At 32.8% G+C, this 72,089-nt stretch overlaps 6 protein-coding genes and 1 long non-coding RNA gene across 11 annotated transcripts in view; 4 read left to right on the top strand and 3 right to left on the bottom strand.

Moving 5' to 3' along the window:
• LOC125849371 (probable alpha,alpha-trehalose-phosphate synthase [UDP-forming] 7) overlaps window positions 1-94 on the top strand; it is a 6,160-nt gene extending 6,066 nt beyond the window's left edge. Inside the window, exon 4 of the mRNA XM_049529436.1 lies at window positions 1-94. This exon is cut by the window's left edge and continues 836 nt beyond it. The gene's annotated coding sequence lies outside the window, so the exon portion shown is untranslated.
• A 2,898-nt stretch (window positions 95-2,992) lies between these two features.
• LOC125849381 (protein GRAVITROPIC IN THE LIGHT 1) lies at window positions 2,993-4,946 on the bottom strand. Its single transcript, XM_049529449.1, has one exon. The coding sequence runs from the start codon at window positions 4,752-4,754 to the stop codon at window positions 3,378-3,380; it is 1,377 nt and encodes a 458-aa protein (XP_049385406.1). The 5' UTR covers window positions 4,755-4,946; the 3' UTR covers window positions 2,993-3,377.
• A 19,274-nt stretch (window positions 4,947-24,220) lies between these two features.
• Window positions 24,221-27,301, bottom strand: LOC125849380 (uncharacterized). The gene is made up of 6 exons (XM_049529448.1): window positions 26,958-27,301; window positions 26,197-26,424; window positions 25,753-26,107; window positions 25,517-25,641; window positions 25,257-25,392; window positions 24,221-24,672 (listed from the first exon to the last, which is right to left on the bottom strand). Exons 1-6 carry the CDS (start codon window positions 27,299-27,301, stop codon window positions 24,433-24,435), a joined length of 1,428 nt encoding a protein of 475 aa, XP_049385405.1. The 3' UTR covers window positions 24,221-24,432.
• LOC125849396 (uncharacterized) lies at window positions 27,032-28,757 on the top strand. The gene is made up of 2 exons (XR_007444617.1): window positions 27,032-27,327; window positions 28,585-28,757. It is a non-coding gene; the product is annotated as an uncharacterized LOC125849396 (long non-coding RNA).
• Window positions 28,758-44,383: 15,626 nt separating this feature from the next.
• LOC125849390 (ER lumen protein-retaining receptor A-like) lies at window positions 44,384-51,601 on the top strand. The gene is made up of 6 exons (XM_049529468.1): window positions 44,384-44,645; window positions 45,621-45,886; window positions 47,492-47,607; window positions 51,187-51,260; window positions 51,350-51,413; window positions 51,492-51,601. The coding sequence occupies exons 1-6, from the start codon at window positions 44,555-44,557 to the stop codon at window positions 51,526-51,528; spliced, it is 648 nt and encodes a 215-aa protein (XP_049385425.1). The 5' UTR covers window positions 44,384-44,554; the 3' UTR covers window positions 51,529-51,601.
• A 696-nt stretch (window positions 51,602-52,297) lies between these two features.
• LOC125849382 (dihydroorotase, mitochondrial) lies at window positions 52,298-60,925 on the bottom strand. 5 transcript variants are annotated; one of them, XM_049529451.1, is made up of 10 exons: window positions 60,681-60,716; window positions 60,545-60,581; window positions 60,066-60,112; window positions 59,137-59,282; window positions 58,823-59,004; window positions 58,007-58,143; window positions 57,469-57,634; window positions 57,237-57,353; window positions 52,595-52,755; window positions 52,298-52,494 (listed from the first exon to the last, which is right to left on the bottom strand). In XM_049529451.1, the coding sequence occupies exons 1-10, from the start codon at window positions 60,699-60,701 to the stop codon at window positions 52,300-52,302; spliced, it is 1,209 nt and encodes a 402-aa protein (XP_049385408.1). In that variant the 5' UTR covers window positions 60,702-60,716; the 3' UTR covers window positions 52,298-52,299. The 5 variants fall into 5 exon arrangements, with proteins under 5 accessions (XP_049385408.1, XP_049385407.1, XP_049385410.1 ...); XM_049529450.1 differs by having other exon boundaries at window positions 60,545-60,925; XM_049529453.1 differs by lacking the exons at window positions 60,545-60,581; window positions 60,681-60,716 and adding an exon at window positions 59,918-59,955 and having other exon boundaries at window positions 60,066-60,118.
• Window positions 60,926-62,367: 1,442 nt separating this feature from the next.
• Window positions 62,368-68,837, top strand: LOC125849393 (uncharacterized). The gene is made up of 4 exons (XM_049529470.1): window positions 62,368-62,671; window positions 66,662-66,784; window positions 68,156-68,275; window positions 68,353-68,837. Exons 1-4 carry the CDS (start codon window positions 62,635-62,637, stop codon window positions 68,415-68,417), a joined length of 345 nt encoding a protein of 114 aa, XP_049385427.1. The 5' UTR covers window positions 62,368-62,634; the 3' UTR covers window positions 68,418-68,837.
• Window positions 68,838-72,089: the final 3,252 nt, after the last annotated feature.

Raw genomic sequence — 72,089 nt, 5'->3', positions numbered from 1 at the left:
TTAAGGGTCCTTCTTACTGTTGTTTGGATACACCAATTTGTTGGATTCTCATAATTGTAAATGCTATAGAAATTCACCCTCTCTTTCTTCCTTACGATAGAGTTCCTAAACTAAATTTCGTAACCTAGAACATGACACCAAAACCTGGTGATTGTTAATAGTGACATCAATGACAGTATTTCTGGTCTTTCAAGTGCTAGTTTCCAGGACAGACATTTGATTCCTAATCTTTCTATCATGAAGATGGAATTTTTTATCTTGCTCTGTGAGCATCAGCTGCTTTTAAGTTCTTTCTTAAACCAGTCCATATGGTTTTTTGTTGGTGATCTTGACGGTGTACTCTCTGTGTGTCTCAACTCATGGTCAAATGGCTTCCGAGGTGAGTTTTTACCTTCTCTATAGAAGTTCTGTGAAAACTGAGATTACTTGTCCTACCTGAGAGAAGTTGCTCCTTACGTAGAGACCTCTCGTTAGTTTTGGCTTTCCTGCAGGCTGCAACCCCCTCTCCCTCATTTTTAATCTCATATTTTCATTTAGTTTAGCCAAGAGGGTTGTGCTAGTACCCATTAAGCAAAACCAAGAGAGGGGAACAAAAACATAACAAAATAATCGTCCGTTTTCGTGCATATGCTGTTGTGTAGTTTACGTTACGATGATACTTGTCGTGACGTATTGTAGCTATGTAGCGTGATTTATGAATGTTCTCTGAAGGAGTTGTGGCATAAGGTGCCTGTTATGGATCATAGCAATAAATTTGATTAGGTAGGCTATTTCTTCTTCTTTTTTTCACTACATTGGGTTAGTCTGGAAACTTTTGTAATCCACCCAGGATTGTCTGAACTTTGAGGGGTCAATTACAGTGCGTTTCTTTGTTTTTTGCTTAACTAAAATAGTTCAAAAGTTATCCTTTTAACATAATAGAAATGGTTCAAAAATGTTCTCATTTCACTTATTGGAGCAAAGCTGAGTTTACAATGGAAGGCGCACACTTTCAAGTGCATTTTTGATCCAATAGATGGGATGTGGGCGTTTTCAAGCCTTTTCTAATATATAAAGAACAATTTTTAATGGTGCATATCAACGTTATACTAAAATTAATTAGAAATTCTGGCATTCGAATCAAGTTTTATATAAAATATAGGCGGTAACCTATAAACTTACCAAATTTCAAGGTAGTTAGTATTTAAAATCGGTTAACTTAAACTTGTGGGTATGCTCACCAATACTAAACTTAATTTGAGAAATCAAGTTTAAAACGTAGGGGATTAAGACTTGATGAAGAAACAAATAAATTTGAAGAATATGATGAAAAGAAGGAAAGTTTATCAAAGGTAATTTCAAATTCTCCACACTAACAATTTATGATAGTCTGACAAAACAACCAATAAAAATGGGGAGTAGTTCAAAAACGAAACAATCTCTAGATCCATCCATTTTTCTCCAATCATTTTGGTCTATTTAAACGAGTAATATAGGAGAGAGGCTAGCAAGAGAATCTTAGTATTCGTAATATATGTGAATCATGCCTGTATATAACATCTAATTTGACCCACATATGATCGAGATACATGTATCTGAGTGTACCAGATATATATGTATATGAATGGAAAATAATTTCAAAAACTAAAATGAAGGCACATAATTAGATCCTAAAATTAATGAGTTTGGTGTTTTTTGCTCTTTAACAATTATATATACTGATATTATTTTAATATAATCGGTAGTTTGACATTTTCTGTAGTTTTTCCTTCTAATAATAATGAAGGATATGTAGCCCAAATTAAGCATAATGGATCCAATGTAGCTATTCTATCATTTGTTTCTAATAATAATAAAGGAATTGGGAAAATCAATATAAAAAATAAAAAAAAAAAAAATTGAGAAAAGCACCCGTGAATCTGTTTTGTATTTGCATTGTACATATGACATTTCCTTTTCACAGTGTTGTAGTGTCTGTCCCCTTTGCCTAAAAACTTACAACCATTTCTCCAAAATATTTCTGACAATAACTTCAATCATTTTTGTATGAATATGCATCATGCACATTACACAACTATTCCATTTTCCACACCTTGTTAGTAATCGTGTCAGAATTAGAATTATTACTAATCAAATTCTTGCTCATAACATGTGCATAGATTTGTTTTTGACCTGTTTATATAATGTAATTTTTGACGAAGAAATATCAATTCACTATCTTTAAACAGGAATAGTTCCCACCTATAGAGGTGGATTAAAGCCAAATCATGTGTCCAACTGAAAATCATTGTTTTTTTGTTACACACTATGTAAAGTTTAAAATATATTAATTTTTTATTCATTTTGAACTTACTGACAGTATGTCGTTGAAAAAGAAAATAATATCCTACAAAAATTACCTTGGAATGGGGGATCCCAAGGGAGGTAGGTGGCTTGATATTTAGTATATTTTTATATATATATCTAAGATGCTCATTTTGGACAAGATCTATAAACTCCTTTTGCCTTGCAAAAAGATTGAACTAAGTGTACACTACACACTTTACCTTTTTCTTTTATTTCACACTCGATGTTTGGTGGTACTCAAAGCTGACTAGCTAAATCCAAATTTATGTTTAATACCCAAGGCCGACTAGCTAAATTCAAATTTGCACATTACAAGGCTCATTTCTGAATTAACTCTGAGAAGTCGGAAATATTCATTTGCAAATATTGGTTATTTGTCAATAGGTTTTTCATTCAGAACAGAGAAAAATAGGAAATAAAAACACCATGTGCAAGTACCTAGATCCAATATTCAAAGCAAAGATACCATGCACAATGTTAATATTCATTATATTTACTATGTATTTTAAGTAATAGTTTATACACATTATTATATAGTCTGATATGCAAGTTGCAGGCATATGTCTGTCATTCTTTAACGTACAATTTGAGGAATAAACAACATTTTTAGCTATTTTTTAATGCAGAGAAAAAGGGTACCTCATGCCCTTTTCTTTTTTTGTGATATATATACCAAAGAAAACAATGACGTATGCTTGTTGGGCCCACAACCTGACTGAGCCTACTTTGCCTTTTGTCTCACCGCCCAATCTTTTCTTCACTATACTCCAAATCATCCACTTCACAGCCCTGAACCACTTTCACTATGTGGGCCCAAAAGCCCACTTAATACTTTTGGACCAAGGCCCATCATTTTCCAAAACATAAAGTCCGTACCGCCTAAAACTCACGCGCCACCGTAATTTGTTTTTGATAAACTCATTTTATTGAAGGAAGTTAGATAGCTGGATCGCTAAACAATTTACATGCTACGGCCGGAGAGTGGAGATCCACCACTGTGATTGAGGCGGCGCGTGGTGATTTAGAGCGAGTGGGGATGTGGTTTTATCCCATTAGTGCTTGGACGGAGGAGTCACCGGAGATAAATATACCTGACTTTGGACTACTGTTTGACCGATTTTAAACCCGGGAACCACCGTGAACGCCACCTTGAATTCGCCCCCGGCGAAGGAGAAAATCTCGTCTGTGACGCTTTCCATGTAGACCTCAGAGAATCTAGAGCTCTTCCGAACTTGAAAAATGCTAACTTGTTGATCGAAAGAGAATGCTAAGCAATGCAAAAGCCACACGCGCCGACCCATCTCGCTGAAAACTTTGAAGAACTCTGTTTCCGGGAACTCGCCGGAGTTTACAAGTTTCCTCTGGTTTAAGTTCCCGGAGAAGGAAAACTCCATTTTTGGATGAACTAAATGAAGGTATTTGGCTTTCAAGAATTTCCCAAATAGAGAAGAAGGGTTCTGTTTGAGAAAAGGAGTGACATTCACAGATTTCAACTTCTTGAACTGATCGAAGAAGAAATTCCGGCGTTGGGTCACGCCGGAAAATAAAGAATCGTCATTCTGAACTGAAAAAGTAGGCTCGTTAAACCCACTGAAAATCTCTCTGCAAACAAAAGATTCAAACGCAAAAGCCCTATGATTACTCTTGTGGAAAGTGACACCATTTTGAATAGATTTCGTAGCAGCATCTATATCCCAATTTGCAGACTCCATTTCCCGAATCAAGAACTTGACAAAATTTCGGATAGATCTCATGGCATAGTGTAAAACCATGATGAAATCTTTAGGATTTACATCTGAAAATTTGACGTTGTCAAGAATGGAGAATGATCCACTGGCGTTGAGCTTCCTTTCGAGTGATTTATTGTTGTGAATGGTTTCTTGTAACTCCTTTTGTAGAGAAGATATGTTGTACCCTTTAGATTCAATTTCTCCCTGCATTTTCTTCATGGTGATTTCATACGTTTTCATGACAGATTGCTGTTCTTGAATCTCAGCAAGCATTAAAGTTACATGGGGTGGTGAAGAATCAATTTGTTTTTTGATATAACTGTGTTTAAGCTCAGACAAAGCTTTGAGTTCATCCACCACAGCTTGATCTGCAACTTGAATAGCTTCACTATCATAAGGGAACTGAGCCAACTGAAGCTCAGCATAAGCAGCTTTAACAGAAGAAATTGTAGCAAAAAGCTTAGCAACAAAAGCCTCCATAACAGCTCTGTTCTTGGTATGCTCTTTACACTCTTCAATTTCTTCTTTATCAAAGTGCTGCGACTCACAACACCTAAGCTTTTCTTGAGGTATGAGTAGGCAAAACCCATTGTTGGAAAATGGTTTTGAAGAGTTTTTCCGATGGATTACTCTCTGAAATGTCTTAGCTAACCTGCTTTTACTAGGAGCTGGAGCTGGAGCTGGTCTCACAGATTCCATTTTTATTTTGCTGAAACAGAGTAGGCAAGCAAAATCAGTGATTTTAGGACATGAAAAATGGAGTCTTGAGAAGTGTGAACTGAAGGAAGAAAGCAAAAGGGTGTGCTGAGAAAGTGGAAAAAGGAGAATAAATGGGGAGAGGGGAAAAGGAGGGAAAAGTAGAGTCCTCTTGTTTGATTCAAGGTTGAAGATGAAAGAAAATGGAAGTTGGGTAGTAAAAGCCAAGATTTGGCGCGAGAGAGAGGAATAGACAAGTCATTATTGTGTATTATATGGAGACTTAAATAAGCTAAGATAAAAAATTCATTCTTTTAAACGTTCTCGTATTGAAATCCTACTAATTCAAATTTTTCTATTAAAAGATTTTATATCGCCAACTCAAATTCAAAATCTTTGATTAAGGATGAAACACATTCTTAGGGGTAAAAGAAAATAAATTTATCCAACTACCATTGAAATAATTTGCTGGTCATTTAAGTTACTGAAATTGAAGAGTGTATATTAAAAGCAAAGATTTCTAAAATCATTCAAGTGTTTGATATTTCTTTCTCTTTCATGGATTCTTCTTCAGCACAAGTCTCACCTATGATCTAATGATTTTGCATTGTTCTGACGATTTACTATTTGATCTTTAACATTTTTAGTGATAAACTTCTTTTCATTCGTATAGTCGTTTATTTTAATTGGTGGTGGTATATAATAATATACTTGGTGAAATTAAATAAATAATGTTTGACGAGTTAAGTAAACTGCATATAAATTTTATCACTATCTTGTAAAAGTAACGAGTTATTTCTTAAAAACCTTCCGCTCAAATTCAAGTAAAAGAAATAGTGAAAAAAATAAATTTAGAAATCAAAAGTTCATACAAAAATTTATTATCTAATCTATTTTGATTCAATTCATTTCAATTCAAGTAATCAATTATTATCATTTATTACTCAATTTATTTTAACCTTCCTAAAATAACTCAACCTACCGTTTTAACGCACCAAAATTAACTCAACCTACCGTTATATACTAGTACATTTTATTATGATTTTCTATTTTCACGAGGAGAATGCGTTAGGAGTATTGCCTATTATTATAAGTGATGAAGGTGTAAAGTAGGTAGTAGACACTGTTTAATAATGTGGGGTCCACTTAATGAATCCTTCCCCAAATACCCAAAAGAAAAAACACTACTCCTTCCTATTTCATATTTTATCCACTTTATTAAATAAAATAATTATGCTTAATTATTTATTTATTATAGTATAAAATGAATTACAATATTCACATTTTCTCTTATGGTTAATATTTTTTTTGAAAGACTAAAAATAATTTATAAATTTCAAAATAATAACAAAGGAAGGGATAAAGAATATATTAATAAGCTTATTCATTTTTTATTGGAAACAAGTTATGTCAAAATTAAATTATCTTGATATAAATTATTTTACTAAATCTATGAGATAACTTATCTCATTACTAAGATATAAATGATGAAATAAAAAATCTCAAAACTGTTTAATACCTTCAATCAATAATCCTACCTTTTATTTATGAAATTATTATACTTTATATTTCACGCAAAAACGACTTCTAAAAAGTATTGGGTACTACAATACGGACCTTGTTTGACTTGAGGCATGAGAGAGGGGCCTCCAAGTTAGTTGGTGGGGGTACTTAAGAATCTATTATTCATGTCCTTCTGTATGTCAAACTGGCAACAACTATCTCTCATTAAATCACTCTACTTTCATTAGAGGTTTTAAGACTAGTAATTAACCTCAATTAGAAATTTAAGTATTATATATAATATTATTTGAGTTTATACAAAGTTTTAAAAGCAATTGTGAAATTTTAAAGTTTAAGTTATATTTTATTATAATAAAATAACATTATTTTTCAACGAAAAAATGTATCATATACATTGAGCAGAATTAAGAGGAATACTAAAAATATAGTCAATTAGACAAGTTATAGGGAAAAATCTTTTTGTCCAGAATGATATTTTTTCTATGTTATTTTGCTTTTTAAAATATTTTTATCATTTTAACTTTAATATCTTTTAATTAAAAAATGAAAAAAAATTAATTTATTTTAAAATAAAAAAATATTATAAACTTTTTAAATTTCTGACCAAATTTTCTGATCATTTAGCATTACCTCAAATTATAGATTACTGATTAATAATACATTGCCATTATTCTGAGTTTTAAAGAAACTGCGCAATGCATTGCGGCGGTGGCGAACATTTTATTCCTTATTCTATAGTTGTTTGAACCATTTGATACGCATCGTGATATTGTTTTTAATAAATTTAGTGACACTTACCACAATATGGAGTAATTAATTTCTATGTTGCCGTTTTTCGGAAACACAACTTTGATGTTGAGAGTTTACTAATACACCACAAAAAATGTTTTGCAGGGCATGCAATTGCTTTTTTCTTAATTAGAAATCTCAAGCATTTAACATTAAAAAAATTAGTAGAGAACAGTACTTTCGAACGGGCCTTATTAAGCGTAAATTCAAATTAATCAATATATATATTAACTCCACTTTTTAAAAATTAATTTAAGTGACAAACATTTTTTCTTTTGCCCCGTAAAAATAATATTAGAATATTGGGAATTTCTAAATACAATTCAGGGGTAAAGCAAGGATATAAGAAAATTACGTTATATAATTTTTAGTTAAAATTATTATAATAAGAATAAATGTTGATTTTTTTTTTCTTTTTGGTATATATTAATATTTTGAATTCTGGTGAAAATTCTAACTTAGCTTTTGCAAATTTTCAAAAAAAAAAGGATGAAGGAATTTCCTTTTTTTAATTTGGGTTGTTTTCATTATGAGTTAACTCTTACTAATTGCATACATTTTTAGTAGTTCATCATATTAATAATTTTGATGTATGGTATTAATTGTTGAGTGAGTTATAATGCAGCATTATTATACCTAAAACGTATATCCAGCGCATGCTTGAAAAGCACAGCTCCCAAAAGATAGTGATGATTATGCCCAACAATGTTGTACATTCACAAATATTATTATGCATATAATATCAAAATAACGTATATTTGCCTACACAAAGGTTCCTTAATTACCTCAAAAAGTCCTTATGAGATTCTGAAGGAAAATAAAATATTAAAGTAATAATATATGTACAAGTACTCAAAGATTAACCATGATTTACAAAAAAGATAAAAAAAAAAAAAGATCGATAGAAGACTTTATTCAATAACCTTATAATTAGGATAGATTTACCTAGATAATTATTCATTAGGAGGACTCGTCAAAACATCTTTCTTGTGCGGTAAATTTTTCCTACATATTCCATTGAGTTTTTAATTAAAAAAAAATATATCATTATTCTCAAACATTCAAATTTTCAACCAAGATTTTCTTGCATTTAATTTATACTTGTGTGTTGTATTATTGCTCAAATCAGAATTAAAAATGTACATGTATACGGAATTTTTCGAGCCGGTCTAATAAATTATTTTCTATTTTTCCCAATATCCAAATTGAAATACCTTTCATATAAATGATTCGCATAAAGTACTTACACTCAATAGTATACAATATAATTTATATTATTAGCATATAAATATAAACTTTTAAAAAGATAAAAAGGAGCCAAAGCTGTTCTTACTTTTTCCTTTCAAAATGTTATACAATGCTTTCCTTGGCATTCGTTATGATTTTTTCACTTTTGTATTTTTCTTTTATCAAATTGCTTTGATATATTTATAAGATTATATTAAATTTATTATTATTAAAAAACTCCAAAACCTTGAACAAACAAGACACTAAATAGGAAAAATCCTTTTGGCCAGAAATTTGGTCAAAATTTGATCAGAAAATTTTTAAAAAATATATTATTTTATTTTTTAAAATATTTTTATCCTTTTAACTTTAATACATTTTAATTAAAAAATAAAAAACAAATCAGTTTAACTTTAAATAAAAAGAATACTATAGATTTTTATAATTTTTTAGTCAATTTCTGGCCGTATTATTCAATAATAAATTATTAATTAATCCATCTAACATAAACTAATTGAACGGATCATAATTATTTGGACTGATTTTATTGCTCCAATTTCCCTCGTAAGTCTTAAATTCTAGGAAAATGGAATCCCTTAGATAAGGGGTTCTGCAGTTTGTTTGGTGGCTTCTTTATGGATGGACATGTTTTCTCTTTTTTCTCATTTCGGCTATCAATTTTCACACTAGCTTGCACAATTTTCCCTATTACAAGACAAAAACATGAAGGACTTAATCAGTTCTCTCCGAATCTCGAGGTATAAGAGGTTGGTTATATATAGGATATAAGGAGAGATAGAGATAAATCAAAAAAGTATTTTAGAGAAATTTTTTTGGTTAGAATTTGAACAAAATGGTATTTTATTTATCTTATTTTATCTTTTTGAATATTTTTACCTTTTTAACTTTAATACATTTTAACTAAAAAATGAAAAAAATGATCAGTTTATTTTAAAACAAAAAAGATATTACAGATCTTTTAAAATTCTGGCCAAATTTTATGGCCATTTAGCATTACCCTATAATTTTTTATCAAAGACATGACTCTAAATATAAGAGACTGTGTGAGAGATGTATTAGAGTAGAATGTTAGTTATTAGTATAGTACTATTATCTTAGGGTGATTAATTTTTTGTCATATATTGTCATTATACTAGTAGTTTTTGTTTTAGATATATTCAATTATTATACTATTTTGTTGATATTTGTTATGTTTTTTTTTTATTATTACCGTATTTTTATACTTAAATTTGTTATATTTAGTCAAGGATCATTTGAAAATAATTTTTCCATCTCTACGAATTAGTAATAAAGTCTGTGTATATTTTACCCTCTCTACACTTCACTTATAAAATTGTATTGAATATACTATTTTTGTTGGTATGAGAGATAAATAGAATAAATAAGATATACAAGATTACATTCATATTATGTTTGACCTTTATATTATATGTTTTACGTTCCAAATTGATGCTTTTGAGCATGCGGTGTTATCACACATCAAATGAAATATAAAATATTTGATCTGCTTAACAAGCCTTGTCTCATAGCTAACTTGTGAAATTAAATAAGTTAAAAAAATCATTTTCTATTTCACCGTTGAGACGTTTTCAACGTACAATGCTCCAGATCGAATGAGTTAATTTCTTGTTTCTAATGAGTGATGGCTGACACTAAAAAGATTTGCCATAACATAATTAACTCCTAAAATTAAACTATATATAGGATATAAATTAATAAATTGACAAATTAACGTAGTAAAATCAATATGATTAAGCTAAAAAGGATAATCTTGGCCAAATAATGTATACAATCATTTTTTGAAATATTTCATTTGATGTTTGATACCCGTATTGACACGTAACTAAATTAAGATTTATAAAATAAAAATATTTCATATTCAAAATTTAAAATCGAGATAAGAAAAAAGTTGTCTCATTCGTTGTACGAGGTCATTTGGCCATGGACACAGCTGTTGATGGTGATAGATGATGAAAAATGGGGCTTGCTGGTACGTACAGCATTATACAATGCATCTTCTTCCTTTCATTTATTTGGAATTATTGGTGAATATTTTAATTTAATGGAATATTAATTTTAAAATTTGAAATTTCAAAATTGTATAATATTATATGATCAATTTTCTGTTTTTTTGTGGTCAGTGACTGGTTAATAATTTAGAGAATATATACTTTTTCTTGTCAATTTAGTCAGGGGTATACATGGTCCACAACACACATTACTCTGATCTGCTGTTGTTTTCAAATGATGTTCAAATTACCACTCACACGATACCAAAATATCTAAAAACAATTTTAATGCGTGTACGATGTCCCACTTTTTTTGTAAGAAAAAAAAAAAAACTTTTTTAGGAATTACATTTTAGTTGAAATTAATGAACAATTAACTGAAACTACAAAATTAACAGCTTATCTATACAAATTATGTCATAAAATGACTAATGAAGAAGAATTTTCTATATTTTTCAAAGTTTATTTTGAGTGAATTATTTGGAATATCTGCCACTAAATCATATTATAGGAGTATACGTTAGGGTAAAATAACAAGGAGAGTAAGTACTACTAAATTTTTTTATTTTACTTTTCCAATCCAACTGAAATTTCTCATTAAATAATGTTCCGTGGTTATTCCTATAGATATATTGATAGGTGAGACAAAATAATAATAATTTTTTCATACGCAAAAATTAAGAAATTTTCCACTATTTTAGTAAGAATATGTTTTTCAATTTTCACTATGTATTTAATTTTGCAGTGCGCTGATTCGATAAAAAATGAATGAATAATCATGATTTATAACATAATTTTTCTATTGTTTTCCGATGGAAAAGATCTTTATATTTTACTTAAGAAAGTTGGATAGTAATAATGCATATAAGTATGTAAGATATTAAATAAAATTAATGAAAGTCCCTACCATAAGTGAGGAGGAAATCAAGTTGATTGTGATTTTAAAATTTTTTGATAGAGAGAGGAATGTATGGTCATAGATGTGCCCTACAAAATCATATTTTCTCTAGCTCTTAATGGTTTAGTCAATAATATTTGTTTTATGGAAACTTAGGGATAAGTAATGGCCCTCTTCAAATCATTAGGAGACAACCTACCTTCTTAATTTTAAAAAATTATATTGTTGGAGCCACTACTTATTCAAAATCATAAACAGTACTAGTGCAGCTACAAAAAATAAAAGATACACTTAATTATTTTTAGTCATTCTATATGTTGGAAATTTGAAGGATAATACATGTGCATATTCCAAGGGAACATAGAAAAGATGGATGTTGATGGTATAAATAATGAAACAAATATAGAGATCAATAGTATTTGTAGAATTGTTATCTTATCTCCATGATTTGTGTTAGATGGCTTACAATTTAATGAAAGATTAGCAAATTTTTGTAAGGAAAAATATTCAGACTTGTTCTTAAACTTTGTAAAATGATCCAAATTCGTCCTCTGTTAATAGTAGTAGTTAAATATATTTCTAATATTGCAAATTTATCCTTGAACTTAGCATAAATTTACAAAATTCAAGGACAAATTTGGATAATAGATTTACGTATTTTAAGGATAAATGTGACTATTATTTCTTGTGGAAATGATTCATGCGTTAAAAAGCTTTCATTGTTATGAAATAATCACATATTCGGACAAATCTTTTAACAACAAATTATGTTTAACTCTAACTAATAGTGATGAAAAATTTGAACCATTTTGTAAAGTTCAAGAATAAATTAAAATATGTTTCCTTTTGTTAATAGCGCAAAAGTATAGTTACAACCAAAAAAGAATAACTATGAAATTTCCATATATAAATAGAAAGTAGAAATTGACATGATTAGGTGTAACGTATATATATTCCAAGGAAATGTTCAATCATAATTTGGCTAGTTGTGTTAAATCCAGCTGCCCAGCTTGAATTGAAGCTTTGGAACTTCACCATTAATGGTGTGAGATTGACCTCATCAACATTGCATAAGAGAAGAAGAAGAGGACTTAGGAACTGAATTCTTATTTCTGTAAAACTGATTAGGAATGAATATAAAGCATCTATTTATAGAATGAGACTAACATCATCTATCCTAACTAACTTGTAACTAACTTGAATCAATACAAGTATCAGTAACAATTAAATATCTAACTTGCAGCTTAACTAATTTGTAACTGACTTCTGGACTTGTAAATCTTTTAACTCTAGCTTCAATATCCCCCTTCAAGTTGGAGGTAAGGCAATCACTGCCAACTTGGACAACACAGTGGAATGCTTGACTCCAATAAGAGCCTTAGAAAGAATATCAGCTAGCTGATGATTTGTACCAACATGATGTAGAGTAATGAGTCCTTCTTTAAGCTTGGTTCTAACAAAGTGGCAGTATATTTCAATGTGTTTCGTACGCTCATGAAACACGGGATTTCGCGCAATGTGTAGAGCAAATTGGCTATCACAATAGACATGAAATGGTCCACTAGTGGGAACAGTCAACTCATTAAACAATCTTTGTAACCATACTAGCTCACCAACCACCTTCCTTAAGGATCTATATTCAGCCTCAGCAGAAGACAAAAATATGATTTCCTATTTCTTGGATTTCCAGCTCACAGGACTGGTCCCAAGCAAGAGCATCTGTCAACCTTGCATATCATTGCCTGATTGCTTGTTTAAGCCATACAATGATCTATTTAACTTGCAAACTAAGTCAGAGGATCCAACAACCAAACCTTGTGGTACATCCATGTAAACTTCTTCATGCAGTTCCCCATGAAGGAATGAATTATCAACATCTAACTGAAAAATGTCCTAGTGTTTCTTGGCTGCAGTGGCTAATAAAGTTCTGATTGTTGTCATTTTCACAACTGGAGAAAATGTTTCAGTGTAATCAACCCTTGCATGTTGTGCATATCCTTTCACCATTAGTCTAGCCTTTAATCTCTCTATACTCCCATCTGCCTTATGTTTGATCTTATACACCCGTTTACACCCAATAGGCTTCTTACCATGGGACAGGGGAACCAGGTCCCATGTGTGATTCTCATGTAGTGCACTAAACTTCTGTGTCATGGTTGTCTGCCAGGCAGGGTTCATAGTTGCCTCTTCATATGACATTGGTTCACAATCATGAGATATGTTCATCACAAAAGACTAATTATCAAGTATCAATTCCTTAGGAGCAATGTGATTTTTGTGTGTAAAGGAGGAAGAAAGGGAGAGTTAACTAACTTTTGGTACATGATGGATGTAATCATTCAAATAAGATGGTGCCTTATGACTTCTAGTAGACTTTCTTGGTACATGTGCCTCATCAAGAAGTACAACAACAGGGGAATTAAGTGGATGTATAGGAATTAATGAAGGTAGATCATCATATGGCAAGGTAAAACTTGGAATGGAAAGGTTTCTCTGACCACACTGATAAATGGGAAGATCAGTAGTAACATTATTTTGGTCGGGATATGAGGAGGAAAAGTTAGGAATGCTAGAGTAATGAAAATGAGATGCAGGAAAGTTGGAAGTGTCTTTTGTTAGTGCAAAAAGAAAGATGGTCTCAAGAAATATGACATCCCTGGAAATATGAATTTTTCTGGTATCTAGACTTAGTACCTTGTATCCCTTTGTGGTAGGAGAGTAGCCTATGAGGACATGGGGTTTGGTCTTGGGATAAAACTTGGTTCTTTGGACTTTTGGTGTGGTAGGATAACATAGACATCCAAAACTCTTCATGTGAGAATTATGAAGGTCTTTGTTGGTGTAAAAGCTTAATGGGACACTTGTTGTGAAGTATTTGTGAGGGCAGTCTGTTTATGATATAAGTGGCTGTCAAAATGCACTCCCCCCAGTATTTTGTTGGTAATTTGGACTGAAATAAAAGTGCCCTTGCAGTTTCAAACAAATAGTTGTGTTTCCTTTCCACCACACCATTTTGTTGTGGTGTGTGTGGGCAAGTTTTCTAATGTGTGATACCTTTGGATTGAAAGAAGGAGTTAGTATCATGATTAGAAAATTCGAACCCATTATCTGTCTAATGGATTTTATTGTGGATTGAAAATGGTTTCTACCATAGATATGAAGGTTTTTACCACATGTAGAGCATTGGTTTTGCTACTTAGTAGGTGTGTCCATGTAGCCCTACTATGGTCATCCATTATAGTGATGAAATAAATGAAGTTATCATATGTTTTGGTGTGGTATAGACCCCATAGATCTATGTGTATTAAATCAAAATATTTAGTGGAGGCAGTTGTTCTAAGTGGAAATGGTAGTCTAGATTGCCTTGTCATGGGCAAATTGGACAGAAAAAAAGGTTGTTTTGGGGAGAACTGAACTGGTGTTGAAGTGATTTCATTTAACAAAGGGAATATTGCCTAATCTATAATGCCCAAGTAGGTCAACACTATTATCATGAGAAATTGAGGAGGGATGAACAACAAAATTAACAGCAGTACTACCATGAGACATAAAAGAATCGAGAACAATAACACTTTTTTTTATTAGTAGTAATTGAATTTGTTACATCATAAGAAGAGGGGCAACATGAATGAGAATAACACTGACATTGTGTGTTGTTTACAGTAGACATATGAGAAGGAAAATAGGAAACAATGTTGTTGTTCTTTTATAGATAGTGTGAGCATAGGAAGTATAAGCCATCATGGACTTTTCCAATCTCCATAGGCCTCCTCAGTGAAGGAGACTGTAGCAGACATAAAGAATCAGTAAAGGAAGTGATGCACTTAAGGTGAGTGGATAGGGAACATATAGAGATAAGATTGTATTTGAAAGTAGGAATAAAAAGAACATTGGATAGAGTAATTACTGGAAATAATATCACAGTTCCAACTTGAGTTACTTTAACTCTATATCCATTTGGTAAGTTGACAAGTATGGGATATGACAATGTAGTGAGTTTAGTGAAGTGATTTTTATAAGGTTATGTGGTGTGTTACCCCTGAGTCTAAGATCCACAAATCAGCTTTAGTGTTTAGACATCCACATGAAAGTTTATCAAAGTTAACAGAAGAGTTACAGACTATCATACCTGCGAAGTTGACAGCTCCACTTGTAGAATGTGGCTCAGGGAATGCATCATTCATGTTGCCACCTTGAAAGTGTTGCATCATGCTAACCAAGTGATGGTATTGCTCTACGGATAAGGTGCTCAAGGGTCAATTCTGACCAATCTGAGTATTGCCACTATTCTCCGTCGAACCAGACTCAGATAATTCTCCATGCACATTAGCAGCAATGTTTTTTCCTTTATAGCCTTTGTAGTTGGAGTTCCTAGGTGGTTGATGGTTATCATTAGGACCAGGATTGACTTTGTTAGGATATCCATGAAGCTTGTAGCACTTGTCCTTGGTGTGTCTTAACTTCTTACAATACTCACAGAAAGGTCATGTCCTCACATTTCCACTCTGTGTGTAATTAGTTTAGAACCCTCGAGTAGATGAAGGACCACCACTTTTTCTAGATTGTCCAGTGGAAATGCTGGCATATAATGAAGAAGATTCTGTGAAAAACTGACTATTGGGCTTGAATTTTCTTTCCTTCTTTTCCTGAATGAGCAAGGCAAATGCTTGACACATGGAAGATAGTGGTTTCATCGTAAGTATACTTCCTCGAATGATTGTGTAGACCTCATTCAGACCCATAAGGACCTGAATCAATCGTCTCTCTTGTTCCGCCTTATGCATAGTGGCCTTGGCTTCACAATTGCAAAGGCAATTGCACTAATTTTTAACACTCAATGTGTTGAGTTTCTCCCAGAGATTTTTCATCCTAGTATAGTAAAAAGTGATGTCTAGATTACCCTGGCTGAGATCATTTCCTTTTGGATTTGAAACAACTTCGTTCCATTGGTTTGGTCTTAGCAATCATATAACTCACTCCATAATTCCAGTGAATCGAACACATACTCAACACTGTCTGCAATTTCTCTGCTCAGTGAATTCAAAATCTAGGAAGTTACCATAGTATCACATCGTTCCCATTGTCGATAATCAGCGGAATCTGGGGCTGGCTTCATGCATTCCCCATTGATGAACCCTAATTTGTTCTTCACTGAGAAGGTGCGTAAAACACCTCTCTTCCATGAACTGAATCCAGTTTCATCGAAAGCAACATGAGCCAACACTGCATCTGCGCTATTAGAGAGATGAGTATACAATGGACTTCCCACAATTAGAGTTGTGGGAGTGGGAACGAATTGATTAACAATTGGATCTACAACATCCACCATGATGATAGCAGAGAAAGTAAAATGAATCGAGCAATGTGAGAATGGAAAAAAACTGGGAATCAAAATTTTTTTTGCAGAGAAGGAAACAGATACGAGCAAAATTGACAGAGTAAAAGTCTCTAATGCTCTGATACCATGTTAAATCCAGTTTCCTAGCTTGAGTTGAAGCTTTGGAACTTCACCATTAATCGGAGAAAATGGCCAAATCCCCCCTCAAACTATAACCAAATTCTCAACTATACACTTATATTTTATAGGAATCCTATTACCCCTTTGAACTACTTTAAAGCGAAATATATACACCCTAAAACTAGATAACCACATTCTTTATATGTGGTGTGCACATGTGCTACAACTGTCAAATATCATTATTATTATTTTTTTAAAAAAAGTGAATGTTGTTCTTCTTCTTCATTGCCAACAACATCATCTTTACTCTTCTTTTCTCCAGGTGTTAGAGACATGTTTTTATTTCTTTTCACTGTAAGCTCCTCTTAACTTTTATTCCCTCCACCCCATTTCTCCCTAGACACCCCACCCCCACCCTCGTCTTCCATAACCCACAAATTAGATCTCAATCCAAGATCCATATCAACACTTATCATCTTTTTTTCGGGTAAAAGAAATCAACAATATTTATCAATAACATCACCATCACAATAACAATTTTATCAAGTCATTTAGATTAACCCCTTCACCTCTCCCACCCAAATTCTGCAATCTTGGCACCAATTTTAAGTTCAAAGTTCTTGCTAATCGTCTTGGACTTGAATACGACTATGCTCTTTTGAATCCTTCTTTAAATAGTGAAGGATTCATGCCTTTTAAACTTGAGGAAATAATTTGGATTATCAGGGTTGAGCAAAATCGACTGGTAGTTGCTGCTCAAGTTCCTAAAATCGTTATTGGGTGTAGTTTGAATTCTTCATCGAAAAATAATAGAGATTAGAGATAATATCTTTAAGGTTGGTGAATTTTATTAGAGTAAGGAGATTAAAGACGATTTAATTTTATTCACTATATGAGTAATAATTTTAATGCTTATTTGGTGATTTCGATGGTGATTTACAATGTTAAGAATTGTGAGTAAATAGTGTGACAAATAATGAGAAAGTATTAAAAGATGGGTGAAGACATTGACTGCTATGGTAGTGGACTAGTGGTACATTGGTGATGAAGAACATGTAAGGTGGGGTGATTTTTTTGAGTGATGAGAGAAAATTAACACTGCATAAGAGAAGAAGAAGAGGACTTAGGAACTGAATTCTTATTTCTATAAAACTGATTAGGAACGAATACAAAGCATCTATTTATAGAATGAGACTAACAACATCTATCCTAACTAACTTGTAACTAACTTGAATCAATACAAGTATCAGTAACAATTAAATATCTAACTAACTTGCTGCTTCACTAATTCATAACTGACTTTTGGACTTGTATATCTTTTAACTCTAGCTTCAATATCCCGCGTACGTAATTAAAGATGGTCAAGTTGTGATTAAAATACTAACAATAGTAGTAGTATTTCAGAAGGCTGATTCGTTGTTTAACTTGTCAAAATATTAGATTGAAAATAACAAATGTATTTTATAACTAAAGAATGTGATGCAGTGGATGAAGTTCGTCAATCCTTTATTAGATGTGTTGAATTCGAGTCTTGAATATGGAAGAATCCTTGATAGGGAGCGCTTCCCTCCGAATGGAGTCCGGCAAAAATTCGGAATAGTCGGGCTTTGGTATATAATTATTATATATATGCATACTACATAACGTCAATTAGAAGTTGATACGTAATTAATTAGTAATAATTACGAACCTAATTGATCAATATAGCACTTTAAGCATAAACAAATTCATTATATTCCAGAGAGACTTCCTTTTGGGAATAGCTAAATCACTGTAGCTTCAGAATACATGAGGAACCTAATTATAACCTACTGTTGTAGCACTTCACAATTGCATTATGAATTTCATAAACACACTTATTAATTAAAAAAAATACTTGCATTGTATCCTAATTATTACTAAATGGATCATTAATTATTACATCAAAAATCTTGGAAATAAAGCTTTCAGTATACATCACTATTTATATATATGGGCAAAAAACATTTCTTGCCTTCTCATGCCTTCAAAATTTTCGAATTTTGCACAAAAAATATGGTGCAATTTTCTCATACATACTGAAATTCTCTAGGAAAAGATAAAAGAGTATGGAATAGTAAAACTTTTTTTTTCTTGTCATATGAGTCTGAATTTCATAATTTCATAAGTGAATAATAATATCAATATCTCATACATCAAATGCTCATCGATTTCATCAGAATTGTAACCCTCTTTTTCTTCTTTGTGAATCATTTTTTCGTAAATGAAATTCATAATATAAAAAACGGGTTTAAATGCTAAAAACCTATTTTTATTCCATGGGTATATTTTTTAAAATTTTTCGTTGTCTCGAGAGTAGAACTGGACATATAGTCTAGTCTTTCTATCCCAAGCACACATATGAATAAAATTTACGTATATTTCACCCTCTCTAAATTTCACATATAGAATTACACTGAATTTGTTGTCGTTATTTTGATTTTTATGGGTTAATGTCGAATCTATTTATTTTGATACAGTGACAGAGATGCTACTTTTAAGATTTCAAAAAATTGTGCTAATCCTATCATAGCCAAAGTAACTGTGCTCAATTTTTGTCCAAGTCTTTTGAGCCTATTTATATATAGAGCTACACCTACATATGCCTGACCTTAATAAACGTGTAAAACATAAATGTTGAAAAAACAACAAATTTAAAAGCAACTTTAACGATTACTTCTTTTGTTTCCCATGTTTAATAAGGGACCACAATAAGATGATAAATAAATAAGACTACCTCAACCATATAAATATATGGAAAAAAAAATTAAAATGGAGGAGTGGACAACATAAATATTGTGTAGTGAAAAATTAATGATTATGCCTTTGTTGGGGTTTGTTTATAAGTAGTATATAAATATAATGTCTATCTATATATATCTTTTGATTGAAAAAAGACATGGCTTTGAGTTTATACTACTTGTTTTGAGCACTCCAACTACAACCTTAATCAAATTTTTTTTTTTTGCCTTTTTTCGCATGTTGCTTTGAAGTAAGAGCTTCTACTAAACATCATTATTAATTCAATTTACTTTTGTACCCATGAAATAATATTTAAACAACATAAAGTTTGGACCATAATATTATATTTCTTTCCAAATTAAAAACTTATCTAATTTTATTAAGCTACTTGTGATACAAATTAAATGCCTCCACCATATACATTTAGCTTTCATTTATCTATCATGATGAGCTGTCCTGATATAAACCTAGAAAGATGCATCTTAAGGGATTTTTTAATATATCCTGGCTCAAGCTAGAAATAATTACTTTTTCCGTCTTTACCAAAAGTCAATACTGTGAAGGGTGGCACTTTAAATATTTTTCATAAAACTTTATATTATTTATATATGGCTTAACGCATAAGCAGACCCTTGAACTTGTACGCTTTTTCCATTTAGACACCTCAATAAGACTATCTTCCTATTGAACACCTAATGTGTACTCAAAGTGTGTCTATCAGACACTTCATGGGCATTGCCCGAAAAATGCAAGTTGCATGTCTTTCAAACGCCTATAAGATGAATAAAGAGTGAATCATAATGCGACATGTGGCAAATTATCTTTTACAATTTTTTTTGTCAGACCCAGCAACCCCCTCCGCATCATCTTCTTTGAAGCCCCTCCCCACTGCCAACTTAAATTCCACCATTAATACTTTTATGAACTCTATATTTGTTCTTTTTATTTTTATTATATAAATATTTCATAATCTCTCCTCCCCTTTCCTCCCAAACAATATTCACTAACTTGCATAGCTCAATCCTTTCTTTCCCCCAAAAGTTATCGATTGTTTCCATAATTCTACCACTAACAACATCTTCTCTTCTTCTTCCTCTCTATTTTATCATTAACAAATATGATCAAAACTTGAAATTACCAAGAAATCAAATAGTACAAATCCGTATTTAGTTATTTTTTGTAACTTTGTTCATGGATTTTGCTTAATCATGTACTTTTAAAAAAAATTCAACCATGGGGATTTATGTAGCTTTAATTATACCATTTTAATTTAACTTATTTTTTACTGGATTTAACAAAGAAAGTGAAGGAAGAGGACATTTTCAAGAGGTGAATGAGAGGTGATTATGACAGTGTTGGGGGCAATGGAGGAGAAGCGTTAAGAGGAGAAAAAATAGGGATGAATGGAGATATTAGAGACTTCTCACGCGCTTTTAATGAGTGCACTACATTCACTATGCCAGATCAGCAATGTGTGTCTAATAGACACACTTTGAATATACATTAGGTGTTTAATAGGAAAAAGGCCTTCCTAAGGTGTCTAAACAAAAAAAGCGTGCAAGTTCAAGGGGCTGCTTATGTGTTAAGCCTTTATATATACAACGAAGTTTTTGACTTTATCGCTAGTAGTGTTTTATACCATTCCGGTCTCATATTGTCCCCCTTTTCCGTTTCAACTTTAATAATTCTCTCAATGTGATTGATAAAAGAAGATTTGTAAGCAAACAAAAAGTGAATGAAGATTTTGCATACGTGATTTTATAGAAAATAAAAGAAAGTGCATGCTACTATAAAAGTTCATTGAATTACAGCAATGTAAGTACATGTCAATCTCCCATAAGGCTGTTTATCTTTATTTGCTATTAGGGCAAGAACTAGGGTTGGAATAGGATAAGAATCCAAAGAGGCAAAGTGAGAATTTGTACATGTAGATAATTTTGTTTTTATAACCTGATTTTTGAGTTAATTTGCTCACCTCGACTAATTTTACAGTGGATCTACTAGCTATTTCCACCAACATAGGCAAGGGACGGAGATAGGGGGTCGCAAGATGTTTCATCCAAATCTCCTTCATTGGAAATTATAGGATATATGCAAGATCAAAACTATTTTGTAACACAGACAGACGGCGGAGATAGGGGTCACAAGATGGTTCATCCAAATCTCCATCATTTAAAATTATATGGTTCATGCAAAGTCAAAACTATTTTGTATGTCTATATATCCGATGTAATCCTATAAGTGGGGTCTGGAGAAGGTAAGATGCATGCAGACAAAACTTACCTTTATATTTAAGAGGCAAAATAATTATTTTCGATAGATCCTTCACATAAAAAATTGCTTCTTTCTATGTTTATTTTCTTATAATATTAAATTTTGTTGATAGAAATCATAATTTCCCAACTGAACATAAATATCAAACAATACTGTCCACCTCATAATTAAAGTGAGTATATTACTATTACTAGTTTACTAACTTTTTCAAACCTTATTCCAGAGTGACCATTGGCTATATAAAAGGGACAAAACATGCACCCCAGAAAAAAGGGTTCAAATAATTCCATTGAGAGCTAAAAAGACTAGATATGCAATATATGCAAACAATTTTTGTGGTATCTCAGCTTTACATATACATTAATTTAAGCCTTTGGCAAAGCATATATAAATGTCAAATCAAAGATACAGAATATCTGATCAGTGTTATTATTAAAGGTGTCTGATAAGAGTACTAGCTAGCTCCTCTTATCTTTTTGCTTTAACTGCCTTAAATTCTCTGAAAAAGATATAATTTATTATACCACCAGCTACTTGCACTGATGTTACATGTTGATTGTAATTTGTAGTAGTAGTTGGGACCAACTGGACATAGATTAATATTTGAATCGGAGATACTATTGTTGAGCCCTACGTGAACTTTTCTTTTCTTATGAAATTTCTTAATTCCCATTTTAATATTTGAAGAACGTGTGATTAATTTTCTTTGTGGTTAAAACTAGGAATTGAATCGTCTTTGGCACATATTGATTTATCCTTAAATGGTACTATTTTTTTTCGATGCTAATCTAAATTAATCGGCCTTAAAATGTTGGAGAGCGTGTCAATACAAAGGGGAAGGATCATTGAAATTCTTGTACACTGGTTTGCTTTTGAGTTTCAAAAAGAAAGGACCCATGAGACATGATTTTCCAATTTCGTATTTCTATTCACGTGTCAAAGTTTAGTACGTGGGATTGATAAACAATCTAGTTAAGTAGGCGTTTGACCATAAATTTTATTTTATTTAAAACTTATAGAGTTAGAGTTGTTTCTGATTATACTTTTTGCAAAGCATATTTGGTATATACAAGTTATTTTTCAAATTTGAATTACAACTTCAAGTCAAATCTTGAATTTTCATGGTTAGACACACACACTGAATTTGAAATAAAGTGGAAAAATCAATCCGAACAAAGGTGAATAATTTATATGGATAAACGTTCGTTAATCATATCTTCACAATGCCCTTTTGCCCCTCAAAAATGAAAGGAATAAACAAAAGCAGAAATAAAAATGGATGAAAGGAATAAGTTTTTGATTTAGTATCATTGTAATGGAACAAAAGAAGATAAAAGACATTCCAGTATTACGAAGTAGCATATTATAGCTCAAAGCAAACATTCCTCTGAAAAGACAATATATTCGTAAGCCGCAAAGTTAAAGCGACTAATCAATCACTAAAGTGCCAAAAACATACATTTTGTTTCATCGTACTAGGAGCGGAGTATGCATTTAGAAGATTGTGATACTTTGGGCTAAGCTTTGTTCATCTTGATTAAAATCAAACTAGTTTAATCAATTTTATAAATGATGGTGTATTAATAATATTCATGTCGCGTCTGGAGTTGCTATTTGCATCTCGTAGAGAATATGACAACAAGTCCCCGGCAGTTGTGTTCCCTATTATTTTACATATCCATGGATCTGGACATGATGAAGTATTTAAAACATTATTTTATTAAAAGAAACGATTATTCAAGTCATCATGAAATTAATTTGTAGCACTGCTTGTGAAACTTTGAACCTTCAATTATAAAGGGAGGAATCCATCCAGACTACTAATTAATTGCTATGTGGTGCCCTAGCTTAGCTTTTGCTTCCAAAGGAACTGTCCAAATATACGTATTCAGAGAGAGTAGAGTATATGCAGGTACCCCCTCCTTGGAGGTACAAGATGTTTTTGATAGTCTCTCAGCTCAAGGAGAAACAGTTCAAAGCAATTCGGAAAAAGGAATAATGACAGTGATGGTGCCATGCCAAACACTACAGAAAGCATGACAAAATATTTTGAACAATAGCTGCAAGCCTGCAACAAAATATGCATGGTAAGTTAACTTTGGTATGAACATATATGCTGTCTGTCTAAATTCACATTGTTCTCTTCATTCATATTTTTAGTTCCAATACTCTCACGTCAACCAAAGGTCCAACATGAAGGTTGTCAACACAAAGTCACCAATCACAAAACAGTTGAGATACGTTTTATTTAGTTCAAAAAAAGAAGGTTATTGCTTAACGTTTATGGTTGTAGACCCAATAGTCAATACCCAAGGAACATGATGTTGAACTTCACCAAAAGCAGCACGTCTAAAAACATCTGCTTAGCCCAACACATCACGGTAAAGGGGGAATCGAAGGCATAAATAATAACATGACAACAAACCAAAAGGCAAAACACAAGGTGCCTAAGCTTGTTTGTGCTCGATGCTTGTATCAATCACATTATGGAGGGGAATAAGGAGAGAGGTCAAGTAACATCCTTTGAGAATTTCTGTAAATTAACCTAGTCTTGTCTTGTAAAACATTCAGGAGCTCATCAGCACAGTTAAAAACAAAAAAACTTACAAAATTTAACAAGAAAAACTTGTGGCCTCTAATATCTATCCATTATAAGCCAACAAGTTAACTACATTGCTCTCTTGGCTTGAAGGAGGGACAAACTAGCATGAACGCTACAGCCTACAAACCAAACATGCCTAGTTCAGTGGCCTTCTCCTTCTCAAATGTCTCAAAATACTGGTAAATGATTGTGACTGCAAGAAGGATTCCAGTTCCTGATCCAATCGCTCCCATCAAATCTGCCAAAACTGTCAATGCACCAATGCAAACTCCTCCGAAGGCAGCTGCAGTAGGTATGTAACGATTTAATTCCTTCTGCAGGTTGGAATCACGATGACCAGGCATCACCATTTGTTGCTCCTGCAAATCAATCATTGTTAAAAGTGTCATACCGATAATACTCTTGGGAGCCATATCCATCTATAAAATATCGAGAAGATAACATAACTTTTAATGGCAAAAAAAAAGTGATTCTGGAAATACGCAAACCCTAAATTGTACCAAAACCACCATATGATACTGTCTCATAACCTATGGGCTATGTGAGGCAATCAAGCTCCAAGTAACCAATGTTTTACCGTGATTCAAAAATCAGAGATGTAGGATATTACTGTCAGATGTTACAAAACTTCAATAGTATGTTATGGGCAATGGGAAGAAGAATGATGTTGTCTCTTTTAACCTGTTTTGACTAGAAATAACGAGTTCTTGATAATTCATTCAGTAATAATCTATAGCAATTATTTCTTCTCATAATCTACAGCATGGGGGTTAGTTAGAACCCCAGAGAAAAAGTTTTCATTCGGGTTGCAATCCATAACACAGCACCACAACCACTAAAAGTAACGAAGTTAAATTTCAGTTAATTTTACTGACAAATCACTTTGGGACAAATAAATAGAATGGGGAAAAGTTAACAAAACAAAGGCAACAAGATCATTTACCTTAAGCTGCTTAGCAACATCTCTGGCAGATGATCCAGAAACTTCAATCCAGGTCTTTGAGAACAGGGCACAAGCTGATAACATGAACACTATATAGAAAAGAGCGTGGAACGGATGTGACACCATATCTGCCAAGCTGAAATACATTAAAAAATTGACCGTCAATGGCATTTACAGAAGCAGCAATAAGTACAAGCAGACTTGTGAAGAACTTTTACACAAAATAGAGATTGATTAGCTTAAGAAAAGGAGAACAATACCTTGATGGCGCAGTGACAAGGTAAGCAAGACCAGCAACAGGAACAGATTGTCCAGAATATTCAGATTCTTTCCAAGTTCCTATCATATCCACAATGAAATTTCCTCCATATCTCCTGTAGAGCAACTGATCATAGAGGAAAGAAGAGGACAAAAAGAAAAAGAAATTGTTACACTCTTGGAACAGGTGACGGCAAGTTGGCAATCAACCAAAAAAAAAAACTTAACAATCAGGTACCTGAGAGATGAAATACAGGTTGGAGACAAGTGCAGACTGCAGAATAATAGGCATGTTTGAGGTGTAGAAGAGTTTGATTGGGTAAGAACCTTGCTGTCCGCGAGCATTCTTAGATCTAACAGGCAAAACTACACGGAATCCTTGGAAGTAGATAACAATGAGGAAGATCAACACAGTTGCAAGCAGATTTGTCACATTGGGGAGACTTTGCCGGTAGAAAGCCTCGCGCAGGGCACTAATCTTATTTGATCTACTAATAGTAAGATGGAACAGAGCAATTATAGCTCCTTCAAATTCAGCACCACGCCCGGTATTGATGGTTGTGGGACTGAATGCTTTCCAGATAATGCTTTCACTGAAAATATAATTAACTTGGGATCATAAGCTCCATGAATGTACTAACAAACTCAAAATAGGTTTTTTTGATAGACAGTAAAAACATACCAGATATTGGTAGCTATGAACAAGGAAATTCCAGAGCCAAGACCATATCCTTTCTGAAGAAGTTCATCTAAGCACATGACAATGATGGCAGCAAAGCAGAGTTGGAGGATAATGAGGATAGCATTTCCAACACCCAATTGGCTAACACTGCCATACATTCCCGACAGGACATAAGCAACTGCCTCACCGACAGCAATCAGGATACCCAATAGCTTTTGAGCACCATTACTGCATGGGATAAATTGTTAGAGAGTACAGGAGACAGCTTCATTGAGCAGAACAGCTAAAAGAAACATCATAAAAATCTACTTAACAGCATGAAAGAAATTTTGTTAGGTAACTGAGTAACAAGTACCAAAGATGCATCTCAATCTTTGGGGATATGGGTGTGTGGGCGAGGCAGGGGGGTGCACAGAGTAATCTAGGTCTACATACGAGCATCAGATGACGGCAGAAATGTTCAGTAAAAGTTCAAGGGTTGGAAAATTTGAAACATGAAATTTGCCTTGCAAATCCAAATTATACTACTAATCTAGGTTCTGCAAAATGATTTCAGCATTAAAGTTACAGATTATATCATCCCCATAAGTTCCAAACAATATCCTTTTCTGAAGGTTCCAAACTATACTATTACCACTGGATATGGAATTAAAACAATAGACAACTAGCAAAATAGAACTGATGCAATATACATATATAGTTGTTAAACGAGTAAAGAAACAAAATACAAGAAATAAAATCTTAGAAACAAACTAACTTACAGGAGTGCTCGGTCCTCACGGACATTGTTGTCCACTTGAATGATTTTTGATCCAGCTAACAATTGCATCACCATTCCAGAAGTCACAATTGGAGTAATTCCAAGTTCCATGACTGTACCACGGTTTGAGGCAAGAATGACACGCATCCAGTAAAAAGGATCCGCGCCAGTTGTAGAGTGTATGCCATAAAGAGGGAGCTGACTGCAAACCAGAAAAATAGCAAGCGCAATTACAGTATAGATGACCTTCTCTTTGAATTGAACCTTCCTGTCAGCACTCTGAACTTCAGGTAGGAATGAGAGAAATGGTTTCACAAGGTGCAGCACTCTGAATCCTCCTCCCATTGTTCACTATTAACAGAATTATCTCTGTTCAAACCACCAAAAAAAAAAACCAAAGACGAAAACTATTTAGACAAATGACAGGGAAGATATAGTGCCTCAACTATACCAGCAGAAAGTACAAACATATTCAAAACTTCTAGTTGTGGGATTCACTCATGATCTTGTGTAATTGTAATGTGCATAGCTAGCCAGAAAGATTAATTTCAGATGATATAATACCAGTATTAACATTCTCAAGATACATTTTAAAGAAAATTTTCAATCAATGAAAGGTGTTATCATTAATTCAGATTCAGTGAAGCATATAGATTCATTGAGAGCACATAGGATATGCTTGGAACACAAAAACAGGAATATACCTAAGCATATAAATTGAGCTGATAAGGGTAAACAAAATGAGAAAGTTTCTTTCTTTTTAAGAAAACAAATGAGATTGTTTCATCTTCTCCACCACCAATTCCAAGGACTGAAACATGGAAACCACATATATCTATCAATGAATCCTGCTAATAATAGGACAAATCCACTAAATATACAAACAATGTTATATCCCTATAACAATTCTCTTGGGGGTTTAGATATACTTACACAGATTGACATAATTAAAATAGAGAGTTTTTTTATTGAAAAGAACCATACTTATATCAAGTTGAAATTTTCTTATGTCATTAGGAAAACAAAACTTGGAGATTCAAATCTAAGAACCATTCATGCATTCTAAGTCAATAGTACTTCTTCAATGCTTGCAACAGACCAAAATGTAGATAAAGATAGAAAAACATCTCAACGCTGTTGTTCATGTACCACTTCATTGGATTAGTGGCCATCACATATCACATAAATAATAAATCCATTTACTCATACTGTCTATCAAGCCATATCTTTATCTAGATATCATGAAAACAAAACGAAGAAATACAAACATACTTTTCAGATCTAGATCCTTTTACCATCACATTACAAATCAAAATTTAACAGCCAAAAAACTTTCAGAATTTCGTACTCTACAAAATTCAGATATGTACACACACATGCATATAAACAAACACATACATATATAATCAATTCAGACACATAACAGATCTTGAGCTAAATAAACTCATCAGATCTATGGATTGATTCAGATCTCAGCTCGACAAAATAATTTCATTTTCACACCGTTTTTTGATCTATGGATCTCTTCTTCCGGTACATACATGATCTAATTTTTTTTTCCATAAACAAACAAAATCATTTCTCTAGATGAGAAAAATACATGCAGAAGAGATCGGAGAGACTCACAGAAGCAGCGACGATCTGGAGATGTCCGTGGACTGTTATTCGCTCGATTTCTCCGTCGAGCTATGCTTCTATTTGTAGGGTTTTGACCATGAGAGAGAGGATAGGGAGAGAAGGGGCGGATCTGACGGATTTATGTGTAAGCGTCACCAGTTAACAGAGATGGAGAACGCGTGACGCCAAGTGGGATATTAATTAAATAAATAAATATCTTCATTTTGTTCTAAATGGGAAAATGCAGTTGGTGATGAAAACGTGGCAGTGGTGTTCTTTGGGAGACACGCAGCTTAACCAATGGGATTGTCCCACGTGGCTAATGAAACGGATTTAGTGATCACTGTTTGGGTTGTAATGGTAACCAATATTGAAAAAGTGAGAAGGAAATGGAATAAGTCAAATCAATTTTTAGGCAATGAGAAATGGCATATATTATTTTTAAGAATTATCGATAAAATATCTCATATTAAATATATAATAAATATATGAATTTAATAAAATTTGATTTGTGAATGAAAGTGACAATAAAACTTAGATACACAATACAAGCAATTAGATAAATAGAAATATCACCTATATTAGAGTATATCGCAAGTAAGAATTACAAATCTGTTTAGAGTAATTCTTAAAGATAAAGAAATGTAAATAAAACATAATTAACTTATAAAATTAGGCATATTTATATGTTAGTTTGGTTCGAGAGAAAAGAGATAAAAGTGACACATGAAGTTGTCCCTAATTTTTAAAAAAACACCTAAACTATGCAAGTGTCATATTACCCGCTTAAACAATTATGAACTGATATTATTACATCATTTTTTGTCAACTTGGCATGAAGAGTGTATGCACTCTCTTAAAGAGCATGAACAAACTAAAAAAAACGAATATAATTTTATTTTTACAAGTATTTTGCTATAAAATATATTTTCTTGTTTTTCTTATTATTAACTTTTTCTCCTTATTATTTTTTTTCTTTTTTCCTTCTTCTTCAAAAATTCATTATCATCTTCATTGAAACTTCTCACTTTCAATGTCACTTTTTACCACAACTCCACCTTCCTTTTTTACTACTATTAGTTTAACTCTCTTCAATTTTAAAATTATATCTAAATATTTTATTACATTTCGAACAATTTGGTAAACCCGTTAGATTTCAAGATGATTAGTAGGTATTATTTAGTTTTTTTAATCCAAATTTCAATTAAGCTTTTTCAATTTTCGGAGAATTCTGATTCTTTCAAAATTATCATTTCTAGTTTTGAAGTTATATGAAAATGAGATAAATTAATTGATGATACCTTCAAAATTTTGATTTTTCTTAGAAAAATAATTAGTTTTGTTATCAATAACTCAACGAAGTCTAGAAAATAGTATAATTTTGGAAAGAAAGGAATTTGACCGAAGAAGAAGAAGAAAAAAGAAAGAAAATGGAGGGGCTCAACTTGACGTGGGGGTGGGGTGAGGTGAGGGTGGGAGGTGAAGAAGAAGAATGGAGGGAGGGGTAGCTTGAAAGTAGGGGTGGGAGACGAAGTTGAATTCAAAATGAAATTACAATTAAAATAAGTCAAAAAGTAAGAGAGAGAAATATAGAAAAACTTAAAATGTAAAAAAAAAATCAAATTAAATTAACACGTATCACACAATAATTGGTGTGTGATAACACTTGCCATTTAAAATCTGGAATTGATCGAAAAATGATGTAATAATATATATTCGGAATTGTTTAGGGGGTAATAGGACGCTCGCATAGTTAAGGTGTCTTTTTTAAAATTCGAGATAACTTCAGGTGTCACTTTATGTCTTTTCTCTTTCGTTTGACTTTTTCTTGTTCAATACTAAATCAACTAAATGTATATTGATTCGACTTAATGTTATATTACACATTCCAAGATGAAAGTTACAACTTTTCACTATATTTTTCTTCTCATTTATATATCATATCATATCATATATTACTATAAGTGGGAAGAGCTTAACCCCAAAGTTGATTTATCGTTTTGCCCCTACAGTATTAATTAAATATTAATTTATTAAAAATTCAATTTGCTAATAATCTCAGCCCTAATTTAATTCTCCAGAAACATATAGTATCTATTCAACCTCCCTCGATCACTAGAACAACTCCCTTTTTTCCAACGCTCAAGTTCCATTGCTTTAATTATCACCTATTCCAAAATCTTTTCAGATATATCACTGATCTATATAAATGTCTCCAACAACATGTTATTGTCCCATTAATCTGCTTCTCTTTTATGTGCTTCAATCAAATACATCGATCATTGCCAGGTAAAAAAAAATCCTCCTTATTTATCAAAAGTTGCTATGTTTTACTGTTTACTGTGTATGTCTTTATGGAACTTATTTCGTTTCATCTATTTGTTGTTTTTCACAAGTTGGATTCATGTACTGCTATGGTTATATGATAAGACATTATCACTTTGTTGTTGGCTAAAACCATTGTTGTATGTTTCTGCATGTTGGTAAGCCAAGCAAACTCATTTTGCTTTTCTGAAGCTTTATCAGCTACTTTTTAATAGTTTTAACTAACTGAATTTTGTATCAGTTGAAGCTGATACATATATTGGCTTGATTGAAAATGCATAGCGATTTCTAATTTTTCAGATAGCATAAATGGTCAACCAGTTTTAGACTGGTTGAAATAGTTCCAAATTTTGTTATTTCATCATATTAAAGATAAAATTGAGTTTCATTAGGCAATTGATCTACATCTTTATTGGAGGCTTTGCCTTGATAGTTAGTCCACAGTAAAATCTACATGTTCTTTCAGTTTATTGGCATCCTTTCTTCTCCATCATCATTATGTTCATTATCATTTCCACGATCTTCATTATTAGGAACCTGTTTGTTAGCGCCTCCATTTTGAGCATGATCATGTTCATTAGCATCTCCATCTAGTTTAACATTTTTTGAATTACCGCCTACATCTTCATCAGCATTTTCCTCATCTGCCCCTTCATTGTGATCATGACCATGTTCATTAACATCTTCATCTACATTATTAGTTAAATATTAATTTTGCCGCTCTATTTTTTCTGTCATTGATAGATATTATTTTCTCGTGTGGATCAGAACGTGAAAAAAAGATTTAAACTTATAGTTCTCTTTTTGATTTTGTTAAGGAGTTGATTTTAATTTGTGAAGTTGATCACATTTATGATAGTTACTTAGGCAATGATACTGCGAATTCTTCTCTGTTATGTCATCTTTTATGCATTGTTATTGTTTTGTTGTTTTAGTGAAGGTATGCATAGTGCTCAAGTAGAAAGTTTTATCTAGAATGGGATGAACAACCTGTGATGGAAAATATATATTAAAGTTTATGCAGTATCAACTTTTCATTGTAACTTTGACTAACTGTTTAGAACATGACCAATAGTCTTAAACAAGGCCAGTAGTATCTAATGAAAAATATGTTTGATACATGTTACATGTAGTCTAAACTTCAGATATACTCATTTTTGTTTGTGACTTTGTTCTTTCTCTTTGTTAGATGATTTTCGGGTGATGGCGGGAAGGTGTGAGGTTATTAATTGGTGGCTTGATAAATGATCCGTAAATGAAAATGTACATCAGTTGAAAATTCTCGAAGGACGATTTATTTCTTTGCTCAGAAGTTTTTTTTTTGTGATATTAGTAATTCTTGATGTAGTCAGACGGCTCGACTGTGTGAACTTCTTTTAACAAATCGTTTGAATGCGTATGTGAGTATATAGGAATTATTTTTTTTTGTCCAGGGCACCATTATTTCATTCTCATCTTCTGACTATCTGTAGTTACTCATTCCTTGCAGTTCAATAGTGCCTTGAGTATTAGTAAGCACTTATATCTTGTTATGGTAACATCACCTAATCTTGGCAGAGTTAGTTGTAGTTCACCTAAAGATTTAAAAGTAATGTATTCACAAATATATTGTAATATCTCGCACCTAGAAATGACTATAAAGAGTTTAAAATATGAAAATATTGATTTTTGGAAAGAATAAGGAAATCTGGAAATTTTGTCTAAGTTAAGAAAGTGAGTTTTGGCCATTTTCAAATGGCTATAACTCCCAGCTCAGGAGGATTTAGGAACATCTATTGATATGGTTGGAAAGCCCTTGGAGAGATCTTTCCAACGCCACCAAGATTGCACAATTTTGACATCGTATGAGTGAGATATGCCTTTCGGAAGTTGGGCAGTTGGATTGAGAAAAGTCCCAATCCGAATTTAGGGAAGGGCAAAGTAGTCTTTTCTCTAATTAATTTCCTAATTTGATTTTAGGGGTTTATTGGGGGTAAAAACAGAACCTAAATCAGTTTTGGAAAATTAAAGAACGCTTAGGGCTTGGAGAAGAGAGAAAGGAAGAAAGAACGAAAGAAAAAGGCAAGAATTCGTCAAGATCATCCAAGCTTGCGAGTGGAATTTATCAGGGGTGATCCCTATTAAGGTATGTGAGATCTTTTCGTGTTAGGTTAGTTCACTCACACACCAACTTGTTTCAATCCATTGATTTTGAATTGTGTACATGTTGAAGAAGTGAGGTTCTTGAAGAACAAATTGTATTATTCTTGTTAGTTGAGTTGTTGATGCTTGTGGATGAATTGATTCATGTTTCCGGGTTGTTTTTCGAGTTAGATTGGTTGTATATTGAGGGTACAATTGATCCTAAGTGTTTGGGCAATGAATTATGAAAGTTAGGGGAGTTTAGAGATGAAAAATGGAAGAGAAAAGTCGGAAGTCGCTAGGCAAAAAGGGCTGGGCATCGCGCCTGCCAGAACGCCACAAAAACTTCTCTGAAGTTTGGCCTCTTGCGTGTCGCGCCGGCCAGAGCGCCAGTCAAGCTTCTCTCAGGGCTGGCACCTCGTGCCTTTTAGAGCGTCATGGACTAAGTATTTCCAAAGAGTTTATAAATGTTTTCACATTTGAGCAAGAAAGGGAACATCGATCCCAAGAAAGCTTTTAATCTAAGTTTTGAGTAATTACCTCAATTCAAAGAAAGAGTTTTGTTTATACTAACATATGAGCTAAGTATATTTTGGGAGTAGTATTGACCGCCGATATGGGAATGCGAGTTCATATTAACTCAAGTCTCCATAAATCATGTAGCCATCATGGGTGGCAAATGATCATACTTTTTAGATGACTCCTTAAGATGCTTTTAGCATACACTAGTGGATCCACTAAGTTAAGCGTTTTATATGACGGCAAAGTATAGGACAGTTCTGGCAGCGTGGGCAAGACGTTGTATCACCACTTAGGCTCATAGTGATGGTTGTCGGTTAGAGAATCTCCCACAAAAGTTATATTACTTTTATATATATAAGTAAGGATGAGTTTGTTATTGATTTATTTTTAATGAACTAAGTTGTTTACACTATTTTACAAGCTTTATATATATATATTGCATGTGTCTTATTGCTTTATATTGAGTTCAATTATTCATGAGATGTACAGAGCCAAGGTAAGTGTTCCTTCTTACTCTTTTAAGCTTAAGTTGTTGTTTAGCTTTCCAATTCGCATACTCGTACATTCAATGTACTGATGTCAATTGACCTGCATCTTATTATGATGCAAACACAGGTAACCAGAATCAGCATCCAGCATGCTGTTGATCCAGTTGAGCACTCAGAGTCAGTGGTGAGCCTCCTTGCATTCCGGAGGACTCTGTTATTTCGCTTTCCTAGTTTTGCTTTATTAGGATGTTATGGGGTCTATCCCAACATTCATCTCAGTATTACAGAGGCTTTATAGACAGTCAGACAGTTTGTATTGAGTCTCTCATCTATGTATTTGCAGATACTTTGTTTTGAGACATAAGTTGTCATTTTGGCTAAGATGTTATCATTTAAACTATTGCATTGAGTTTATTCTGTTGAGTTAAGACTTCTGCTGAGTTAAGTAAGCCAGACCAAGGATCCGTTTGGGGCCAACGATGGTTTCCGAGTGACGGCCACGTCCAGGGTGTAAGCTCGGCGCGTGACATATAATGAATTGATTTCAAGAAGTAGTAGTCTTCAAAGGAAACAAAAATTCAATAGAAATTAATTTAATCATCTATGTGAAATTTCTGACAATTAGACTTGTAGTAATACATACACTCATGACAAGAATGCTTTACAAATGTCTCTAGAGAGAGAATGATACAACTTAACATGGCTCACACGTGCAGCGCACGTGTCCATGACTAGTATATATATAAGAAGAAAAATAATAATTGTGTTAACATAATATTGAATTATAATACAAATGTCTCTTGAGAGAGAATGATACAACTTAACATGGCTCACACGTGCAGTGCATGTTGCTTCAAAAGAAATCAATAGTGAGATGTTGTAAAGTACGACACTGTATTTTGGTTACTTACAATTACCTATTTTGAAATTAATAGTCAGATGTTGTTTTGAAGTATTGATACTACTTTTTTATTATTTTCAATTATCAATTTTCTGTTTTTGTTTGAAAAAGAATTTAGAAAAATCTATATAGGAAAAATTGAATTAAAAGAGGGTAAAAGATAGGCACAAAGCACATTTTTAATCCAAAACAAAAAAAATCCAAAAAAAATGAATAGTTGGCAATGGGGCTTGAACCCCTATCCAAAGAATCAGAGCTGCCCACGCTTACCACTATGCCACCCACCATAGTTTGATGTGGGTTTGCACACAATATTTAAATATATTTGTATATGATTTTTTAGTACGTATATAGGATCTACGTAAAAGCCAGTGGGTTCATCCGAACCCCCATTTAACACTGTAGCTTCGCCCCTGTCTACAAGTAATGAAACCACATTTAGCAATTGAAAAACTCTTTGAACATACAGTGTTGGATATGTGGATTATAAATAACAACCCAATATTGCATGATTAGATCACATAGATGCTAAGGTATGCATCTTTCATGAGGAAGCATTACATGCAAAGGTGGAGAAATTTATCAATACTACAGAAGACGTACAAAAACACAGTGTTACTAAGTTTTGGAAGCACTTGCAACTCACTATAACTTGAGAATGAAGTTTAGTCAGATGCAATAATGTGTTCACTCTCTTTTGTTGTGCAAAAATTTGCCTAATACATAAAATAGAGAAGGAGTTTCATCTTTTCCATTTACATATCATCCAAACAACTAATGTTATCCAGTCAAATGACAAACAGAACACATCATTCAAACAACTAACATTATCCAGTCTTTCTTTTGACAATAGAATAGGCATTATATGTGGTTTAAGACAAAGATAATGCAGAAAATTAATTGCATGTTTGATATCATCTCCACTCACTTTGACTAACTTCATGTTGCTCCTTTTTGCATATAGCTACAAGTGTTTTCTTGATTGAAGTGACACTGACAGGGTTGAAGTTAACCTGAAAATTATGAACTCAACAAAAAAATAAAAATAATTACCAAGATTTTTGCATTAATACGAACCACCTATTTTTTATATTTGACCTAAGAATTCTTCATTGACATAAAGAACAGAGTTGAAATTTCCAATCCTAGGTAATTCATTGTCATCACAAAAGTTAGTAAAACAAACAACTTCCATGTTATTATAGAAACTTAGGTATAGCGGATGTGTGAAGAGACTTATGATCTAGCTGAAATCCTTTTTCTTTTAGTTCAGGGTATAGTCAAACTAACCATGAACTGGTGAAAATTTCAAAGATAGAGATCACACGCCTCAGGCTTGACTTATACAATGACCTACTCACTCTTCACTGCTACAATTTCACTTGCAAGCAAACCTTTAAAATGATCCAACATTTCTTTAACCTGGGTAGATCCAAAACCAAGATGTTCATCCTATAATTCCCAACCAACACATTTTCTTTCGCTTCATCAATATATGAATATATAAGAACCTTGCATACCTCTAGACATCTAGAGCCTTCTTAACGGATCCAATAATTTGTATCATTGAAAATATCTTCTTTGGTCGCAGACTACTTCACATTTTATATCTGAAATCAAACAAAGAAAATAAAACAGTAAGCACGTAATATATCATGTGATTTTTCAATGCATGGAGGAACAATCAGTGTAAAGTAATTAATCAAATGCACAACATTTTGCCTGAAACATTTCAAAGACACTAAAGCACAGTCATAAACTTGTGGGAACATAAAATAAAAATAATAAAAATAGTTAAGAATAATTACAACTCTTACCCAAAAGAAGGTGTAACTCAAAGCTATATCAACAAGTAGTTGTAGAAAATCAAGAAAGGTTTGTTGACATCCAATTTTGACCCTCCATGATAGGAATTAACTTTTGAGTTTCTTTAATTCCAAACGATTTGAAATGATTAATTTATAAAAAAAAATCAATTTTTTTTTAAGAAAAAAGTTATTTTAGCCATTTTTATAGCATTTTAAGTAGTAAATAGATTTTATATAATTGCGTATATAATTAAGAATACTTTATAAACATTTGAAAATCATCTCAAAAGATTTTAATTTTAGCAAGTATTTTGTCAAATTAGTTTAGTTTAAATTATGGTTATAATTTTGAATCATTAGTTTACAATCAAGTTAATCATTTTTATTTCGTTAAAATTAAGAAGCTCGTTAATTAATTAATATTAATTCGTCTTATTCAATCGGACTCACCAATTAAACTCATTGGGTTATGACTTAACTACAATTTTGTCATTTCTTTACCTCATCCTAAAGATTGATTTTTGGGCCAAATCCAATCCTCCGTTTCAGCCTAATACAANATGGCTTAACTACAATTTTGTCATCCTAAAGATTGATTTTTGGGCCAAATCCAATCCTCCGTTTCAGCCTAATACAATAATTCCTAACAAATACCCAGACCCATCAATATAGCATACAATACCCACCAAATTCATCAACCGATCCAATTTCCCTTTAAACCGGTCCAATTCTATTTTCTCAACAACATTCCAATTTTCTAATTACAACAGCCCATTACTTCAATACAGTGACCCAGTAGCCCATCCCCCATAAACTTAACCCGGCCCATTTCTTTTGTTCAACAAAGAGTTCAACAACTATTCCAAACAATGAAGGCAAACAGCAGCACACGGAAATCTCACGGAGACGGACGGAAAGCAGCGACAACAGGCAGTACGCTGCCTTTTCTTGTCTTGTTCCTCAACGTCCCTCTTCGATAGTACTGTTCCAGCCGTGATTCCAGTAAAAGCAGCACGCATTTTTGTCCTTGTGGCATGAGATTGAGGCACATAGCATCTCAAGGACGCTCAATCGATCGAGACCCTCCACCTCATTCCAATCCGTTTGAAATGAGGATCAATTCGGTATATTCTTCCGTCCTTGGAGAGAATTTGAGAGGGAATTTTCAAATTCGTGGGCCTTGTTCTTATCTAACTTCTCAGCCCTTTTCCCAAATTTCGAGCCCTAGTGTTTCCTTATAAATACCCATGTTATTTCACTGAATAGGGGGGGTTCTGGAGGGATAGAAAAAGAGATATAAGGTCTACAAAGAAATCGATTTAGATAGTCCAAAGCTTTAAGGTTTAAATTTTTCATAAGGTCCTGTCCTTGAAGTTTTCATCCAAGCTTTCCGGAAAAGCTCCTTTGGTGGTGGAAGCTCGTTGCTTACCACTCGTCATCCCAGTTCCTGCTCAGCGAAAGGTAATTCTTTTCTTCTAAACATATATATTTTATTTTTGTTGTGTGATGGGATCAGATTAGTTTGTCGTATTTGCTAGAAATTTGGTTTTTGCTTTCCAGCATCTTAATGTTATGAAAACAGCTTATTTGTTGCAGATAATGTTCAGCTGAATCATTGAAGTTATATTTTTTTCTATATTTCTCTTTGAGTTTCAAATATGTCCAGTTCTCTGTTTTATGTTGTTTGTTATTAAATTCATATTGTCGAAAAGGGGACGGTCGCTAGCATCATATCTTCTTGTTTATGTGAGATAGCCCTTATGTTTAGCTTCTTTTGAATAGTCAGTTGTCTAGATGTTGATATGCACATGACTACTATGCCAATCTTTGAGATTCGGGGGATTAAATGTTGAACAACTTCGTCTTTAGATTCTTATTTTATAAGTTATGTCGATCTTAAGTCGATCTCTTAGTTTCGGCTTCGCTTTCCATAGCTAAAATGATTTCCTTTAGTGTGTGCTTTAGTTGTTGTTCTTGATGAGTTCGGACTGGTTAGTTTAGATTAAAGACGTGATTTGTTCGTAATCTAATCTTTAGACCCCTTCCATCTACCATGTTTGATGCATATAATTGGAAATATAAGTTGTGCTCTTTAACATTGGGTTGCTTGGTCTGAAAAATGCTATTTTGAGCTTGTTGGCTCTAAAGTTACGCATTTATCATATTATGAAAATTTGTTCTCTGTTTTTCGCCATAAGTTGTTTATTTTTTTAAAATTTATTTGTCTTGTTGGAAGTACACTACTGATAGAAACATGCATAGGTTTTCTTTCAAGTTTGCTTTAGTGGTATTCCTTTAATATCTTGGTCTATGTGTGCCTAAGTTTGACGTCTGCTTTTGGATAATAATTTAGAGAAGAAAGCTTGTGTTGAATGTTATTATTTTCAGGTTCTTTAAAGTTTACAGAAAGAAGTGTTCATTAGATTTTAAGCTTTTTTTTAGTTCTCTGGATATTTTAGATTAGACAAAATATTTTTAGAGTGAAAAATTGTTATTTCTTGTTTTCCCTTTGTTACTTGTGGCTGATTGTAATAAAGTTTATTCTAATGTCTAAATACCAATGTGTTTCTAAACCTTGATTAAGAGAGAGATTAGCTTTCTATGTGTTCACATCCATGTATGTGATAGTGTCACTATTTTATTTTATTTTGGGTCATTTTGTATTAGATTTTGTACATTGCTAAAAAATGTTGCATGATTTCCTTTTCCTCCAAAATGTTAAATTTCAGTTTCTGTGCTCCTCCTTTTTTTTTATTTCTTACGTTGGTTTAATCACTATGAGCTCTTGAAGCATTTTCCTTAAATATTTTTGTATGTTGATTAGAACATTAATCTCTTTTCTTTCTTTCCTTGCACATGTGACATCCATTTGAGTCCATGGACTCCCCTTTCTTGCATACTCCTCTCTTTCGAGTCAAACCTCCGCCAAGTTATGAAAGGGAAGCCGATATATTGGGTTGAGACCCCAAAACCAGCAGCAACAGCAGCTCAAAAAAAGCTGAAACGAAAGGTTTTTTTTTCGTTCAAATTGGCCGAAATTTGAGCAGCTTAAATGAGGCAGAATTGCAGCAGCTTTGAAGGGCTAGAACTCGCATTTTTCAGACTTAAAAAAGTTCTGAAAATGGCGCCAGCAGCAGCAACTAAGAAGCAACAAAATGGACTTAAATTTGTCCAAGTTTTGTTCGCACTTTATTTTCCTTATATTGTGATTTTATGATATTTGCTTTTAACTTCTAACATTTATTTTATCTGACTTAGATGAATCCTTGGAAGTTTTTATATAACTCTCCTATTTCGTTAGTTGTTTACCTTAAGTATTTAAATTTTCAAAACTCTTGCAAGTTAGACAACTTAAGCTCTTAGACTAACTTGAGAATTATCATATTCTTTCATAGTTAGTAATTAGCTTTGGATCCATGTTTATGAGTTTGAACTAACTATTTAGTTCAAATTTTGAATAGGATAAAATTGTTAAGTTTCTTAAAATAAATTAGTTGTCTTTTAATTTAACCTAGGACTTTGCATGAATGACTTGAGGATTCTTTATAACCTTTCATAGTCATTAAACAAGGTTCTTTATTCCATATTTATGAGTTTAAATTATAAGTTCAAAATTTGACTATGGATAAATTTTTAAGTTACGATTATTTTTTGAGATTTCACAAGTTTCAAAAGATTTTTTATTTAAGTTTCAAAATAGATATTTTAACCTTTTTTTTTTAAAAAAAAATAATAATAAAAAAAAAAAATTAGCCAAACTTTTCAATCCGTTGGTCAACCGCGTGTTAACGGATTCTCTAAGATGCCTAAACCCTTCCTTAGAGAATTATTTGAACCCTTACCTGACTCTGGTTTATTCAAATGTTTTCTTTTAAAAATTATCCTTTTTAATGGTTTTCTTAATTTTTCCTAAAAATTAAGTGGCGACTTCATTATTATAAATTTTTCCAAAAAACCTAACAAAAGTGCCAAAAGTTGCGAAATTGGTTCCGAAACCTTAGTTTTCGAAATCGGGTCGTAACAAGGTTGAAAAGACTTTGATTTTTTGTGTATGTAACGAATTCAGATTCTCAACACCAAATATTCAAGTATTATATAGTCCTTGGCAATCAAATTATCACAACACCAGTTAAACTATTGAATTACAACGAAAAACACTGAATAAAAATTGCACGTCAAAATATTTAACAACCAGAGAGAATTATACTTTCATCTGACAAATACCTAAAAACGAAATCAAAATTTCCAAGGGTTATACATCAATAATCGACCTTTAACTGGTTAATTTTTATTAATAAATAAATCAAAACACAGAAACTGAAGCAGCTCCTCCCTCATGAATCAGTATGAACGTTTGCTTTTATCGGCACAATACTCGGCAAGCAGTAGCACACAGTTTCATCTCAAACCATGGAAACACAATTATATTCCAAGTCTGATTTTCTTATTAATTCGTAAACCCACTTAATATATGTCAAATTCGAACACATTGAATCCAATCTCGAGGTTGTTACTTCGTCTCAATTTTATTCCCACTCAAAAACTTATCCTTTAGTTTTGACCACAAATTATTTAAAAAATTCAATAACAATTTAAAAGTTCTCATTACAAGATTTATACCGAAGACGAAGGGAAAAAGAGATTAAAGGAGCATACCTGAAGTGATGAAATTAAGTGAGCGGGTAATTTCTAGAATCTAGTAGAATGAAGATATGTGTCAAATGACAAAATATTTAATTGTAGAATTAAGTCGGTTTGTGGTGCAATAAAAGCCACTTGGAGTGACCATTCAACCTCCAATTGACACGTAATGATAAGTACAGTAATTTAATGTGCGATTAATATAGCTTTTTGTACAACTTTTATTGCGGTGGTCGTTGGTCGTCTTCACATTTCTATATAATAGAAATATATATATAAAAGAAGAAAAATAATAATTGTGTTAACATAATATTGAATTATAATTATTTTGAATATCTTGGGCAAAAAAATTATATTAACAAATAAAGATAGCTTATGGGTAGAAAGTAAAAGTTTAATAATTTTCATTTGCAAATCAAATAACTATGTCATGAGGCTAACAAATGGCTCTCTTATATAATCTACATTGACATAATATATGTTTGATTAAAGTATATCTTAGTGTTTTGGACTTATTCAATCATATAATCATTGATGAATTGATTGAAATCATTTTGATATGTGAAATTTGGTTTAATTTGACAAAATATTTTTAAAATTTTTTTATATTTATATTCTAAAATAAACTTGCTTCAATATATCTATTATTAGGCATTTAGTTTTCAAATCAGGGACATTCTAGTCATTCAATATATCATTGGTTGACGGTGAACTAGCATATCTAAAAATTTAATTTTATTATTTTTCGTTAATCTTTTTCATCGTCCTTTTGCCGTCTCATTTCCCTTCTTTTCTAAAAGTGTCTTTTTTTTAAAATGAAAAAAAACCTTCTCAATTCTAGAGTCTATGTTTCTTTTTCTTGATTTTCTTATTTTTTTAAAATCTCAAATGTCCTCTACTTAGGTTCAAATTTGTATTGACATCAATTATATTTGGGTTCGAGTAAGTCCCCTCCCTTTTCTTTATTAGTTGTATTTATATTCTCAGGCGGTTTGAGTTGTTATTGTGGACTCATGATACATATGATGATTTTAGTTAGAAGCGATTAATAATAAGCTCTTATACAACTATAATTAGTGAGAGATGATTACTTGTAAGTTTTAGCTATAGTGTATATATATAATAATGAAAATTGAAATGCAAAATATTTTAAATGAACAAAGAATTCAATGTTTTCTATTTCAAAATTACATTTGTTCTCTCTAGATTTACAAGATGTTATTTTTATTGCACCTTACTGATCTGATTTTTCATATATGCGTGTCGTTTTGAATATCTCCTCACTTTTTGCACCTATGATATAATCAAATTCAAGTTAGAGTTTGGCATAGACAGTTGCCACTATGATACATTGCTTATGAGTTGAGTGCTTCTATAAACTTATCAATGCGTTGAGTGCTTCTATAAGTATTGAAAATGTAATTAAATAATAAAAGTGTGCTCTCTCTAACAGCTTAAGCTTCTAGATAAGATGGTCACATACTTTTACATGGTATCAGAGCAAACAAAGGTCTTGGGAAAAAATCTCACCGCCACCCAAATGAAAATGAATTTTCACGTTCTTGGCCATAATCAAGCCCGCACGTGATGGTGGTGTTGAAAATATAATTAAATAATAAAAGTGTGCTCTTATCATATATTATTATAAGTGGGAAGCTCCAAAGTGAAAAATTGAATTACCATTTTGCCCCTCTACTAATTAAATTAAATTTTGATTAAATATAAATATTATAATTACATAATGGTAGAATTTGAAGTTCTTAATCCCAATAATTAAATTATCATTTTTTTGATAAATGAGTACATTGATATTGCTTTTAATCGTAATCATAAATCTCATAATGGAAGAATTTGAAAAGTTATGATATGGAAAGTCATTCATCACTTTGATGTTGAAATCAATTTCAGAATTAAAATTTGAATTTAAAGGGTCATTTCCTAATGCTATTTAAGAACCAACTTATAAAGATGGAAGCTCACAATAGGAAATCGAATTAAGGAAATTGCACAATTCAACATGAGAAGGTAAGAGAGTTAGAAGTTGCAAGTGAGGATAACCAAAAAAATGCTGAAAATTGGTAATCAAGAAGAAAAAATAGCAACGGAAAAAAAGAGAGTAAATTTATTACATAAATTGTAGTATTAAACAATGAACAATCTTATGTTGATATGTTGATATGTTGTCTCTAACAATAACAAAGTTTTCTTTTAAGAGCATGAGGATTTTCTTTGCAATATCCTAAATTTTCCGTTCTTGCTTTCTTTCCCTATTATAGAATTTTTCTTCCATAAAGCATTTAGAATTGTATGGTTGTTGGACTTGAAGTATAGCTATCAATTTAAGGTATATGTAGAAATTTTCTTATTGTGCATTTAAATGAGAACCATTAATCATTTTGTTTTCATTTTTGCACATACTAATATACCATATGTTTGGACCTAATAACTTAAAAATGTAACTCAATATTTTAGTTATCAAACTAAATTTTGCAAGTTCATCAAATGTCTAACCATTTGACATACAATAAAGAAGTTATTTGAATACATTGATTGTTCATCTATTTTAAATTATATTTTTTAATAGCTTGTTATACTGATTAATAAGTAATTTTGACAGTAATTCATACCTTTCACAGGACTCACGACAAAGCATGTGTCCAGGACTAGTATTTATTATACGTGTAGATTTGAATATGCTCTTAGTTAAGTTTTATGTGAAATAAAAATATTTTTACCTAATAAAATAAAATAAAAAATACATGACCGAATAAAACTATTAACAAAAAATGACTTTGGAGATATTTTTTACACTTTTCAAATCTAAAACGCTCTATATAAAAAGAAAGTTTTTTATTTTCAAAGTTAAAACAAATAAATTTTTTGAACTAAACTAAATAGTAGAGTATCGTTTTCGACACATACATGCCTCGTGGACCTTTGGAACCGACACGTGTATCTTGGGCATTTTTACATTACAAATACAAAAATTATTTGCTGTGTCAAGTTTCTGAATTTTGATCCCAAAACAAATTCCAAAAATCCAGTTCCATTTCGTTTCTACTTCCAATCCACAACCCGCAATCCCCAACCCGACAAACCCCTAATCTTCATGAGGATTTGACTCTAATCGTGAACAATCTAGGGCTGGAATAGGGCGGTTTTCGCAGTAGCAATCATGAATATCTTCAGACTGGCTGGGGACATGACACATTTGATTAGTGTCTTAGTTCTCCTCCTGAAAATCTACGCTACCAAATCATGCTCAGGTTCTTATTCCAACTTGCATTTTCATTCTCAGTTCCTCGATCAGCTATTGTATATATTTTGTAGTTTTGCATCAGAAGGTACTGTGTTCTATTAATTTCGTCGACTTTATTCGTGTTGAAACCTGAATCAGTAGTTTTGCTTTATACATGAATGACCGTATCTGATTGGCTCTTAAAATTGCGAGTTATGTTTTTGATTTTGTATGAATTGGAATTGAATTATGTATTGATTGGACTTTGTAGAGTGAATAAGGTGTGTTTGATTGGGTTCCATTGAACAGTTCATGACTGAAAAAATGAATGTTCATTTGATAAACTAAGAGTGAGCATTATTCCATTTATGTGCTAATTAGTGAATCGGACAATGCACAGGATACATTATTTATAACCTGAAACTCCTAGGAATTGGATGATGTTATACCTACTGAGAGATTGCAACGAGTGAGCATTCTTTTTTATTTTACTGAGGAAATCTGTGAATTTTGAAACTTCTTTGAACCCGGGAGCTTTTAACTAGGTTTTCTTCTTGCCACGTATTAAGTAGATATATGGATTCATTAGGGCATTTAGTGAAATCAGTGGCATTGTGGGTAATTTGAAAATATGAAAAGACAGTGTCAACGTGTTCGATTGCATGGAATGTTGTCAATAAAAGTATATCAACAAACCAGATGAAGTATGGTATGTTAGGACATAGACTACAAATTTGGTAAAATGGTATTAGTTCTGATGTGACAGGTAATTTAACAGAATACTAGATGGTATAAAATATCATTGTCTATGTATTGCCCCCTCCCTTCCCCCCTAAAAATACAAAAAGAATCAGAAAAGAAATGAAAGATGACTTATTCTTTAAATAACAAATAAAACATATGTACTTGTTGCATTCACCGGTAGCTTGAAGTATACTTATGCTGAAATCTGGCTAACGTTTAGCTGGAAAATAGTTGGATTGAGAGTCTTTGCTGTATTCAGGAATATCATTGAAGACGCAAGAGTTATATGCTATTGTGTTCGTGACTCGGTATCTGGATTTGTTCACTGACTTCATCTCTCTTTACAACACTGTGATGAAACTGGTTTTTATTGGTAGCTCTTTGGCAATTGTCTGGTGTATGAGGTACCATCGGGTTGTCAGGCGCTCATATGACCGTGAGCTAGACACTTTTCGTTATTGGATTCTTCTTGGGGTGTCTTTCATTCTGGCACTTGTTCTTCATGAGAAATTTACCCTTCAAGAGGTTAGTGATTTCCAAGTGTTCAAAATTTTTCATGTGGATTGTCCTAGCATTGATAATCATGCTTATTGTCACATAATTTTGTAATGATAGATGGTTGCTTATGTGAAGTTGATCTTGGCAAGCACAACATCCTGTTGGTGCTTGCAACAACCATATTTTCAGAATTTCCATAGGCTGGCTACTGTGAAATAGTGAATTTCATCCTACAAATGTTGTGTTGCTTTGAGTCCATATATAGTGAACTTGAATACAACAACTATTTCTTATCCAAGGTAGTTTGGGCCGGCTATATGAATCATCATTCCCATGTCGCTCCATTTAATCTCATCTCAAACACCCGGGTGCTGATGTAATGCGTGGCTAGGTGGATACCTTTCAATGATATATTCTGCATTATGAATCAATTGCAAATTGACTAGTTTTATGCAGACTGCCTGCCTACGCAACTCTCCTATTTTATTCGGATTTGGAACCTACAGCATGAGCATTCTCGCAAAATCAGTCCATCACTAGTGAATGAACACTATAAAATGTTTGTGCTTATTACTCACATGCTACTCTGCATGTACATGGTTATAGCAACCCTTGAGGTAGTGCTTGTACAGACCTTCTTAAGGTGATCCATTTTTTTGATGGCCTCTGTTCATGACAAGATATAAACCCTTTTACGTTGACAATATACAATCAGCACCTCGAAATATGTTAAGATGATATGTTTGCAGTCATGTGATTTGGCAAACCTTAACTAATCAGCTCGTTAACGTCAGTCTGCCCCCTTCAAGAATAATTTCTGTAATAGCCATTTATATTTGTTGTTTGCTAAGTTCCTTTAGTATTGAGATATTGTTATGATGATTTATCCAGATGGAGGGCCGACAAAGTTGCGACTGAAGTTTGATCTTGTCTATTTTATATTTGACTCAGGCTACTTTCCCCTATTAAAAGTCAGCTGAACCCCCTCGAACTTATTCTTACCCTCTAAAACCCTACTAGGTCATTGCAACTCTTCATGTGTATGGGCTTGGTTTCTAGTACAGGTTTTTTATGACTTGGTGTTGTTCCTATTATGCTACATTGCAGTTTGCATGAGTAAAGACATCTTCTTGTCTATATCATTTGCAATGTCATCTTATATGTCATTCTTGGCTCCCCTACCCTTTTGGTCATCTCCAGATATTGTTTGTCCGTCCTGGCTGTTAAAAGATGAGCTCATCCATCACCCTAGCACATTAGGAGACAAAAAAGATACTGAGATTTTTCAGTATTCATGGTATCGTTATAGTCAGACCCATCTGTTTGTTTCGTTAATGACTGAGTTTTTCTTTTTATTTTGTGGGGAGGTAAGGTAAGTGGAGAGGAGGTTTTAGTGGGTGGGGGGTGGGGAGAGCACTGGTAAGGATTGAACCTTACACTTGGTTGCGAGGTGCTCTACTAATAAGCTGCCATTCATTTCTCTGAATGACTGATTAGAATTTCCGCGAAGACCCTGTGGCAGAGATCGTGTTACTTGTTTCCTTATCCTTTTCTGGGATAGTCTTGATTCTCGAATTTATATTTGCTCGCTCCCTGTTTACACTATTGATGCTATGTATAATGTTGTTCCAGGTATTCTGGGCTTTCTCAATATACCTGGAGGCAGTTGCCATTCTTCCCCAGTTGGTGCTCTTACAAAGAAGTGGAAATGTTGATAATCTGGCCGGACAATATGTGTTCTTCCTTGGGTATGCTTCCTCTCCAGTAAATCTGGCCAATTCTTAAAAGGGAATTGTTTTGCAAATTGCATCATATGTTGAAAATTGTAGAAATTTTGTACTGATCTGGCCATATCTATTTTTTTTTTAATCTGAGTTCTATTATCACTCATAGCTGAAATTTGACAATTCATCATATTTTTTCATAAATATTGCAAATTTGCTTGCGACATAGCGCCAATAGAGTGCTGGTATTTTAGGTTTACGTAACGCTAGAAAAGGCTTGTCTCAGTTTTAACTGTGCAAGGAGTTAATGAAGTTCATCCACAAATCTATATCATCTACAAATGATTGTAAACATTTGAAATTGAAACGATGTGGTACATTTATTCTTCCTTGGAAGCATTGGTTCTCTCTTTCCATAAACCAAAGGATGTGTGGTGGAACTGTATTCCATCTTAATTGTCTTTCTAGTTTCTGTCTTCTCCAGGTTATAAAAGTGTTCTTCAATACTGTGCTTTAACCACCGAGATTGAAATAGATTTAGGAACATACTCTAGATCTTCCATGTTAGAGTAGAGTGCAAAAGAAGATATCTTGGGTCCTGAGAATCCTTTTCATGTGTAACATAATTTCAAGTAATGATTTCCTTACTCTGCAGGGTGTCCTAGTTAGGTTGACTTTATACATAGACAGAACATGCTGTTTTTGAAGGTGCTTTTTCTTTTCTTAAACATTTTTCTTGCCCCAGTGAGTGGTTGTTGCTTGGCTTTGTCAATTTACTTGACTGAAAAGTCTTCTGTGCATCAAACAGTGAATTAGATCCTGAAGTTAGCCCCTCCTTCTCTAACTTCTCAAAAGACCCAAGCTCATCTGCAGACCTCGCAGTCCATGGCAATTCTTTCAGAACCCATTGTGCTGGCAATTCTTCTTGAATCTAAGCTTTTCTGTTTATTTTTGCATTAAGGTTTCGTGGCTTAAACAAAATGTGGCAAAATGTCTATAGATATGGGATTACCTCCTTTAAGGAATCCAAGCCAAGCACCTTGCCGCCTTCTTATCTTTTACCCATCACCTACCTTAAGATTCACCCTGGAAGAGAATCATCCCATAAATTTCTTATATATATTCATGTTGCAAATCCGTGAGTTGATACTGGATCAGTTCACCAATACCCACACCTCCAAGCATCTTGCCACCATCTTATATTTTTTTAACCATCATCTACCTTAACATTCTTTTTGACATTGTATGGCTCCCTCAATATATTCTAAGTTTCATTGCATAACAATGAGCTGATCATATTGGATTTGTGCACCAAGATTCATTCATGCATACTTTTTCTTTAATGGCATTCTTCAAGACTTTCTTGTTCATTACTAACTGCACAACCATGTTAATAATAGGGACTTGTATTGTGCAGCCTCAGTTTTTCTCAGCTAAATCACTTTCCTTCTTTACCAATTACAATAGTCACTGCTGTCTATTTCACAAGTGAATTTTTTCTTTCCAGAGTTACCTCCGAAGTTTCTCCTAATTCTATCCAACTGCCTCTCCACTCTTGACGGAATGGGTTATGAGGTATAGGGACATTTCATAGACCAGGATACCCTCAAGTACAGGGTTTATGAGGGTCAACTTACTATCCATGGATGGGTAATGTTTCTTCCAAGTGGCTAATTGTTCCCAAACTTTCAACTTGTATAGGTTGGAGCAGAGCTTAAAGAAGCAATTACCTCCTGCCACTTTGAGGGATTTTTGTTGCTTGCCCCTAAAAGGGAAGTCCCATGCATGGTGCTGGAAAAGTTCCATCTCTCTATCCCAACATCCTTCCAAGAATGAGGAATAGATACTCTTTGCCAGGTTTATGAAGCCCAGAAACTGCCACAAAACCAATAGTATTGTCGTGACTCACAGATATCTTAGCCTTATTTCCTCTGTTCCAATAAAAATTTGAGTCAACATAGAGGAACTTTGAGATAGTGATTGTTTTATTCCTTTTTGTGCCCTCTTTGAAAGTCTTATCCAACCTTTGTCCATAGCTATATACAACATTCCTCTCAGTTGAACAATCTGAAGAGAAAAGCTGGTAGAGGGTGTCCCTGTCACGATCCCCTCTGAAAACTCTCATCCAGTCGACCCATTTGTCTTTTTTCTTCAAAAGTCACAGTATTACATTAATATGATCATAAGTCCACCAGGAATTCCTAATCTTTAGTACCATACTCCAGCTTTGATTCTTTGTGATTTGGTTTAAGAGGGGAACTCAGAACAGTAAGGGAATGTGGTTCCTCTCTTTGACATTTATCTCTAGTGCAGTTCTTGATGTGTATTTCCCACCTTTCAATTTCTGTGCTACTGGGCAACTTTTTCATGACACCCCCCCATACATGCCCACCACACATCTACATACAAAATCCATCCCGACTTCAATAATCCTTCTTCCACCACAATTCAACTGCTATTACAGTCAGTTTTGCATGTGACTTTGGTGTCAACATCTGTACAATTTTTCAAGGCTTTACGTATGAATAGCCTTTTTCATAGACTGCCTAACTCGATTGGCCAGTTAATTTGATGAATTTTATTAGCTTCTTATCTACATCAGTCCTTCCATTATTGAGGATAATTTTCAGAATGATTGTTGCCGGATTTCTAGACGGATAAATCTGCCATAAGTATTGAGTTTTAAATGACATTCTTCAGTTTTCAAGGATCTTGGGTAGTCATAACTTGATTCCTTATGAAGATTGTGGAATTTTCCTAGTATTATTAGGCATTAGATTGAGGTACTTTAATTGTACTTAGCTTGTTGGCACTTAGAATCTTGAGCCTCCTTTGGCAGTCGAAACACTGTCATTTGAGGACGTACCTAGAGAACGAACACAAGTGTTATTGCTGCTAGAGGATATGCCTTTATTTTTTTAGGCAGCATGTTTAACTTTGATGCCATTATTGTTGTGTGCGCCCGATGAAATGAATCTGATCAAGCATTGACATCTTGTTGTGTTTTAAATTTGGTCTAAGCTTTATATGTTTGCTTTGAGCTAACGTTCCCTCTCTTGTGATTGCTTGCCATGAGCATCTCCATAATAAGGCAAACACAATAAATTGTTCCTTTTTCGAGCTGAGTGCCCGTGCTGTGACTTTAAACAAAATCTTTCTATAGCTTGATTGCAATGAAAGAGATATTCAGATCCATTAAATCATGTGATTTATGTCTCTGTAGAATGCCACTATTTCAGATCGGAACTACAGCATAAAGCTACAGAAATGATGAGGTCTTCCATTTAAATGTTTTCTTGAGCGATGGAACATTTTTTTTGACAGCACTTTATTAGCCATGTCTCTGCAAGACAAGGGAAAATGGTTCCCTTTCTCGCACCATTCTCTCACTGTCTACCCATATTTATCATCTCTTAGTTTTGTTTCATATTATAATGCTTGGAGCTGAAAGGATCTAACAATTAGAAGTTCCTAAATTATGTACATGCGGCATGTGTTCCTTTCCAGTTGAATACTGTCACACAATGACATTTACAATTTGATTTCAATTAGCTAAGATTGATTGGGTATTGTTAGTGACGTGCTGGTTTTATGCGATCACAGGGCCTACCGTGCATTTTACATCTTAAACTGGATTTACCGCTATCTGACGGAGCAGCGTTTCACTAGATGGATTTGTAAGTTTTTGGAAGTATAACCAGTACTGTTTGTTTTCAATTACTTGCAATGGTTCTTTGAAGTTGAATTTTCCTTTTCTATTTTGTAGCTTGCGTCTCTGGTCTTGTCCAGACAGCCCTTTATGCAGATTTCTTTTATTATTACTTCATCAGGTAACAATTTGTTAAAACTTCCTGAAGTGGCTCCTCCCTTGATGACGTAAACAAACTACTAACAAATTTGTTTTGCAGCTGGAAAAATAACGCTAAGCTTCAACTGCCAGCATGAGGCAAAGAAGATATATGATGAACAGCTTTAACACCTAACCGGAATCTGGTTTCATGCTGTGGCTTGTGACATACTACTTTTTTTGGATGTGAGATCATACATGGAGTTTGGCCGAGGGTCAAGTATTTCACTGAGCTCCATCTTACATTGTTAGATTCAGAATTTCAGATACAGTAGTACCCTTGTTAATATGTCAGAAATTTGTTAATTTGAAAATATTGTCTGCATTCCTGTCAATTGTGATTCGAACTTTCAAAGATATGACTAATCAATTATTTTGCTTCGTTCATGTAATGGTTCTCAGATGTCTGCATATCTTCTTCCTTTTCGAGGTGTCTTTGTCTTTCTTTCTTAACAAATGCTGATTAATTATAATATCCTGCTCCAAATATATAGTTCTTGTACATTGTTGCTAGTGTCTATGACATTAATGCATCACTCAAAATGGAAACTTAAGAGAACAACTCTCTTTTCTTCGTAAAATTTGGTTTGAAAATTGCAGAAGTCGTAATAAGCAAGGAAGGCATAATCAGTAAATCTTCAAAATGAAACGAACAATTTAAAAACTTCAGAACACTTTGGTGACCCTGCTGTACTAAACCTGATCTTAATTTAAAATGAATCATAATGGATCGAAGCTTTACGTTCAGTCACATCCAGAAAGCTTATTGCTTCCATAATTTATTAGCTGAAAGGATACACCTACAGTCTATATCTTTGGTTGAATCACAATATTACAGTACAAGAATGACAAATGAGAAGAGGAATCTCTCAGAGAGGAGCCGGCAACCAGTCGAGCATTTCACCAGCAAACATGGGAATAATATCTCCTGATGCATAAGAAAAGGATTCGGGTACCTTCCATGGCGTCTTACTCAACTTAATCTTTGAGTTGTTCCTAGGAAGCCCATAAAAGTCTGGTCCATTGAAGCTAGTAAATGCTTCAAGCTTGTCGAGTGCATTTTCCTAAACCAAATTTAAGTCATTGACTTATAGCGATAGCTACTAAACTAATGGAAGTAATTAGAAACATTATAACATGGATGAGAGGATCTATTGTAATTACCTTTTCAAACACCTTTGCATATACTGACAAGGCTACAGGTGCATTGTAAATACCAGCACATCCACAAGAACACTCTTTTCTTCGTCTATCATGAGGAGCACTATCAGTCCCAAGAAAAAATCTTTTACTTCCACTTGTTACAGCTGACACAAGCGCCTCCCCTGTGTTATTCAAAGCAAACTTCCTTAGATTAGAACAAGAGAAGTAGTAGGAGAAAGGGGACAAGACTAATGCAGTAGATCTTGTAATTATGCGAGTAATGAATTATATTATATTATACTATATTATAAAAGGGAGTTTAGGCCCAATTATAATATATAATATTCAAGATTGGGACTTTTCCCAATCTTCAATATTATATATTATACTTGTGGGACTTTTAAAATTTCTACTATGCCCAAGTATAATATATAATATTCAAGATTGGGACTTTCTTGAATATTATATATTATATTTATTATATAGTAGAACTTGGGCATAAACTCCCTTTTAAAATAATATATATATATATATATATATATATATATATATATTGATAATTATTGTAATTTTTAATGTTTTTTAAGTCATTTGTAAATGATATATGTTATTTCCTTGAATGGGACTTTTCCATATATATATATATATATATATATATATGTCACAAATGGAAAAGTCCCAATCAAGAAGGCAACATCTATCATTTACAAATAACTTAAAAAGCATTAAAAATTACAATAATTATCAATTTAAAATATTTAAAAGCTATATAATAAAATAGGTTGACTCTCAGAATTGTATCAGGCTCACGTATATTGGGATAGAAAAAATAACACATATCATTTTAAAATTACCAAAAAAGTATTATAAATAATAATAATCAACAACTTAAAATATAGATATTTTAAAAGGGTTAATTTTGTAATTTTATCCATATCACATAAATTAGGACAATGTGACCAGTAATGTACATTATTTCAAAGTTACATAAAAATATTATAAATCACAATAATTAATAACTTAATAACATATATTGGGTCCATTTTAATTTATTTGTCTTATTTTTTTTTTTTTGTTTTTTTTTATATTTAAAAATTGCGTAAAAATACTATAAATCATGATAATTGACAACATAAAATATGTTTTGAAAAAAATACAAAAAATTCCACTGATTCTTGAAGTGAATCTATCGTAAAAATACTATAAATCATGGTAATTGACAACATAAAATATTTCAAAAATGTTGTATGTGGTAGTCTTATTATGCCTTAAATAGCGTCAAAGAAAGTACAGGTTTGTGATAAAAAAAACGTATTCATTTATCCACGCAAACAATCGCTTCAAAAACTCGGTTATTAGCCCCAAAACATACCATTTATATTATTGGGCCCGTGCATAGCACAAGCAACATTATCTAGTCTATTAATAAAGATGAGTTTTTTCTCAAGCACTCAGTACTTTTCCAAGTCTCATTAAACATGCCCCCCATAATGGCAAATTCTTAAAAAGATATGGAAGCACCTTGTTTCAACAAGGACATTCAGGCCATACATTCATTTCCTTTTTTTTTTAGCACATTCACAGCAGTGTTTGCATCAAATGTTCAAACAAGTTCACATGTCTAGGAAAACAAAAGGCAATGGATAGAACTAGCAAATCAAAGAGAGCCTGATCAAGTAGTGATTCGTGACACATTAGCATCAGTAAGACTTAAGACTTTCATAACTCTTACAAAGAGGTAAAAGAAACCAGGTAGAAGAAGAAACTCTCAACAAATTATTCTACACAAAAAGAGGGTCAATTACAGGCAAATAGCTTCTACCTAACTTTCAAAATTTCAGGGTAGTCATAACTCTTACAAAGAGGTAAAAAAATCAGGTAGAAGAAGAAACTTTCAACAAATTATTCCAGACAAAAAGAGGGTCAATTACAGGCAAATATAGCTTCTACCCAACTTTCAAAATTTCAGGGTAGATGGCTCAATAGCCGTTTAATCCAATTCTTCTTTGTTATGGTGACAGTATATCTTATAAATAATCCATAAAACAAGATCAAAATGCCATATTCCAAAAAGATTATAGGCTTTTAGATTTGATTTGACAAAGTATAAGCAAGGGCAGATTAGTTTTCACAAATAGTGTTTTGGACTCACTTCCCACTTACAGGATCTCTTTATCCCCCATTCCTAAATCTCTGGCCAATAAATTGATCAGATTCGTTGAATCTGGAACGAAAATAGAGACGAGAAAACTTTTAATCATGCTAATGGGAAACTGTCCGGAAAGATAAAAATCTGGAGGCCTTGGAGTAAAGAATCTGAAAGTAAAAAAAAAAAAAAAAAGAGGAATTTGAAAGCACACAATGATAGCCTCTTAAACAAATGGTTATAGAGATTCACAAATGGTGAGAATGCAAAACGGAATAAGTCATCGAGACCAAATATGGTATGTAACACCTGTGGATAACAAAGCTTACTAGCCCAAATATGGTGATGGCCTCTGGACTTTCTTTTGATGAAGTCATAGGAAAAACATGTTTCAAGTTGGGAAATGGTAGAAAAATCAGCTTTTGGCCGGGCCATACCCCTCTCAAGTGTGTATCCACTCTGGCAGCCAACCAGAATGCGTAACCGATTATTACTTGAAAATGGCTTGCACGTCATTTTTAGAAGGCATTGCAATGGTTGGGTAGTTGATAGAAACTGCAGTTCTCTTTAACTTGCGACTTGCTCCTTACGCACAGACAAGAAGGACAACATTTGTTGGAGGAGCAAGAAAGATGTCTACTTACAGTTAAATCATGCTACACTATTCTGCTGAAAAGGTTGATTAAGAACTTATGCTAAAACAATGCTCTCTCTTGGGAAATGTGCAATTTCTCTTTTCTTTCTTTCACTCCTTATCCTCTCTCCGATGATTTTTATTAAGTTATGAAGAAGAGAACTTTCTTTGTTTCAGGAGATAAGTCATTTGAACTTATTGTTATTTGCAACAATGAAGATCACGATAGTAGAATAAAGCAGTCGATTCACTAGCAGACTCTACATTGATGAGGAGAATCTGCCAAAGGCATGCGAAATTCTTCAACAAGCGTCACACGGGTTAGGTAATTTGTGTAGAAGGTGGGGTAGGAAGATTCAAGTGTATACTTAAAGAGTTCCAAAATTTCAATGTTAGAGTCGTTATGTGAGGATTGAGTCTTGGTTGGGTGACAAAAAGTCTGCTATCATAATCCCAGAGGATGGCCACATTTGGGGTTGGGGTGACATAGCCGGAAAAATCTTGCGGTTCTTGAGGAAGCCTTCCAACCCAAGGTTCAATAAGCTTATTCATAATACAAGATCATTCACGGATATGGCCAGGATTCCACAGTGGGAGAGCAAAACAGTTCAAGCTTCGAAGCAGGCGCCAAACAGACCCAACAGTGATTCATAAATGGTTTATCAATAGATGGCAAAGCACTGTTGGTATATCAATAAAGCATCTGGGATTCTAGTCAAGGAACCGAAGATGAGGATGATGGTAGGGGAACTTCATCTGTGATTCTGATGGTGAAATTTTCAACTGGCTTTGCCATCAGAGGATGAAATTATCCAAATATATAACAAGTTTTGGGATCTGAATAAAAAGGAAACAGAAGTGTAATCTGATTCAAGCACTGTTCAGATGCTGAAGATGCCTTCAGAGAATCAGTACATCAAAGTCCTTTTGGTGCTGTAAATTTAACTTTAAGCTCTTATCCCTCAACTCTGTCACTCCACTCTCCTTGCTGAAAGCAGGTAAGGGGAAGTCACAGGTACAACTAATCAAGCAGAAGCTGAAAGGGATGACATCAATCTTGGGAAAATGCAACGGTAAGATTAATACTGAAGAGAAATTAGAGTTGGAGAGTGCAATAAAAGGCTTGCTGGAGAAGGTAAGAACTGTGACATCAAGAAACCCATTGGGATCCCTGCATACTAGGATGTGAAGCTTGTTGCTTCAACTTGATATTTTATTTCATTTTTGATGAAATAAATGGTGTATTGATAAACAAAGCATCCAGCAGATGCATAATTACAAAAGTAGGAAGAGTCAACTCCAAGAATGGACAAAAATAAACTTCCCAACAAAAAAGTAGAACTAAGCATCTGGCCTTGAGCTTGATATGTTTTCCTTTTGTTGATAGTGTTAGTATATTGTCCAGCTTATGTTGATTAGGATACTGAATGCAATTCTATTAAGGTTCATGTATGAAGTAGAAGCATAGAATGCTAGCACAGTACACTTAATTTGCTCAAGTTACCTATCACACTGGAAGGAAAATAATTAACCTTGTTTGTTAAAATGCAAGTGTAAGTATGCAATTCCTCAACTTTTCAAAACCATCTAAAATTGGAAATAAGGAAATCAACCTCTTCCACTTTAGTTGAGTTGAACCAAGCAAGTGGAGGTTAATGGTAAATACATTATGCATGAGAAAAAAATGAAGTTCTTGTCCCCTTTGTTGAACCAAACAAGGTCTATATGACCTTGTAGTCACTACAGGTGGTTAACCAAAGAATCCTAGTCGGTTTTTCAAATTAAAAGTAATGTTACTTCATGATTGTTCTTGCAACCGACAGACAAACACCAAGCGATATAAGAGAATTTGAGCATCAATATGAAAGGATAAAGGATATTACTGTGGATCTCTCTTTTGAGGACTGGAAGGCAGTAATTATGTGGTTGTAAGCCCCCTTGGAAGAGAGAATTCCTGTTCAAAACAAGATGTTGTGGGGTGACAGTCGCTGCAACAAATCCTTTAAAGAATGATAGGAAGGTTAAATTAGCATTTGAAAAAGGAAGGTCAATGAAGTTCTTTCATCTGACAAGAAGACTAAAGTTCAAAGAAGTGGATAAAGTAGAAAAGATTACCTTCAGTGCAAGATTCAACAAACTTAACAGCATCCATGGTGGTAACATGCTCCATCACGACCTTCAATCGTGGAAATTTCTGCACCAACGGTCTTAGAACCGTTTCAATGAATACCTTTTCTCTATCAAACATGTCAACCTCAGGATTAGTAACCTCTCCATGAACCTGCAGTCAAATGTAATACATAAAAATCCTATAAAATGAAGTTTTTTCAAGGAAAATGACAAAAATCACAAACTTTGACAGAACATTTGGGGGAAGAAGAAACATGATTAAGGTTGAGTCATTACAGTTAAATGCTGAATCTATTTTATAGCAATCCAAGATAAACTGAAACTAGAAAAGCTATAGCATAGGCAAGAAATAACATTAATCATGTATAGCTTCAACAGATACATGATACAACTTTGAATGTGCATCTTTCTACAGTGATAAATAGCAATTTTTTGGTGGTAACGTTAGCATGCACATTAGAGCTTATGCAATGTTCTAGAGGAACAGGAAGAAAGCTTAGCACCAAGTTTAGCATCAAATTACCAGCAGAGGCATATTATGCTCAACCATTTCTTGTAGAACCGGTAAACACTTCCCGAAAAGATCAGTCACTCCATCTTGAGAATTTGTCGTGGCACCAGCAGGGTACAACTTCACCCCAAATACGACCTGGCTCTCTCCTGTGTTATTAGTCTCATTTTATCAGAAATAGTGGACAAAACATAGATAAAACAACAAAAGAAAAAGGAAAAAAGGATGATTCTTAAATGCTTTCATGGAAAGAAAATTAGGAACATGGGTCATTCACATTGGAAAAAACTGCACCCAGATGACAATACACAATCAGTTCAACTTAAATGCCACAAATTTTGACATGTTCAAATTTCCTCACAGGAGAGTAGACCCTGACTTTATAAAGGACAAGAAGCTTGTAATACTGACTTCAAATTTCAAGGATTATGATCTGACACGAAAGTAGACATAATAAAAGGACCAAAAAAAAGGTTGGCATAGCCAAGAATCTAGCCTTCAGTTTTAATGTTTTGAGAACAAATTGGGAATTACACTTAGCTTTAAGATGAGATTTAACAAAGCATTACAATGTCTCTCAAAGTTCAACTCTACTTCAAAGTTTCACAAATTGGCTTTCTACTGGTGCCTTTCCTGTCATGATCTTATTGATGCTTAAATACAACCATTATCATTCACTGAAATTTATTTTTGTTTCCTGAGATTCATGCATGCTCTCTGATAGAAGAATATCAACACACACCGTTAAAACAGTCATAATATAGAAGAATAACACCTAATATATTTTTAATGCAAGATATTTCCATATCAAAAGTATATTGGACTTACTTGCTAGTTTGATTTCCATAGGACTGGTTGTATCTGTCAAATAAAGAGTCATAAGAGGGTTGAAATCACTATCAACAGGTAAAGATTTCAATATCGCCTCCCGGTATGCTACAGCAGCAGCAGTGGTAGTGATAGGAGGCATCAAATTTGGCATGACTATTGCCCTCCCAAAGTGATGTGCACTTTATCAAATAAAGCAAAAATGAACGAGTCAAAATCAAGATAGAGAAACCGAATTTAACAAAGTGGGACAAGAAGTAAAATATAAAGTATAAACTGAATCACAATCAGCTGAAGTATTTAAAACTAGAAACCTGTGAGAGACAACTGCCTTAAGAACATCACCATCACGGAGATGAAGATGCCAATCATCAGGTTGTGTGATTGAGAGCTCCATTTTTGCACTGTAGATTTTTAACGATCTTTTGCGTCCAAAGCTAACAACTGGTATATGTGAAATCTGGATAACCAAAATAATATGATATGATTAAAGAGGTCTGATTTTTTAAGTCAAATTTAGAAGAGCCAGAAAATCAAAGTTATTGATTCCTTTATAGAGCTGATTAGTTCATAAACTTCTTATGCACTACTCTGGACCAGAAACTGAAAGGTATTGATTCCCTTATGTAACACATTTAGCAGTTATTTTACCCTTGGATTATTTATCCCACCATTTATACCTTATTGATAGGATAAGTTATCCCATATACATGGTGGAATAACTTATCCCGGTATAACTTGTTCCCTACCAAACGACCCCAATTCCAAGAATTTGATTTAGGGACAAATCATTTTTTTCCATAAAATACTCTCGCACTAGCGTGTCAAACACCTTGTAACCTTTTCATTAAGTAATGCTGAAATGCAAATATCTACTTAGAAGTAAAAAAAAATGCCCCAGAACCACATATAAACTAATAGAGGTTTAAGCAAAAAAGGCAAATTACATGGGTTCCCTGCATTCAACGGCTTAATATGTAGGAAAGTGATACCTTCTCACACTTTATAATGGGAAACAACATTTTCGAGTCAAAACAGGCAGATAAAGAGAGTTTATAAAGAAATCTAAACATGTAAAAGTGTTATATTACATACTTTGCAGGGGGAGAATAAAGTCCTCATCACTCTACAATCTGAGAAAGTTGTTCCTTTAGAAGCCAGCATTTTGAATGTAACAGAAAATAAACAAAAAATTTCGAACTTTGAGGAAGAAAAGTAGAGAAAGAAAGAGAAAGAGAAGCACCACTTTGAGGAGACGATGGATTTTGCGGTTAGCTGCAATTGGAAGCACTGCAAGTAGAAATTTGGGGGATTACAAGACGGGAAACAAAGTTTCAATTGATTGTTATGACAAGATTTTTCTGACAAATTTACTTATATTTGTTGGAAAATGTATGATTAGGTTAAATATAAATAATATTTGAAAATAGAAAGGTAAATTTTTTAACTTTTTTTCCCAAGAAAAAGAATACGGAAATAAAGTTTTTACTTTTGAGTTAAAAGATCAAAACTAAACTTAAACTGTTTTTTTTTTCTTTTTTCTTCATACCGTGTGAAAAATCATTAAAAATAAAATTAATTGAATGAAAAAATGTAACAAAAATATTGAGATTTTTAGTAGGTAGTGCTTTGTTAGATGAATTCAATTAATCAGCAAAATTGGCATAGAAAAACCAAACCTTAAAATAAAAATAAAAAGATAAATTAAGGAGGCAGAAATACCGAGATTCCTTTGGAGGCTAGCGCTGGCGCCGTCACCCTGCCGGAAATTGAAGAATAGCAAGTGAATAAAAGCAATTTCAGTTTCGGTGTGCCCCAAGAAGTTGTTCAGAATGGTCAAGCGTGAACTATTTGGTACCTTGAGGAACTTGAAGTTCATGCAAATGGGCTTCTCTCAAAGAGGAAAAGCCTAAGAAGGAAGAAGAAGCGACACAATTGATAGTAAATTGAGTGAAGAAGCTTCAAAACCACGTCTCGAAGGTTCGGCTTCTGTTGCTCGTTCTTCGGAGACGAGTGAACAGATTACTAAAAGAGAAAATGTACATCACAATATGGGTTGGAGAACTCTGATCTGGACGATCCTAATGAAGATCTTAAATCGATGGGTATATATATTAAATAATTAATGCGAAGTGAAAAAAACATGTTTATTTATGTATTAAGCTATTAAAAATAAGAATAAACTATTGTTAGGATAATAACTATTGTTTGAATGACTGTTACGTATTGTTTCATAATGTATCGTTATAACGTATTATACTGTTTTAATGAATACAATAGTTGGAGAGATTGTATAGTTCTTCGTTGTTACATAATGTACACATCCATAATTTGAATAATAAACATAAAAAAAAAAATAGAGTATAGGGTAGAGCTACTATGAAAATATAGGATAAAAAATGAAATATGATTATTAAATAATAAATAAAGACAAAATGAGAAAAAATATTTTTACATACTATCACACCAAATCAATTGTTATATAAAATGAGTTTTTGCATTATTATCTACTGATGAATTTAAACAATATGATACAATAAATTTTTTGTAACAATCAAAATACCCATTATATTTAAGGGTAATGCTAAATGGCCAGAATTTGTCCAAAAATTTTTAAAAAATTATATTATTTTTTTTATTTGAAAATAAATTAATCTTTTTTCTATTTTTAAAATTAAAAGGTATTAAGTTTAAAGGATAAAAATGTTCAAAAAAATAAAAATAACATAGATAAAATATTCTTCTGATCAAATTTTCTGACCAATTTTTTTTTCCTATATTTAAATCATCAATACAACACAATACAATACGAAATGCAATAAGCCTCCAAAAAGGTGAAAGTTCCCACCCATATGCATGATATTTGTCTTAAAATTGCATAGATTTTTACGTAATCAAATGCCTGGCCATAAATTCATAATTAAAAGATACTTACAAATTACCATTTAAGTCTATTCTTATATTAGCTATAAAAAAAATCTATCTCACCGTTTTTTAGCATTATTAAAAACTATTTTTTTAAGTCAATTCAAATGAGTTTATTTTCGTTATCTTTAGCTTTTTCATTCACACACACAAAAAAAATTTTATAAACTTTTTTTTTGCGATTCAAAATCAACATTTAAACAAGTTAATTTATGAAGAAAAAACATTGTAAATCATAAATTAAAATTTCTGGCATTTAGAATTACTTTGCCATAAAATATCAAAGAAATATAAACTGTTTTTTTTTAAGACAAACTTTTTCAAAATATAGAAAGATTTTTTTATTTTTTTTAAAAGAAAATGTTATTAGATCTTTATTGTGACTCAAATTGTAGAACTATAGAAGTGCTTTAAATATTTTAAATACAATGTATTTATAAATATTTTTCACTTTATATGAAAATGTTGTAATTTGAGTTGGAGATGAAATTACATTTAGTTATAATTTTGATTTTGTAAATAATATTTGTTTTTAATGTGATTTAATTAAATAAAATTATAAAAATAAAGAATAGAATGACGGTGGACTCGCTTTTGGTTTCTTCTAAACTTTCTTGTTTCTTCTTCTCTGTAGACTTAGAAGTTTCTAATTTCACCGAAAATCAGAGAAATGGGAAAAACTATATATATAGCACTACATAGCTGTCATTGGGAGAGTTGTGAGCACGCAATAATACTCCTCTAAAGAAGCACAAAATTTCCCCTTTTTGCATATTAAACTCTCTCCATCAACATTTTATTCAGTTGTCAATAATTGACTGCGAATTTGATTCCCGAGATCGGCTCAGGTGTTCTTGAATACTCAATTTTTGGGTGACTCTGTTACAATGGGTTGCGTTGGATCCTCACGTACCAAAGGAGATGGTAATTTTTTTCACCAATTTTTACTGATACCCATTTGGTTTCTTGGCGTTTCCTTTGTGTTTGAAGTTGATTGCTTACTTTCTTGATGAAATTATTGTTTTCTTCAATGTTTAGTGATACCCATTTGGTTTTTTGATGTATGAAGTGAGTTTTCCCAGTGTTTTTTGAAGTTGATTGCTCTCGCTTTCTTGATGAAATTATTGTTTTCTTCAATTTTTAGTGATACCCATTTGGTTTCCTGATGTATGAAGTGAGTTTTCGCATTGTTTTTTGAAGTTGATTGATCTCGCTTTCTTGATGAAATTATTGTTTTCTTCAACTTTTAGTGATACCCATTTGGTTTCCTGATGTACGAAGTGAGTTTTCGCAGTGTTTTTTTTTTAAGTTGATTGCTCTCGCTTTCTTGATGAAATTATTGTTTTCTTCAATTTTTAGTGATACCCATTTGGTTTCCTGATGTATGAAGTTAAACATCGCAATGTTTAGTCTGTGTTTGAAGTTGGTTGCTCTCTTTCTTGGTGAAATTATTGTTTTTCTTCAACTTTTAGAGATACCCATTTGGTTTTCCAGACAGAAAATGTGTCTTTGTGCGACTCCGCTTTCTGTGAGTTCAAAGATTGCATTTGTTCTGGAAGTTGATTGCGTTCTTGTTATTATTGGTAGAGTTGTTTGTTTTAGTAATTTTTGGAGATCTCAGTTGGTTATACTGATATATGGCTATTAATGATCTTGCCTTTCTTGGATTGTTTAATTGGTGCTCAAGTAAGTGATATTTGATAATGGATAATTAGTGATGAATTAGGTATTGGGTAGGTATTAGTACTACTATTTATGTAATTGTAAGTTCCATTTTGTTAGATATTGTGGCTGTTTGATACTAGTGGGTAGGTTTAGTTGTGGGGATAATGATGTGTTGGTTATTGACTTATAATATGAGTGTGACAATGAAGAATAGGTCGATAAACTGTTGTGGTAAAGTCGTCATCCAATTTATTAAACTGTTCTTTTGTTCTTTCCTTTCAATTTGATAAGAGACATCACTATTCCTTTTTTCTTTAATAAAGAGAAACCACTATTCCTTATCATTGGCATTAGTCATCTTGTCTTATTCATATTTCAACTTTGAAGTTGTATCTAAAGAAGATTTAACTGGAAGACGAGCTAGATGCAAAAGAATTTGAATAAATAGAGTATGTTATTTGGGAGTCAAGAAATACCCTCGAAACAATAAATTAGATACTTGGCAGAATTATTGACAAAGATGCAGAAATAACTCAACATATATGCACTGGAAATAGATCAGCCAAGTGGCAGAGTGCATTCGCCTACTACTTAAATAGATGTACTCAATGAAATTGAAAGGAGAATTATATTATCTAATGAAGAATCACGTGACGATAAGTGTAGAATGTTAGGCAACTGGAAAATAATGTTTAATCCAGAGTAAATTTTACTTAAATAATATAGATTTGTAATAATAATGACAGAAACTAGAATCTAGGAACAGAAGGTAAGGACTGAAAAACAACATGGTTTGGTTGTGTTGATGGACAAAAAACCATGTTTAATGATGAATGTGTCTTAGATCAAGTCAGTGCTGATAAATTTAAGATTATAGCCGGTGAAATGGTGATGGTAGAGCATATTGGAGTTTCTGTCAAAAATCTGGAGTAGTTTCATCATTAGTTTTTTTATGGTTTGATCTTCAATTCATAGTTATCAAAGTCCACACATGCTAGTTGACTGTTTTGATTCTTTCCTCTGGAAGAGATTAACTCAAATAATCAAATCAGATAAAAGTTTGTGTTAATACACTGAATATGGAAATGCACTAGGAAAAGCTTTTTCTCTATTGAACTTTGTATGGTGTACCTTTTTGTCTGAATAGATCCTTTTTTCCGATGGAATGGAAAGGTGCACTGCTGGTTTTTGCTCATTTTATCAAAGGTCGTACTAGTGAACATATGGTAAAGATTTAGCCTTTGTTTGTATGATTTGAATTTTGTTTGCTTTGCATTTCGACATATTTCCAATTCACAACCTGTAAAGTTTGTAGCCGGTGTTGCTTCACTTTTTTACTAATCTAATACGCAAGACTTTTTGTTTTGTTTGTGGACTCGTTATTTAGCTCTGTTTGTTTTCCTTGATAAGTTGTAGTTATTGCTATGTTGACTTAAGCTTTTATTTAAATTTCTAGGTATTCCGCGTTGCCTCATGGTTTTATATTTGCTATAATTGATTTCTCATTACCTCCCTAGGCTTTTGTTATGAGCATGTGCTCTACTATTCTTTCATATTCAATGATCTACAACTTTTTATTTTTCCGGACTAATTTCCCCTTTATTTAATGATCCTTCTAGTCTCTTTTCTCCTCATAAAGAGACATGGTTCTTACTATTGCTGTTGATGCCCTTCATCTCCCGCAGAATATGTGCTTACAGAATGTTATATTGAAGTGCTGATGATTGTTAAGTGCTATTGTTCGAATAGATCCATGTAGCTTGTTCTTTATCTAATTGAATGTTGTATCATTTGTCTCTTCTCAGTGGAATTCTAGTAAGAGTAATATTCCTAAAAAGATAGTCTAGATCAGCGCTAGATCACTAGTGATGTTACTATCTGCTTTTTAGAGGCATCTGTCCTCAGATATTTGTCTCTGTCCTATGCATGTTGGCTAATTTAATTTAAAGCATGAGAAAATACTAATCTATGTCCTGAAATGTAGTAAGGAACTTTGGAAAGGAAAAGAGATGCACTAAGGCTTTATTTCTAAAGTGACGATTATGATTTTAAAGGAGGACAGTGCATGATTAACAAATTAAGTGTGATTAAACAATCCAAAAATGTGGGACCACCTTACACCCAAAAGCAAATTCTAGTGCCAATTTATGCTTGCCAATATAACTCATGTTTGGTGGCTGTTAGTGAGCATAATGATTTGGGTCCACCTTACACCCAATAAGGGGTTTCGATGAATTTAGAATTCTAGATACTTTGCGATATATATGCGATGGATAATGTTTGATCCTCCAGCTATTGCTACTGTGACTGCTATGTGCTGTTGCACTCTAGACAATTTAACTTTTATCCTTTGCCCTTGTTACATTGTAGATAAAACTCTATTTATTTAGTTTCATCATCAAGGATACAAAAAACACAAAACCTTGTTTTTACCTTTTTGTCTTCCCCTACTTTGGACAAAAACAAGTTAAGCAACACAGTAGCCTTTTTCTTTTTTTCCCGTTCATTGTCCTTTCTTTGAAGAATTCTCCTCCTCTCAGCCAGCTTGGACACATCATCTTGCAGAGATGGTGTCTCCATAAATCACATTCATTATATGAACGGAGTAGTGTGTACGTGGCTATTGTTTGTTTCCTTGCTTTTGTCAGGATATTTACCTTTGGTCATCTTGACTACTTTATGAGGCTGTAAGTTCCTCTATTATCATCCTACACCTTCACTCAACTTCTTGACCCACAGAAGTCAGTGGGTGACTTCATTCTTCCTGAGATCCATTCCCAAAAAACATGTAGTTATTTTCTTTTCTTAATTCAATCGGAACTTGAATTTTGTGTCATTATCTGCTCTTAGAATAACACTCTACGACTCTAGTGTCTAAGTAGGCTGATGTGGAGCAGAGAAGTTGTTATTAAGAGGATCATCCATATTTAGAGAAATAAAGAACAAAATGAATTGAAAATTTATAATAGAGGGTAGATTCTGGAACTAAGGATTTTATTTCTGGAATTGGATCAGATAATTTGTTCTAACAGAAGTTCAGAGCTTCAAGGATGGATGTTTGATTTCCCATAACCATGTGAAAAATCTTTAAATCTTTTTATCTTTTAAGAGTTGTTTCCCATTCACCTAGTAGAGGGTTCAACATTAAATCATAGCTAATACTTGAATGATGCTCATATATTTGATATATGTTTCAATTATAAAAGTATTATAGTTCACCAACATCGTGTCTTCCTCCTTCATTTGCAGAAACTGTAAGGAAGATAAGAAAACCAAAGCCATGGAGACACTCAGAACCGATAACAAGAGCTCAGCTTCTAAAAATGCGTGAGGAATTCTGGGACACTGCACCACACTATGGGGGGAAAAAAGGTAAATTTCTTGATAACTTTTACTAGCTTCTGCAAGTTTCTGGATCCACTGGTTCAATAGAGATGGATGTGTGATCAGGTAACAGTACTATGGGCCTCTGCATTCTTATTTGAGTAACCAGTTAGGTGATAGGGCAATTGTTAAACTCTAGAGTACACATGTGATGATGTCTGACAATCTATATGGGAGCTTGGGCAGAGTTGATTGACAGTATAATGATGTGTAGGAAGTAGGAACTGCTCAAGTATGGATCAAAAGAATCGTTCTTGATGATAAGTTGCTCTACTTTAGGAGGGTTTATATCATGCATTAAAGTTTTGTCGTAACGATCTGGCTCCAGTAGTTTGTAACTTGGATATCTCTTTCAGGCAAAAAATGATTTTGAATTTATGAAAATCAAGCTGAGCATGATATCTTTTAACATCCAAGCTACATCTAATTTTAAGTAATGTGCCTTTTTTCGGCTGTTCTCAGATAACATGATCATTTCAAAAAGTAACATTCCCAATTTGCTCCTGAGCGATAACTACCTTAATGATCCTTGAAAATGTTTCGGTGCTATCAGTTTGGCAAAGTTGCTGCAGGAAGAAACATGTCCATCTCCAGATCTGTTTTGCCTTTCCATATTGTTGGAAAGTAAGCTGCATTAGTGTCTTTTAAATAGTTAATTAAAACAAGGAACATTAGCTAATTGAATAAGTAATTTCAACTTCTAATTAAATGATAGTCCCTCTGTTCCTAATTACTTGTCCACTTTTGAATTGACACACCTATTAAGAAAACAATTAATGACATAGTGAGTTTACCATTTTACCCCTATTAATTATGAAGTGGATGAAAAGTTCTACATTTTTCAAAGTAATTAGTCATTTAATTGAGGGTATAATAGGTAAAAAAAATTGTCTTTGCTTGATTTGTCAAAATGGATAAGTAATTAGGGACAGCTATAAAAGGAAAAGTGGACAAGTAATTAGGGACAGAGGGAGTATTCAAGAAAAACAGAAACAGAGTAACTTTCTTTTTAAAAAAAATGGGAAGCTAATGCCAACTTTCAGAAGAACCCTTTCTGATTGCAGCAATGACAAGGAGCTTGTGTATTCAGAAGAAGTCGGGAAAGCTCTCTAGTAAATCTCACTGTTAATTAGTTTTCAGATCTTCATAATTGAGATACCATTCATTGCATAGAACCTCATATTTTCACGTTGTGAATGAATGGGACACTAGACGTATGATTTCTTTTTCTGGTGGTTATTGTTAAAGTTCAGAGATTGAAATGAAGCTATTGAAAACTTGTAGTAGGGAAGGTCCATTCCCCAACAGTATAGTGTATGGAAATCTTTTTTCTTACAACATATTATACTCCATTTTCAGAGATCTGGGATGCGCTACGTGCTGCTGCAGAGGCAGAAATAGGCCTTGCACAAACAATCGTGAACAGTGCTGGGATAATTGTTCAATCCACTGATTTAACAGTCTGCTATGATGAGAGAGGTTTGCAGTACATGTCGCTTAACACCTTCAACTTCCATTCCTGAGAATCTTAGTTAATGTTGATTCATCTAATGCAGGTGCCAAGTATGACTTGCCCCAATATGTTCTGAGCGAACCAACAAATTTGACTGGTGAAAACTGAGAAGGCAATATAATCAAGTGTTCATGCTTCATCGAGACTGTAAATGCTGTAAATTGCTCTCACAAGTCATCTCTCTCAAATATTCATTTCGTTTCCTGTTTCACGACATCAAGAATCGTCTGTCACAGCAGCAACATGCACCATGATATTCTTTTGGACATAATATCTCTAGCTTGAAGAGGCCTTAGCATAAGTTTCAATTTCATGAAGTACATTTTGTCTAAAAATTCTCTTCCTAGTGCTCTTTTTGACAAAGTAGATGAGCAAAACTTGATTGTACACTCTTTTGAATTCTTGAGCTCTTACCCTGTTATATTCGCGATAAGGGGTTCGGAGTGATGTTCTGTACTCCTTATTAAGAGGTTTAGATGTACTAATGCTGCAGAAATTTGTCAATTTTGAGTCAAGCAACCTACCTCTGAGTTGGCCATTTCTTTATCATTATTAGTTAACTCATCAGTAGATTTAGGTTTTTTCAGCACCTATGCATAGTAGTAACAAACTGTCTACTGTCTTGTGGATTTTACTACTTTAGATATGTCATAGGTAATCTTGGGCTTTTGTAATAAAGCCCATCAACTATACTTGAAATTCCATTATCTTATTATGATGATCATAATTTAATATGTTTATATTGTAGGATTATAAGATAGTAATTAATTGTGACATTTTATTTTTTTTATAAAAGCAAAACACATTGCATGATCATGCACACGTGTACGGACAAGCAAAACTAGGAATAACAAATGCACGTGTTAGGCTACACGAATCAATGTCTAATCTAAGCTTCTACACGTATTAGTAATGCTTGGGTAGGTGGAGGATGACTGAAGAAGCATTGGAGAGAGTTGATTAGACAGAATATGAATAGGTATCGGTGTGTGAGGCACTTCTCTTTTCCCTAAAAGTTGAGTTAATTTATGTTTTCTTTTCGAGCTATGTGATTCTACACCCAAACTAAAACTATTCACCTCACCTTTAGTACACCAATCAAGAATTAGTTATTTTTACCTTCCCGCCAAACTAGAACAAGAGCCAATTGAGTTGATCCAAGTGTTATTTTCTCATTTTTCAAACCTTCATTAATGTGCAAATACTATAATTAATTAGAAGTAAACCTACATTCCTCAATAAAGTTACACCCTAAGATTGGGGGAAGTAGGAGACGGCGGCCGCAAAGGTGCATTTTGAGTACTTTGTTTTTTCAAACCAAAAACATGATTAACTTTGAGAAATTTCACGCTGCATGACTAATTAATTACATTTACCTATAAAAGCAAAAAAGATTAGTGGACTTTGTTACTCAAATCAAACATATTGTCTCTTTGGAACTAGACATCTTATTCAGTTCCCAACATTTTAAAATGATGTTCTCCACCTCTTACACAAAGGCCAACATTGACTTGAGAAATCATTAACAAAGGTCAACATCTTTAACAAAATTACTCCTTTCGTTCATGTTGATTTAACACACTCTTTAAAATAATTATTTATTAGAGGCTCATTTTACTATTATGCTTCAGAAAATTTAATTTGATGTAAGTTTCTTGAAAATTTTCATATCAAATTATATTCCTACAAAAGGAATGATGAAATTGGAAAACTAATCCTTCAAATTCTTTTTGTATGTGTACGTGGAGTGAATAAATTACATATCCTTTGTTGAATCATGAGTAGTCGATTTTATTGAAATTATCAATATATCATGTCATGTGCTACAGTACTAGGAGTGGCAGAACTATATGTATTGTGTGGGGACCGGGTTTAGTTGTGTTGTATATATAGGTAAAAAATAATTCGATAGAATTTTTTTTAAAAAAAATTAAGAATCCCTTTTAACAGAATTTTTGTTTCAAGACAGGTGCATACAAATTGACCGAAACACTTAATATTAATTTCTTTCTTACGAATAGTAGAATCAAAGAAATTTTTATCAAAGTTGTCACGTTAGTATTTTGATAATTGAAAAGAAGCTATTTTTCGATGGATCTTATGTTTTTTTTTTGTTTGGTTTCAAACTTTACTTTCTTGAGCAACAACATATCCCTATATATAGTCCATAAATGGGGTTTGAGAAGAGTTAAGTGTAGACCGACCTCATTTTGAAAGATAGAATGACTATTTTCAATAGACTCGACTCAAGAAAAGAAAGAACATATAGCATTTATAGAGATATAAGCAGTAACAATGACATTATATATAGTGTGAAAATTGAGGCATAAGTGACAACAAGTTGTAGAAACAAATTAAGAATGAGAAAATACAAAAATAGTAAAATAATAAAATTATCAAAAATAATACCAATAATATTAGCAGAAGAGACCAGACACAAAACTAGTTGGTACATACTAACCTTTTATTTGAATCATCATCTTCTACACCGTACCCTCTTATTTTAAAACAACAACAACAAACAAATAATATAATTATAACGTATGTATCTTGTATTCATTGATTTAGTATAAATTAAATATCGAACGTAGAAAAAGTTTTAACTGCCAATTTACATAAGTAAAGTTATAGTTCGAGATATATAATTTAATCACAAAAGTTATCATGCTGGCTCTGGATCTATATATGATGATTATTTTAGTTAATTAGTTTATGTTAATCACATCAACTTTCAGAGTACTTAATTAAATGGGAGATGCTCAAGATGTTTTGGTATCCTAGGAACTGGAAGATCAAGTCAAATTACTAAATCTTGACTGCCTTGATTTAATAATTAGAACTAATTAAAACTACTTATTATAAAGTGGTGGGGACATTTTAACATTTGCATGCGTGAGTGTGTGTGCATGGATCTTATTTCTGTTTAATTTTTTCTTCTTTTTTAGGTTCAACCAATGATCAAAAGGTGGAGGTAAATTTGTGAGTTAAAATTAAGTTTAGAAATCAATTACTATCACTTAAAATTATAATTCTAAAATTCATAACTCATAAAGATCACAATTGGTATCTTCTCTCCAGGCATAGATACTAGAATAAAAATATTTTTTAGCGGCAATAAATATAAACATTATAAAGAGTACGTTGATGTCTATACCAACGTTAGTTAATTGTTATTTGATCTAATGTCTCTATAGGCTTTAGTGGCATTGTGACATTTACAAAAAATTCTAAAATGTAATTATCACTAATAATTGCATCTAAAAAGTATATTTAATGATAATTAAATTATTATTATTATAATAATTATTAATTAATTGTTACTAAAGATTATTTTTAGTATAGTGTAATTAAATTATATTTCTATATTCAAAATTTCTCCTAATTAATATGAAATTATGAATCATGCACAAAGTTTAATTTGCACATGTTCTCAAATCTTTCATTTATTTATGTGTAAATTTCATATATGACATATATTATAGTACTATTTTCAAGCTATAGCAGTAGATTTAGATTTTCAAGATATAGCATTAAAAATTTCAGGTTATAACAAATTTACAAAAAAAAAGAAATGTTTTTATTAATTGGAAAAAACTTTTAAAAAAAAAAAGATAAAGGAAATTTTTTTTTTAAAAAAAAACGGAATTAGAAATAATAAAGAAAAAAACTGAAATTCAAACTAATTAGGAATATTTGTTTTCCTTAATTCACTCTAATCTGTTAAAAATAATTAAAAAGTCTTATTTTATCCATTTTCAAAAAACAAAATAAAACCAGATG

This window comes from Solanum stenotomum, chromosome 12 (assembly GCF_019186545.1).
Source record: "Solanum stenotomum isolate F172 chromosome 12, ASM1918654v1, whole genome shotgun sequence".
Classification (NCBI taxonomy): domain Eukaryota; kingdom Viridiplantae; phylum Streptophyta; class Magnoliopsida; order Solanales; family Solanaceae; genus Solanum; species Solanum stenotomum.
This window is presented reverse-complemented; position numbering and strand designations above follow the sequence as displayed.

What these genes read in the sequence shown, in the direction of transcription:
- LOC125849381 (XM_049529449.1), bottom strand. Translation starts at nt 4,754, where the DNA reads ATGGAATCTGTGAGACCAGCTCCAGCTCCAGCTCCTAGTAAAAGCAGG.
- LOC125849380 (XM_049529448.1), bottom strand. Translation starts at nt 27,301, where the DNA reads ATGGGAGGAGGATTCAGAGTGCTGCACCTTGTGAAACCATTTCTCTCA. An exon ending in TTCATAGCTACCAATATCTG is followed by an intron (nt 26,108 to 26,196) that starts GTATGTTTTTAC and finishes TTATATTTTCAG; the next exon opens with TGAAAGCATTATCTGGAAAG. An exon ending in ATGTTGCTAAGCAGCTTAAG is followed by an intron (nt 24,673 to 25,256) that starts GTAAATGATCTT and finishes ATTGATTTGCAG; the next exon opens with GAGCAACAAATGGTGATGCC.
- LOC125849390 (XM_049529468.1), top strand. Translation starts at nt 44,555, where the DNA reads ATGAATATCTTCAGACTGGCTGGGGACATGACACATTTGATTAGTGTC. An exon ending in AGAAATTTACCCTTCAAGAG is followed by an intron (nt 45,887 to 47,491) that starts GTTAGTGATTTC and finishes ATGTTGTTCCAG; the next exon opens with GTATTCTGGGCTTTCTCAAT. An exon ending in TTTTATTATTACTTCATCAG is followed by an intron (nt 51,414 to 51,491) that starts GTAACAATTTGT and finishes TTTGTTTTGCAG; the next exon opens with CTGGAAAAATAACGCTAAGC.
- LOC125849382 (XM_049529450.1), bottom strand. Translation starts at nt 60,701, where the DNA reads ATGAACTTCAAGTTCCTCAAGGTACCAAATAGTTCACGCTTGACCATT. An exon ending in TATGGAAATCAAACTAGCAA is followed by an intron (nt 58,144 to 58,822) that starts GTAAGTCCAATA and finishes CTAATAACACAG; the next exon opens with GAGAGAGCCAGGTCGTATTT. An exon ending in CCTCAAAAGAGAGATCCACA is followed by an intron (nt 52,756 to 57,236) that starts GTAATATCCTTT and finishes TGAATAACACAG; the next exon opens with GGGAGGCGCTTGTGTCAGCT.
- LOC125849393 (XM_049529470.1), top strand. Translation starts at nt 62,635, where the DNA reads ATGGGTTGCGTTGGATCCTCACGTACCAAAGGAGATG. An exon ending in CTCACGTACCAAAGGAGATG is followed by an intron (nt 62,672 to 66,661) that starts GTAATTTTTTTC and finishes CTTCATTTGCAG; the next exon opens with AAACTGTAAGGAAGATAAGA. An exon ending in AGTCTGCTATGATGAGAGAG is followed by an intron (nt 68,276 to 68,352) that starts GTTTGCAGTACA and finishes CATCTAATGCAG; the next exon opens with GTGCCAAGTATGACTTGCCC.